The 72,089-nt window shown below is 43.7% G+C and overlaps 1 protein-coding gene across 2 annotated transcripts; it reads left to right on the top strand.

Annotated features, from left to right (window-relative positions):
• Nucleotides 1–45,748: 45,748 nt before the first annotated feature.
• LOC110086171 (acyl-CoA (8-3)-desaturase) lies at nucleotides 45,749–71,757 on the top strand. Of its 2 annotated transcripts, XM_072985538.2 has the most exons (12): nucleotides 45,792–46,076; nucleotides 51,466–51,576; nucleotides 53,477–53,674; nucleotides 55,247–55,348; nucleotides 56,379–56,507; nucleotides 59,721–59,781; nucleotides 60,906–60,979; nucleotides 62,493–62,590; nucleotides 64,967–65,063; nucleotides 67,987–68,066; nucleotides 68,570–68,695; nucleotides 71,566–71,757. In XM_072985538.2, exons 1-12 carry the CDS (start codon nucleotides 45,837–45,839, stop codon nucleotides 71,615–71,617), a joined length of 1,368 nt encoding a protein of 455 aa, XP_072841639.2. In that variant the 5' UTR covers nucleotides 45,792–45,836; the 3' UTR covers nucleotides 71,618–71,757. The 2 variants fall into 2 exon arrangements, with proteins under 2 accessions (XP_072841640.2, XP_072841639.2); XM_072985539.2 differs by lacking the exon at nucleotides 68,570–68,695 and having other exon boundaries at nucleotides 45,749–46,076.
• The last annotated feature ends 332 nt before the right edge of the window (nucleotides 71,758–72,089 follow it).

Below are 72,089 nucleotides of genomic sequence, written 5' to 3'. Positions count from 1 at the left end.
TTCCTCTGGCATCTCTGCATAGACTTCTGCCAGGCTGCCACTGATTAAAGATCGCATGATGGTCATCTTCTCAGTTTCCCTTACTGAGAAGTCCACAAACGCTCTTTCCACTAAGGAAAAGAACACCTCAGGGCAATCTCCCTTGTGGTATACAGGGAATTTCTTCAGGTCAGTTTTAGACAATTGGCCTCCCTCAGAATCCCTATTGTTATTATTGTTCTGATTCATCAGTTCCAATTTTCTTAACTCAAACGCCATTTTCTCTCTCTCCAATCTTTCTGCTCTTTCCATTCTCTCTCTCTCTAATTCAAATTGCCTTTGTTTCTCTCTTTCCCTTTCCTCCATTTTTTCTCTCTCTAATCTTTCCTCCATTTCCCTCACCCTCAGTTCATGCTGTTGGGCTATGAGCAATTTTCTGAGTTCTGGGTTCTGTTCTCCCATGCTGTCACCCTGCACTGAGCCAAATTCATCCTCAGAACCTTGGTCTACCTGGGGGTCTTTCACTTCACCCATTTCTGCCATTTGGCTTCGAGTCAAGGGCATAATCCCCCCCCCAGAACAGGCTGCTTTCAAAAGTCAAGCCTCAAAATAAAGTGACCACTTTTTTTTTTCTTTCTTTTGCCTCAGAACCAGCCTTCTATAGATTGCTGCTGTTCTTCAGCACTAACTTGCAACTGTTGCCAGCCGGAGTCTACCCCCCTCTGCTAGGCCTCTCAGCAGACAGGCTAGATCACTGCTACTTCACACAGTTTTGCCTCAGCTTTTTTCCCGCCAAAACAGGTTGCCTCAGAGCTCCCTAATCTAGTCTCCCCAGTTGGCATGTTCTTCCACTAGCGCACCTCCCCGTGAGGTACGCCTAGAAGATTACCTACGCGCCCTCAGATTGTCCCTGACTAGACCCCCCTTGCTCTGGGCACACTTGCCAAGGCTTTGCTGGACCACTGGACAACTGGACCAGTCGTATCCCACACGCTGGACACCAATCAATGTGACAAACCCAGACCTACTGGGATATGCCACAGTTTCACTAAGCTGCCACCAACCATTCCCTATAAGAAATCACACAGACCAGGGATGGATTTTTAACAAATAAAAGAACAAGGTTTATTTAAATGACACACAGGGAAAATAAAATGATCAAATGAATAAGATACAGTAACGTGGCTTAGTCTCAATCATACATACACTAGTTTGGTTCACACAGAACGCATTTAACTAAAGCACAGACCCTGAACCTATCAGTTCTGGCTAACCCTACAGACACCTGAACCTATCAGGTTGGTACTGACTGACACACAGTAGTACCCTGTCTGACACACAGACTCCCACTCAAGCTTCTTCTCTCAGCTCTTCTCCAGCTTCTAAACTTCTCCACACACGCTCCACATATATATACAGTACAGCCCCTCCTCCTGATGTCCCGCCTTCCACTCCCCATAGGATGGAACTTTCCCTCCAACCCATGACAGACAGGTAACATCAGTGCTGTATGTAACAGCTACCTCTTCCCAAAACTGGAGGCAAGCCTCTGCTGTCTGTCTATGAGCAGTCTGTGGTATCACTTGCTGGAACCAAATGGTGCCATTTATCATTTTCGTTAAAAGTTTCATGTGGAAGTATCTAAGCTCCATTCCTTTGAGAAATGTACATTCCACTTTTTTTTTTGGCTCAAAATGAAAGGTAGTTGAACTGCATAAAAATATCCATCTGGTTATAAAATAAAGCAGTAAACATCACAAAGAGATATGCACAAAAAACAAATAGTGAATAAGAGCAAGAAGTTACAACTAAATAAAATGCAGGGATCACAAATAATATTAAAAACCAAGGAGCAGATGTAGGATAACAGATTAAAAATGGAGGGGAAAAAAGCAATCAGGCATACATATCTAGCGAAAGGCTTTCACATTTTCTCATATATCAGGCAAAATCAAAAGAAAAATAAAAAATACGCAAGGCAAAAAAGTTATGGCACCTTAAAAACTAGCTATTATATTTTATGTGAGCTTTTGTAGACTTTGTCAGACAAGGAGGAAGGAAGTCTGAGGAATGGACTTGTCCACGAAAGCTGACATTAAAATATAGCAGTTAATCTTGAAGTTGCCATATAGTTTTGTCTTTTTTATTTTATTTTTATTTTGTTTTTGCCTGATTGCTCTTCTAACCTCAGAAAAGGGCACATGAGGGCATGTGGAGAGAAGAACCTCTGAAGATGGCAAAGCTGATTCTTTAATTCATTAAATTTTTAATGGCCGTAACATCTGTCAAATTTCTAGTCAGTTCAGCAGTTTCTGGCTAAGATGATAAACATGTTTTATTTGTTGGTAGTTGCTGCAGTTTGAAAGGGCTTCAAAATCAGTAAACATGCCCATTAAAACCCAATAGAACACAAATAGAATCTAACATATTCACCTCAAGGAAGAAATAAGTGTAGTTATCATGTTTGCATTTATCCTTCTCTTTTAAGACAGAATTTTGAAAGGATTTTTGTTAATCAGTTGAAATCTGGTAGGATAAAAAACTCCCCTTAACATGTGAAGGGGAGCAAAAAGAACAAATCACCTTTCTTCACATTCTAATGAAATTTACTCTTCCTTCCTCGGTACCACCAAATTTGAGTCCTGGGACAATACCATCAGTACAAATGTTACAGATCCAGCTTCATCTGTGTGGTGCATGGGGTGTTCCTGTTTGCTTAGCCAGCTCAGCCTCCTTAAAGAACACTCAGTTTTAAGGGTGGGAAACCTCTTTTGCTCAAGGGCCCACTTTCACTTCAGACATGTCTGGGGAATCACAATCTAGTCATGTGCAAGGCCAAAAGGAGTACCAAAAATCAAAACATTATAACCAGCATAATTTTAGTTTAAAGGTTTTGTTGCTAGAAATGAAGCCTTAGGAGAGGGGTCTCCATACTACAGGCAGCTCGCCTTGCCATTTAATCCAAGCAAGAGAAGGGGACGGCAGAGGATGAGATGGTTGGACAATGTCATCGAAGCCACTAAAATGAATTTGACCCAACTCCGGGAGGCAGTGGAAGACAGGAAGGCCTGGCGTGCTCTGGTCCATGGGGTCATGAAGAGTTGGACACGACTTAATAACTAAACAACAACAACAATGCATTATGAAGGGCTTGGACTATTGCTACCAGAGGTGAGAAGAATACACGGAAATATACACTAGTTCCCCTACTAGCCAATTCTGATACGGAACTTTGGAAATATTTATAAAAATATAACCAACCAACTGATTAATGAGTCCTTCTCTAAGTGGGAGGAGGTCAAATTTGCAGATAATACCAAACTGGGCAGAATAGCTAATACCCTAGAAGACAGAAACAAAATTCATAATGACTATGATAGGATGGAGCAATGGGCCAAAAATAACAGAATGAAATTCAACAGGGATAAGTGCAAAGTAGTGCACTTTGGAAAAAGAGACCAATTGCACAGTTACAAGATGAGGGATACCTGGCTCAACAAAACTATAAGCGAGAAGGATCTTGGAATTGTTGTAGATCACAAGCTAAATATGGGCCAACAATGTGATGTGGCTACAAAAAAGGCAAATGGTAGTGTGGGCGGCATATAAGCTAAATAAATAAATAAATAAACAAACAAACAAATATAATGTTTCTGCAGCTGTTCTCCCACTGTGTTGGGTGTGCCTCTCAAATCATACTGATGCTCAAAAGCAACCGCTGCGCCTTTACAGATGCGGAAATCCCTGCTTCATTTCCATCCACATTCCATGGTTTTAAACCTCAGGATTCACTCAACTGAACTTGCAGGAATTAAATAATTGAGGACTTTAAATCGGTATGTTTGTTTGGTGGTGTCAAGTTGGAGCCAGCATATACTGACCCTAATAGGGCTTTCAAGGTAAATGCAATATTTAAGGAGTGGTTTTACCAGTTCCACTCCCCCAGTGAGTTTCCATGGCTGAGCTTGGATCTGAACCCTTTTCTCCAGAGTCCTAGTCTTGTCACTCTGTCCGCTACATCACGCTGAGAATCCAACCAATTTATTATTATATACTAATCTATTTTTGCAATACTGTATATATAACCCTCTGAACTCTGGTGCAATTTAAAAAGTAGAGAGGAAGTAACATCACCAAGCAACTTTAAAAAGGGGGAGGAGGTAACTTCACCAGGCAAATGGCACCTGAAAAAGGAGACTGCTCCCAAGAGACAAGGAGAATGACAAGAGCCCAAAACTGTTCCTTTATTTCTGAGAAGTCAAGAATCTGCCCCTTCCCCTTAGTCACAGTACTGTATTATTTTTCCGTGTATAAGACGATACTTTTGTCTCAAATCTTTAGACTAAAAATTGAGGGTTGTCTTATACACAGAAGTAGGCTGAGGAGAGAACAACACTGCCCGTACCTTGCCTTTGCAAACAGACTGCCTCCAAACACTGAGGCTTAGCTTTGTACAGCCAGGAGACTTAGCTTCCTCCAATCATGAGCGTTATGTAACTGACATCAGCTGATGCTGAACAAATCAATTGCAACTCAACTTGTTGGAGGTGGAGCATGTATGCAGTGCTCAGATGCAACAGGGACTCATAATGTCCGAGCATTCTGAGCTCAGAGGCTGAATTAAGTTAAAGTGTGATGCATAATGACAATAAGATAAAGGTAAAGGTTCCCCTTGACATTTAGTCTGGTCATGTTCGACTCCAGGTGGTGGCGCTCATCCCCGTTTCCAAGCCATTGAGCCAGCGTTTGTCCGTAGACAGTTTCCATGGTCACGTGGCCAGTGCGACTTAGACACGGAACACCATTGCCTTCCCAACTGTAGTGGTACCTATTCATCTACTCGCATTTTTACATGCTTTCGAAATGCTAGGTTGGCAGGAGCTGGGACAAGTGATGGGAGCTCACTCCATCGCATGGATTTGAACTGCTGATCTTTTGACCTTGCAGCCCAGAGGCTTTGCGGTTTAACCTGCAGCTCCACCACATCCCTAATTATTAAATAAAATGTGTTCTGTTTTATGTTTAAAATATTTATTTCTTAATTTTCGGTTAGAAAATTCTTATACATTGAGGCATCTTATACATGGGAAAATATGCAGTCATTCTGACAAGCTTACCCACTAGGAGACGAAGTGGGAAACAGGACCATTTCATCAGCTTTGCTGAAAGACCAGCTCCAAAAAGTTCCAGCTGTTGTTTATTAGAACTGCTACTTAACTCTTTTGTGAGAACTCAGAGCACTGTAGTGCATAAAGTGCTGAACTGGAACTCAGGAAAGGTCGGCTCATATCCTTGCTTGGCCACAGACACCCACCAGGGGCTGGCATCCCCTAAATATCTCACTGTAGAGATATTTACAAATCAACACATTTGTTTGAGTGTGAGTTTTCTTTGATCAAAACCCACTTCTTCAGATGTCTGTTGTCTGTCTGGAAAATGTCCCAATAGCATCCAGTAGTTCCACCCAACAAGTTCCCAGTCTGCAGGCTAGCATATCTTCCTTCGTTAATTAATGTTCCCAGTTCAATATTAGGTGGCGCAATAAACTTTACAACAAAAGATCATAATAACATAATTAGAAGTTAAGTGTAAGGTGCTAAAAAGTGAGAAGTGTACCTGATGTCAAGAAAAGATAGGAAGAAACCACATGCAGCCATGCCCTCTTTCCTTGGCAATAAATAGAAGCACCTCTCTCTCTCTCTCTCTCTCTCTCTCTCTCTCTCTCTCTCACACACACACACACACACACACACACACACACACACACACACCACAATCCTAGATGCGTTTACTTAAGAAAAAAATATAATAACTGAATGTTTGAACACTTTAATGGCCAAACCCTCTTGAGATTTCACATCAGCATAACAAGCAGCATATATCTCACTGACAAATTGCCACAAGTGAAGACATTGGAACAGACATTTGTTGTTGTGTGCCAAGTCATGTGGCTGAGCACGTGACAGCAAATGCCTGTGCTAGGTTCTTAACTTGTGGTGCTTCACCCACTGCAGATATTTCTGCCAGTCACGTTATGCTCGTGGGCCAAGCCCCTTTGTGATCCTGCACAAGCAGGTACGGAACTTTCAGTTCCTCCTCACTGGGAAAAAGCTGTAAGTACCAGATTCATTTACTCTTTCTCTTCCCATTTCAAATAACAAACAAATAAATGCAAACAAATAAAAATACATGCATACAAATGTTATATATTATAGTCAGTGGGAAGGTACGTACATATAAAGTGTGCACATTAAGAAAATGTATAAAAATGAATAAAGTAGGAAAAGTGCAGAACAAAATGCACACAAATTCCTATATATATATATAAAATTTTAATTTAATAAAATTTGATTAAACAAAACACACACACAAGTATACATCAAAGAATACTTGATAACAAAAACAAATGACAAATACAATCATAACTCAAATATACAGTGTAACCCACCACCTTTGTGAATATATATTTATATGCATCTTCATCAATACATTTCATCTTAATTTATATCATGTGCCCCATCTCTTTCCAAAAATATAATGATTCTTATATTGGGGTATACCTATGTTTAGTAAATACATGTTCTATAAAAGGGTTCCAGATCCCATTAAAATTGTTTTCTTTCAATAATCATTTTCTAACTTTCAGTTTGCTAGTTAATTTATCATTAATAGCTAGATTCTGTATCTCATTATACCATTCTTCCAATCTCAGTTGATTATTATTTTTCCAATTCATGCAAATATCAATCTTGCTGCTGTTAACATAATAATAAATTTCCTTGCCAGAAAACAAAAAAGGGCCCCCAAGATAAACAACCTTATAGAAAATGAGCATGGAAGGAAAAGCCAGGTGACATATAATTAAAACTGAGACCATTATGGAAGTGATCAACTCTGGATCACTGTGCCAAGAAAAGACAGAACACTGTATGTGATCACTTTATTTTGGGAGAGGGGTCCAAGAATGCGAAGAGAAAATGAGCAGGGGTACATTGCCAAGGAATCGGTCCCATCAACATTTCCAAGGAAAAGGGCTTTCTGCTTTGGTCAACCTTCCCTCAGTTTCTGGGGGAGAAACATCACAGTTGTCACATCCAGCAAAACTCTTTGGCCTGCGCCAAAGAGTCACAGCGTCGCTGTCATTTTTAGCAGCATCCTATTGCAGCATTTGTTTGGTACAGGGTGTGCTTCCATCATGGATGAAAGACTCTCTCTCCTCCAAATCTGAGAGGAGTTCCTCCTGATCCAGTTCCAAGCCACCCATGACTTCCATCCCTAAGAATAGAAGCTTCCATTTTTTCATGTGAGACAGGCATATTTCACACCAGCAGAGGGAAGAAAAAGAAAAGAAAAGAAAAGAATAAAGTAGGCCAGACAGGGGCAGGAAACTTATCTGAATTTTTTGGGGGGGAATTCAGATGATGAACTGAGTAGGAATTTTCACTATTGGCTGGGGCATAAGGTGAGACTCTTCCCCCTCTTTCACTTTGCATGTAAATCCTCACTTTCTTTGTTCTTGCAGAAAACAATGTTCCAGCAAAGCAAGATTATCAGAGCATGAAGTGTGCAATTTTCACATGTTGGCAATTTCTTGTGATCATTCCATGGATACTCTCTCTCTCTCTCTCTCTCTTTGCACCACAAATTTGTACAGAAAACTTAATATTTTTCTGAAAGCTACAAGGTTATTGACACATTATATGTTTTTATGGGGAAGATGGGATATGTGTTTGAAATGCGACTACTGAGACAAAAGGACAGGTCTTTTCTCCTGCAGGAGTGGAGATCTCTCAGGAGTCATCCATGTGAATGTTTCTCAAGACAACCTTTTTCACTGAAGATGAGAAAGTTTTCAAGTATTTCTTATGTCCTTATCCTACACTGTCTGATTGGAGAAAAGTGGATTACACCAAAGTGTAATGGATGCATACAAATATTATAATGAGACCATCCCATGCTTAAGAGGAGAGTAGGAGCAGGACTTGACAATTTACTTGTAGTCTCACCATCCCACAGCCAGGAAGAACACATCTCTGGAAATTATGTTCCCCTCAAATAGTTTTTTTCCAAGCTCTGAAAGAGTTATATGAAATACTGTGGAACAGAGGGGCTCATCCCACAAAATTTGAAATCTAAACTAGCTACAAGTGCTATGTTTGGTGAGAATACAGATTTCATAGAGAGAAAAATTTTGATTGCTGTCAACATAAATTACTCAGGATGAAATTCGGGAACAACACTAGCCAAACTGTGGCTCCTGTTAAGACAGGACATAGTTACTGATGGTGGGGGGTGGAGACTGCTTGGCCACAGACCCCATTCATCTTGGATCCTGTCAATCACCTTTTACCCCAGTGTGAGTGTATTAATCTTCCAGGTGATTGAAGCTGTAAGTTTGCAGGCATTGGTAGATTGGGTGTATGAAAAAATTTAGAGAACCTACTGGCTTTTAATCAGGCAACCTTATGTTGGTGATCTTGGCTTTATTCCCATTCATTCAACAGTGGGATTTGTCACAGAAAACAAATGGTTTAAGTGTCTCCTGCCGTATGTAGTTGTGTGTGGTATTATTGTCAATGTTCTCCAACACCTTGCTTCAAGAATCCACTTTGTTTTCAATGATACAGTTGAGTATCATTGAAAAGCTGCCAGAAGTGAAAACAAAGCCATGGGTAATTAAAGCAGAGGCAAAGTAATTGCTTATATGCTTCCTCTACTGATTAGATTAAAGGGAGTTTTTCACTGCATAAGGATGCAAGTGCCTACCTAATTGCCAGACAGCACCCAGCCAGGCAATGTAGGAAGATACCTTTAATTTAGCCCTCTGGAGATATAGTGAGAACTACAGCTCATTCCTGAAGCATGGATATCCATACTCAAGCCTTGGAAGCCCCAGGAAGAGGCAAACTGGGTGGGTTGGTGGTTGAAGGAGGAAACTAACAGCGGGGGAAAAACATTAGGCAGCTCCTTCTACCTGCTGCTTCTCCACTGCAAACTGCCCTATCACAGGTGTTGTAGGGAAGAAGAGGGCAACTGTGGTTGCCACCCATACAGATGTTTGTTGCCCTTGGTCTGATTCCCCTTCTCCAGCACCTTAATATTAAGTTCAATCTGTTACCAAGCTATTTGACTCTGTGTGACTCTTCTATACATCAATTTGTTCAATACAGAAGAAAGAATCCAGAGACCGGGAAGATAATTCTAAATACACTTCAAGGAGGCATTTGTCCAACAAATTTCAGAGTGCTTTAAGAATCCTAGTTCAAGATACGGAGATAATGGGCAATGACTAATTTCGTGTGCTTATGCCAATACTATGTAATGCTATCAAAGTCTGACTGAGGCTGAGACTACAAGGTCAAACAATGAAGGATTTGCTGTGGATATAAAATGGATAGATGCACCTTTTGTTTTACTGACCACATGACACAAAATCCAGTTTGAATCCGTTTAGTCCTTTTTCCTCCTAACACAGTTTTTTTTCTCTCTCTCTCTACTGCTTGGGGTTTCTACTTTTTTCACTCTAGATCAATTTGAATGGGCTTTTCTCAATATGATCGGTTTTGTTTTCCAAAGAGATAGGGTGTATGACTGCGTGCTATTCTGGTGACATAGTAAGCTGGCCGTGATGTTCTGGACAGCAGGAACACCCACCTCTGTGATCTTTCTCCCTTGATGCCCCATAGTTGTTATTGTTTTTTTAAATTGTTAAACAAACTACGGAGATTAGTGCTAAATCACGTTAACATTACATTATACGAATTTAACACTAGATCATCTCTGCAAGAACAAAAAGAAGATGAAAACTGATATGAAATAGAAACAATTCCAATGAGCTTCAGCAAAATAATAGAATCAGAGAATAATTGAATTGGAAAGAGCCTATCAAGCCACTGAGTCCAATCCCCTGCTTAATGCAGGAATCCAAAAGCAAAGCAAACCTGGCAGATGTTTGTCCAATTTTCTCTTGAATGCCTCCAGTGTTGGAGTGCCTACCACCTTCCAATGGAACCACACAATTGGTTCCATTGTTTAACTGCTCAAATAGTTGGGGTTTTATTTCCTGATATTCTGCCTACATCTGACTTCCCATAACTTGAGTTATTTGATCATCCCAGAGTGCAGGGCATATAATTATTGTTATATGCCCTGCACTCTGGGATGATCAAAAACAGATCCTTCCCCTCCTCTGTATAAATACCTTCCAAGTATTTGAAAGGGCTATCATATCTCTTCTAAGTCTTATTTTATCAAAGCTAAACATGCCCAGTTCTTTCAGCCTTTCCTCATAAAGCGTGGTTTCCATCCCCCTGATCAGCCTTCTTGCCCTCTGTAACAACCCCCAGACCTACTGGAGTATCCCACCCTGTAGTTAGGCTGCCACCAACCATTCGCTCTACCAAGTCACCCAGACCAGGAATGGATTTTAATAAACAAAAGAACAAGGTTTATTGAAAAAAACAAACAGGGTAAATAAAAGGATCAGGTAAATAGGATACTGGAACTTGGTATAGTCCCAATCATACACATACAACAGATTGGTTCCCACGGAACACTTTAAGGCAACGCACAGACCCTGAACCTATCAGTTCTGGCTACCTAGATAGAAACCTGAACCTATCAGGTATGTACTGTCTGACGAACAGTTGTACCCCGTCTGACCTACAGACTCCAACTCCACTTCTCCCCGTCAGCTTCCCTACGATGGACTTCCCCCAAATATATATACAGTACAGCTCCTCCCCCCTGATGTCCCGCCTTCCACTCCCCATAGGATGGAACTTTCCCTCCAAACCCATGACAGACAGGTACCATCAGTGCTGTATGTGACACCTCCCCCCTTATAAGTTGTTTTGCGGGGGAAAAGCTAAAGTGCTTTTCTCCAAAAAAACAACCAGGATCAACACATAAACAGTTATACATTATGATACAATCCCATAACCCATACTTACTCACTCTAGGTCAAACATATCACTTATGCATTTAAATATTAATATTTGCAATACATTAAGTTACCTTTATTAATACAAACCAAGCCTGTTCAATAAACAGATACATTTAACTTTTGGTCACCACAATATACACAGTCCATGGTTTCTTCGCCGTCTTCACTCGTCGGGTCTTCTTGACAAGGCGTCAGCAACACAGTTCATTGTCCCTCTGACCACCTTCACTTCAAAGTCAAAATCTTGCAGGTTTAAAGCCCACCTCATAAGTTTACTATTATGGGTTTTCATTGTCTTTAACCACTGCAGTGGTGAGTGGTCAGTGCACAGAACAAAATGTCTTCCCCAGATGTAGGGTTTGGCCTTCTGAATCGCGTATACTATGGCCAGGCACTCCTTTTCCACGGTTGCCAAATGTCTCTCACCTTTCTGGAGTTTCCTACTCAGGTAGGACACTGGATGCTGGTCACCATTTTCATCCTCCTGGCAAAGAACTGCTCCTACCCCGCTGTTAGACGCATCGGTGTAGATGATGAACTCCCGGTCGAAGTCGGGAGCACGCAGCACTGGATAATGGATGAGCGCCTCCTTCAACCTCTGGAACGCCTCCTCACAGTCGCTGGTCCACGGGATGCGGTCATCAGTCTTCTTCCGCGTCAGATTGGTCAGCGAAGTCGCTATCTCGCTAAACCTCGGGATGAACTTTCTGTAGTAGCCCACCAACCCAAGAAATGATTTGACTTTTTTCTTGGTGTTGGGTCTGGGCCAATCACGAACGGCTTCTATCTTGGCCTCTAGGGGTTTGATCACTCCTCCCCCTACTATGTGACCCAAGTATTTTATTTCTGGGCTACCCAGCTGACACTTGCTTGCCTTTACTGTTAGCCCTGCTGCACTTAACCTCTGCAGCACTATCTCCAGGCGTTTCAGGTGATCTTCCCAGGTATTGCTGAAGATCCCTATATCATCAATGTAGGCCACAGTAAAGTCACTGAGCCCTGCTAAGGTCTGGTCCATCAGCCTTTGGAATGTGGCTGGTGCATTTCTGAGACCAAAACTAAGGACTCTAAACTCATATAGACCGAAAGGGCTGCAAAATGCGGTCTTTTCCTGATCCCGGGGATCAATCCTTAATTGCCAGTAACCCTTTACTAGGTCCAACGATGAAATGAACCGACAACCCCCTATGGTTTCAATCAGGTTGTCTAGCCTGGGCATTGGGTAGGCATCAGGAGTGGTTACACGGTTTAATTTCCGGTAATCTACACAAAATCTAATGCTCCCATCAGGCTTGTCCACCAGGACTATCGGAGAGGACCATGGACTAGAAGAGGGGACGATTATGTTCTCCCTAAGCATCTCGTCCAGCTCCTTCCGCACCTTGTCCCTATAGGGTCCCGTCACTCGGTATGGGGATACTGCTTGCGGGGGTGCATCCCCTGTGTGGATCCGATGCATCACTCCCTTCACTATCCCCGGCTTATTTGAAAAAACCTTATGATATTTAGTGAGCAGCACTTTTAGTTCTTGCTGCTGGTCTTGGGTGAGAGCAGGACTGATCTTCACTTCATCTGGGTTGTATTTCACTTCCCCTCTACCCTCCCAGAAGGGCAATTCAGCTTCCTCACTCTCAGCTGCTTTTATGGCAAATAAAACCCTCTGTTCCCCTCTGTGGTAGGGTTTCAGGGCATTCACATGTACCACCCTCCGTGCTTGGTGTTCCTCCTGTTCTATAAGGTAGTTCAGGTCCGACATCTTGGAAATGACCCTGTATGGTCCTGCCCATTTGAGCTGCAGTTTGTTCTCTTTGCAGGGCCTAAGCCAAAGCACTTCCTCCCCTGGGTTAAAGTGCCTCTTCCTGGCTTTCTGGTCATACCAGGTTTTTTGTCTGACCTTCTGAGCTTGCAGGTTTTCTGCTGCTAGCTCTAGGTTTCTCTTCAGGTCATTCATTAAAGTGTCTATATACGTCACAACATCTTGTGGGTCATCCTGGGTGATCTGCTCCCAATTCTGTTTGATTAAATCAAGTGGACCTTTTACTTTTCTCCCAAACAAAAGTTCAAACGGACTGAACCCGGTACTGGCTTGGGGCACTGATCGGTAAGCAAACAAAAGGGATTGCAGCTTCTGGTCCCAATTGTTTGGATTCTCTGCCAAGTAAGCCCTAATCATGCGCATCAGAGTCCCATTGAACTTCTCCGTTAACCCATTACTTTCGGGGTGATAGGCAGTGGTTTCCTTGTGTTTAATTCCACAGATTTGCCATAACCGTTTCATGAGCTTTGATGTAAACAATGTGCCCAAATCTGTGATTATTTCTGAGGCAAATCCCATCCTGGACATATACCCCACCAAGGCATCTGCCACTGTGTTAGTTTCGATGTTAGTCAAGGGAATGACTTCGGGGTACCTTGTGGCATGGTCCACAATGGTGAGAATGAACCGGTTCCCCCTCTTTGTGGCCTTGGGCAAAGGTCCCACAATATCCACTCCTATACATTTGAACGGGGTGTCAATCACAGGCAAAGGGCACAACTTCGCTTTGGTCCTGTCACGGTTATTCCCCTGCCTCTGACACACATCACATTGTTTACAGAACTCCTTGATCTGCTTCCCTATTTCAGGCCAGTAAAAATTTTGTGTGATTCTCTGCTGTGTTTTGTTCACCCCTAAGTGCGCAGCAAACATGTCAGAGTGCCCCCTTTGTAAGATCATGGGGCGATACTTTTCAGGTACCACTAGCTGACTTCTGATCCCATCTCCCCCTTTTGAGATATTCATCAGGGTCTCTCTATATAAAATTCCCTTTTTCTCGTGAAATCTCGCTGGGGTTTCAGGTGTTAGCTGGGTGTCTGTCACCTTTTCAAAACACTTTCGGAGAGTGGCATCTGCCTTTTGCTCTTGGCCAAATTTGCTGTCCTTGGTTAAGGGTTCTGCCACAGCTTCGGGACTACCCTCATCTGCTTCAGCCTCGGGCTCTTCAGTACCCCCCTGAACTGTCCCCGTGGTAGCTTGTGAGCATGTAATCACTAGCACCCGTTTCACATGTTCAGCCAGGTCATTTCCCACAAGCACGGCTGCTGGCAGAGTCGATGAAATCGCTAGACGCCAAACTCCCCTCCAGCCTTGAAAGCTCACAGGTACCTCAGCTACTGGCAGTGAGATCACCTGCCCCTCAATCCCTGCCACCTTCAGGCTCTCATTTGGGATTATATGCTTCCTAGGAATAATGTCTGGATGGCACAGGGTCACCTGGGAACAAGTATCCCTTAGCCCCCTATACTGATGGTCAAGTATTCCTACGTCCACCCCAGCGTTCTCAAACAATTGCGAATCTGTCCTAACTAGTAAGCAGCGCTTGACCTCCACAAGAGGACCATTTTCCCCAGCCTGATCAGCAGATGTAACTGGTCCAGAGTGAGTCGCCATGGCAACAGGCTCCCTCAGTGGCAAGGAGCTTTGCTCTGTCTGGACACAGAACACAGCTTTTGGCTTGGTTCCACTCAAATCATGAGGCAAATTTCCCTTTAGCTGCTTTAATTTCTCACACTCTGAGATTAGATGGCCCTTTCCTTGACAGAAATAACATTTTCTGCTGTACTTGGAGTCTTTCTCATCTGTTTTTGGTTTTCCCTCCAAAATCTGAGGTCTTGGTGGTTTCATGTCTGAGGGCTTCCCTTCAACATGGGCCCCTCCCCCTTGCTGGTTTTTCCCTGGTCCCTGAGAGTACCTGCTGTAGGTTTCTTTGGGCTTACCCACAGTTTTTCCCTCAGCACCTAAGGGCTTCCTTATTTGGGAAATAAAATCTGCGATCTCTGCCGCTTCTGTCACAGTTTTAGGTTTCCTCTCTCTCACATGGAACTTTAGTTCCCCATGCAGGACTGAATAAAATTGTTCCAGCGCTATCAGGTCTTTGAGCTGCTGGAAAGTCTCTGTCCCCTCCTGAGACAGCCATTTCTCTAGCAACCTCACCAGTTGGGCCCCCACTTGGGTAAAAGTCTGCTCTGGTTTTTTTGTGAGTGACCTGAATTTTTGCCTCAGCTGTTCCGCATTTATCCCATGCCGGGCAAACACCAGTTTTTTAAACTCAGCGAAGTCTTTCAGCAGTTCCACTGGCATCTCTGCATAGACTTCTGCCAGGCTGCCACTGATTAAAGATCGCATAATGGTCATCTTCTCAGTTTCCCTTACTGAGAAGTCCACAAATGCTCTTTCCACGAGGGAAAAGAACACCTCAGGGCAATCTCCCTTGTTGTACACAGGGAATTTCTTCAAGTCAGTTTTAGACAAGCTGCCTTCCCCATTCCCTGGGTTCCCCTCATTATTATTGTTATTCCTATTTCTACTCATTATTTCCAGCTTCTTCAGCTCAAACGCCATTCTTTCTAACTCCAACTGTCTCTGTTTCTCTTCCCTTTCCATTTCAAATTGTCTTTGTTTCTCCCTTTCCCTTTCCTCCATTTCCCTCACCCTCAGTTCATGCTGTTGGGCTAGGAGCATTTTTCTGAGTTCTGAGGTCAGTTCTCCCGTGCTCTCATCCTGCACTGAGCCAAATTCCTCCTCAGAACCTTGGTCTCCCTGTGGTTCTCTCTCTTCCCCCATTTCTGCCATTTGGCTTCGAGTCAAGGGCATAATCCCCCCAGAATAGGCTGCCTTCAAAAGTCACGCCTCAAAATAAAACGACGACTTTTTTCCTTTTGCCTCAGAAACAGCCTTCCATAGACTGCTGCTGTCCCTCCAGCACCAACTTGCAACTGTTGCCAGGCAGAATCCACCCCCTCTGCTAGGCCTCTCAGCAGACAGGCTAGATCACTGTTACTTCACGCAGCTTTGCCTCAGCCCTTTCCCGCCAAACGGGTTGCCTCAGAGCTCCCTAATCTAGTCCCCCAATCTGAGTTTGCACGTTCTTCCACTAGCCTACCTCCCCGTGAGGTAAGCCTAGAAGATTACCTACGCGCCCTCGGATTTTCCCTGACTAGACCCCCCTTGCTCTGGGCACACTAGCCAAGGCTTTGCTGGACCACTGGGCAACTGGACCCGTCGTATCCCACCCGCTGGACACCAATAAATGTGACAACCCCAGACCTACTGGAGTATCCCACCCTGTAGTTAGGCTGCCACCAACCATTCGCTCTACCAAGTCACCCAGACCAGGAATGGATTTTAATAAACAAAAGAACAAGGTTTATTGAAAAAAACAAACAGGGTAAATAAAAGGATCAGGTAAATAGGATACTGGAACTTGGTATAGTCCCAATCATACACATACAACAGATTGGTTCCCACGGAACACTTTAAGGCAACGCACAGACCCTGAACCTATCAGTTCTGGCTACCTAGATAGAAACCTGAACCTATCAGGTATGTACTATCTGACGAACAGTTGTACCCCGTCTGACCTACAGACTCCAACTCCACTTCTCCCCGTCAGCTTCCCTACGATGGACTTCCCCCAAATATATATACAGTACAGCTCCTCCCCCCTGATGTCCCGCCTTCCACTCCCCATAGGATGGAACTTTCCCTCCAAACCCATGACAGACAGGTACCATCAGTGCTGTATGTGACACCCTCCTCTGAACTTGTTCCAATTTGTTAGCATCCTTCTTGAAGTGTGGTGTCCAGAACTGGACATAAAAGTCAAGGTGAGGCCTAACCAGTGCTGAATAGAGGGGAGCTAGCACCTCGCGGGATTTGGAGACTATACTTCTGTTAATGCATCCTAAATTAGCATTTGCCCTTTTTTTGTAGCCACATCACACTGTTGGCTCATATTCAGTTTTTCATTGACAACAGTTCCAAGATCCTTCTTACATGTAGTATTACTGAGCCAAGTACGTATTCTGCCTCTTATAACTGTGCTTTTGAGTCCCCCCCCCCAGGTATAGCTTTGCACTTATCTTGGTTAAATGTCATTCTGTTGTGTTCAGCCCAGGGCTCATAACTATCAAGATCTTTTTGAATTTTGTTCCTGTTTTCCAAGGTACAGTATTAACTATTCCATCCTCTTTTGTGTCATCTGAAAATTTGACAAGTATTCCCTGCACTCTTTCATCCGGGTCATTAATAAAATCTTCTAGCATAGACTGTTATGCTTCCACAGTATATGTGTATCTGTTTGTATGTTGTGAAGAACTGAGGAAAACTGTCTCTTTGCCCTAGCACCATATGATACTTTAGACAGTCATCTGGCTTTACAATCAATGATAAAAGGAGAGCCAGAGATTGGCACAGCATGAGATCAAAAGAGAGGAGGCTGTGGCTTGGATCAAACTGCATCAGATTGAGGGGTGAATTCACAATCTCTGTGTGATATAATTGAGGTTGTAGTCCTGCAGTCAACACAGTCTGAAGCAAGGCAGGAGTTACTCCACGGGGTCAAGTTGCCCTTCCTTTCTTTTGTGGGCTAGCCCCTCCCTGTGGGCATGAAGTGAGCAATCCCCTTTTCTTGGCCTGGAAGGGGTCTGTCTCGGTACTCCAAAGCAACACAGTTCTTGAGAGTCCCATTGGCCATGACTTAAATTCAGACAGCATGAACCTCATGCGTTCTTGTGTGACACTTGTGTAGCTGTGCTTAAGGGGCATTATGGCCTGTGTACTATTGTAACCTGGCAGTTTCGGGAGGAGAAGGATATAAATGAGAATAATTTCTCGTAAAAAGAAATCCTACAGAAAAGCCGGAAATGAGGCATTAAAAACCACAGAATGAGAAAGCAAGAGGGAGTGATCATCTTTGGTTAGGAAAACATGTCCTGCTGTTTAGGCATGCCAAGAGAACTGAGATGTTTGTGTGGGTTGGACTACGCTGATTTCATAAGGATGCTGAAGTTCCTTCCTGAAGCAGAAGAGAGCAGGGCTGTTCCTGAGACATATTCCCAGGTAGAAGAACAGGAGAGGCCTCAAAGAGGGCCTCCAGGTTACAGAGCCCAACTTCTGTGATCTTTGTTTGCCACCTTGTGTTACTTTTCAGCCTCTCCACCAGTACCACACCGGTCTCCACTGGAATCTGCTCAGAAGGATACAAAAGCACATAGCAAGCTCCCTGAGGTGTGGCGTATTGTTATCAAAGTGTACAAGCATTTCACTGACTTGACATGCAGCATGAGTGATTGCCATTATTCCTAACAAATGATCATAATGATCATCATATAAATTGCATCTCCAGGATCATGCCAATGTTGTAAAAGAATTACTTAAACTAGCATTATGTTACAAAAAGACCTCCAAACCAAATGATGTAGCCAAATTCCATACATATCATTCACATGATTTCAATGAAACTGTCTCAAGCACTGTGTAAAGTATCACACCCAATAATAAATAAATAAATACTTTGGGCTACAAGCCAGAACATAACCGTGCTTATTTAATTCACAATCATGATTGTTTTATTAAATACAGTATTTGAATGCAGCTGCACATACTGTTGTTAAGGAGGATGTTTAAGGAAGACATACTTAAGACTGACTGCTCAGATTTTTAAAAAGCCACCCAAAGGGCTAGATTTTACTTGGAGATGGACACTGGAGAAAATTCAGGGCTGGAGAGTTGAGTGAGATTCACACTTCTAAAACATGGACCCTATGTAGTGTGTGTCCCTGCACTAGATTTGAATGTGAAGACTTGGATTTGGGATTTCCTAACAACTCCACTATGAAAATCACAGTAAAAATAGAAACAATTGTCATTTCATTGCTGTAAAGCAGGCAGTTTATTTGTCCAGCTATGAACAAAGCCAATAGGACTGAGATGATGTTGACATCATAGATGCCTTGTGACTGGGTTGAAACCTCCTGAAATTTGGGGCAGGGTGAAATGCACCCCATCTGGTCCACTAGTTCCCTCCCCCCATGCTTAACATAGTACAGTGTAAAAGAACAACCCTATGCTTGTAAAACCTTTGTTGGTTAGAGTTCTAATGTCAGAGCCCCAAAGATTTCCAGAGTTTTTCTGGGATTTTGCCAGGAGGGAGGAAGTAATAGTGGAACCATTTGTTGTCTCCGTCTCTTTTCAGGGCTTAACAAAACAAAACAACAAAATGAAAAACATTACAACAAACTTTCCTTGTATTTCATGCAATGCCAAGGTGGTCTAAATCTCCTTCCATGGTAGGGGCACAGTTGGAGTAGGGGGACTAAGGGGGCTATGGATCCAGTGGAAGAACATATGGCTCCTTTGCAGTTTTCCTTGAAAGAGGAAACTTCTTTGACTCCAACCCAACCCCTGGGAGTATGAGGGGAATCTGGATATAAGCAGGCTTGGAATAAGGATCAGAAGCCGGCCAACTAGGTAATATGGGAAACGAGAGCCAGGGGGAGAAAGAGATTTTGTGTTCTGAAGTATCTGTTCACTCAGCTAGATTTCTTTCCATCCCTTTTCTTCTTAGGGTTTTTAAAAAGTGGTCTTCACTCTGTGTAAACATTTGTCAGAATTCATGATAGCTCATCATCACATCGAATGAATGCACAAGAAAACTGTTCATTAGAGCTTATCAAGTGGCAATCAATTGAAGAGAGTGCAGTGCAAGGGTGAATGTGGGATTCAGTATTCCGCTTCTGAGAACTTACCTTTGACCAGCCCTATGTTGTGTTGTGACGTTTTGTATTCAGCATTGATTGCACCAGTGTGGTCCTCCATGTACACACCCCAGTTCTATACGTGCATATCAGTGACATATAGGGAAATTTTGAAACAAGGTGGAAAATGCTACACCTTCTGTTATTTCACATCTGATGAGAGAGAGAGAGAGAGAAGGACAGAGAACACAATCAGTGGTAGCTCATGGATTTGGGCATTTTGATTGTGGTATAGCTGAAATTTAAACCTATAGCATATACTATCGATATTCTTAATGTGCATTGTTTCAACACAATCCTAGATTGGGTAAGACCATACAGGAGAGAATTAAGAGAATGAAATGGGATAAAAGCCAGTGTCATAATTTAGTTTAGGTACGTATCATTTAACACTAATCTTGGCCCAGTGTGATCTTGAGTTTGCTTGTTTTCAGATTTGTGCCTTTATTATTGGCATAATCGCTGGAATGCATCAATGCAGTTTATCACTGGAGTGATCAGTGGAGTGATTTAGTGCTCCAGTAGAACATCTTTCCACCAGGGGGAGGTACAGCCCTGCTAAGCTTTCTTCAGTCAGCTGCCTATGGGGATCTCAATTCATCACTAGCCCCTTAAAGACACTGGTCTGTGAGCTGGCTTGAGTTTAGCCAAGGTTTTATTCCTCTTGTTGCCAGACTGATCATACAAATGAAATAAAGGGAGTTGTCAAGAGATGTGTATTGTAATAACCTATGATTTCAACACAATGTATTGTGTACACCTGTCAGAGGTATTGTTGGTTGCAGAGAAAAGAAGTGATTGTGCAGAGGAGCGGATATCAGGTGATGGAGATGGGCAGTGGCCCTATCCCAGGTTGGATGGAATTGTGGGAGCAGGGTTTGGAAAAGGCATGCCCTGATTGGGGAGTTGGCTTCAGCCCCTAGTCCAGGAATGCTGATGCATTACACCAGTGGTCTCGCACCCAGGCCCATACTCAACTTTGCTTGGCAATCCTTGGTTATTCCACAGTGTTCTGCTGGAGGGCAGTGAGGGGCACAGTCTGTGTTGTCTCCAATGGATCCACAAAATCACACAGCTGATATGTTAGCTTTTGCTGTACCTTGTGATGTTACCTTATGCCTTATCACACCGTAGGCCAGCAGTTGGATTCAGATGTCTGAAAGTACAGTATCTAAAAAGTAACTTTGGTTGTTTTTGAGATAGGAGAGCAAGTTAAAGTTCTGAAAAGGCAACTATAATTAATTATTTTTGTGCCTTGGAACTATAATAGCAACAAATTACTTTTAAAAGTAACTTCTGAAGCTCTGTGAATGATGCACAGCTGCTCCTTCACACATCAATTCCAGTAAAGTAAGAATCAAGTTACAGCTTTATTTATTTATATAAATGTATTTATCTTTATTTATATCTGCCTTCCTTTTGAGCTGGTCCCTCCTTCACTCCATTTTACTTCTTTCACCTGTGTTCCCCACCTTGCGTCAACTTTTTTTGTCCCATTCTTACAGGCTCTCCTATTGGGAGAAGGGAGTGTGTTTTCTACGAGCAATAGAAAAGTGAGCGTAAAACCGCCTCCTGAAAGGATTATTCAAAATCTTCATTTCTATTCAAAGGTGATCATACCCACGGTCCCCAAACCGAACAAGCACGTGGACTTCACATTTTGCTTGAATCCAAATAAAACTTCTAAGAGGAAGGGAAAGAGAAATATCATTTGACATTTTCACCTCTTAAATGTATGTCTCTGAGCTTTATTCTCACAGATTTTTTTTTTGGCCCAGGTTTCCACCATTAGCGAAAGCTCTCTCAATGTAAATACAGTATCTTGTGTTGGGGTCTCCTCCTCCTCCTCCTTCGCCGCCATCTTCAGAGGTAGTGGCGTGGCTTCCCTTCCATGAGCCAGGCCTGCTACCTCTGCACATGCGCCAGGGTTCCAGTTGATCAGGGAGATCAATGTTATCTATTACTGTGTGGCCACTTCACACCAGATCAGGACCATGTGGCACTGGATGTCCACTTTACAGCTAGAAGGACGATGGAGGAAGATGAGGAGGAGAAAACAGGATGTGGTAGGGAGGCAATAGGGGAGTTCTGAAGGGGGCAGGGGGCAGGCTGTGGGGTGCAAATGGGTTTAAGGTTCTCCCAGCAGAGGGCTTGGGCTTCTGGGAAAGGGCTTCATCAGAGGCCCTCAAGGGCCAACTGGAGGCTTGATCCAGCAAGTCTGTCTGTTCTGGGAAACGGGGATCTCCGTGCTTAACAGTGAAGGAAGTAAGAGAGAAAAAGCCTTTCACCCTACTTTCTTCCCAACCCATCTTCAGAATTCCTTGTTTCTGTGTAAAGAACTTTCTTCACTCATAGTCCTCAAGGCGAATGATCATGTAATGGACCCGTATACTTTCTATTACACCATGAACCAAACCATTTTCCCGGAGGGACTGAGGCATGGGTGAATGTGACAAAACGTTTGCTGAAATACTGTAGTTGGAAAGGATAAACTGAGCCGCATCACCTTCAAATTGCACATTCTGACTTGCTCAACACTTGATGCAATGGCCTTCAAAGCTTAGCTGTTGTGCTCCAAGTTCCTCTGACCCAGATTTGAGATCCTGATTGTAAAACACATTTAAGTAGAGATGTATGAAATATTCAGAATAACCTTATCAAAGCGTGTGTGAGAGCCCCATAGTTCCAGGGTCTTTGGCTGGGTTCCTGCCTTCCATCTCAGGAACCACAAAAACAGTGAAGAAACTTTAACAGAACTCATGGAAACTTGGAGAGGGATGAAGATTAAAAAAAAAACTATTACAAGCAAAGTTTGTAGTCCCAGTTCCCATCACCAGTGCTACTCCTTCTTCAGTATTCAATATTTGGCCGCTCCCTGGTTCCATTCACTGGGATGGCTCCAGTCTCTCAGGAAAGCTCAGTTCCCTTCACTGAGCCCCCATTCAACTCAGGGGCCAAGGTTCCTCTTCTTCACAGTCATTCCTCAGAGTGTGGGGCAGTTTGCCCACATGGAGAAGAGGCATGGTGGCACTCTGCTTGCAATGCCTTGGAACCCCTCACTCCCCAAGGCCAGTGGTTGTGAAGCGTCTTTCCCTATTTGAAGGGATCCTGTTTGAAGGGGGGAGGACAGGATCACCTTCCTTCCTCCATTTCCTCCATTTCCTTCCTCTCCCATTCTCTCCAGTAGGTGGTTTGTGGGGTGGGTTATGCTTGAAGTGAAAGGCTTTCACTTTGAGTTCCCTCAATTGGACCTAAACTCCTTGCCAAGGATCTTCCTTGTATATGCAGCTCAGCTCACCTGGGATGTCATTTCTGGGGATTCCTCAGCCAGTAATTACTGGACCACTCCTCTCGAGCATTCACACACACACACACACACACACACACACACACACACACACACACACACACACACACACACACACACACACACACACACACACACACACACTTTATTTATTTATTTATTTATTTATTCATTCATTCATTCATTCATTCATTCATTCATTCATTCATTCATTCATTCATTCATTCATTCATTCTATTTGTACCCCGCCTATCTGGTCAAAATGACTACTCTAGGCGGCTTCCAGACAGATAAAAATATAAGCATAGGCATCCTTCAGTCTCGAGAGACTATGGTAACATGCTCTGAATGGAGGAGTGTCCTCTCCAGAGCATGAAGCCCGGGTAAGGTAATATGGAGAATAGGCTGTTACCCAAGCAGCAGATCCCCCCTCTCCACATTGCTGTAATGGTCCAATGGAAAGGCAAGAGCCAATACAACTGGTTCCAGCAATGTCGCAGGAGTTGGCAGAACGACACATGCTGCCTTCGGGACTCCAGCTCCGGATTTTGCCTCGAGGTTAACTCCTGAAGCCTTTTCCATGAGTGGATATAGCCACAAGGCAGTGGAGGTTTGAAATCGGAGTTTTCCTTCTCCTAGATGGGCTGCCTTCCATGGCTGACGAGCCCCACCTACCCGGCCTGCTCTTTAATACTGTGGCCTGTATTGTGTGTTGGGCTCGCGAGACAGGTTAGGGATTCTGTTGGTGTACCGCCCACCCTGCTGCGTACCAACAGTCTCCCTGCCTGAGCTGACGGAGGTAGTCTCGGACCTGGTGTTGAGGACTCCCAGGCTGTTGGTGCTGGGGGACCTCAACATTCATGCCGAGGCTCCCTTGACTGGGGCTGCTCAGGACTTCATGGCCGCCATGACAACCATGGGCTGAGGAGTCAGCAATATGCTGATGACACTCAGCTCTACCTCTTGTTTTCCACCAATCCAGGTGAGGCGGTTTCTGTGCTGAACTCGTGTCTGGACCTGATAATGGACTGGATGAGGGTCAATAAATTGAAACTCAATCCAGACAAGACGGAAGTGCTGTTAGTGGGTGCTTCGCCAGACAGGCTGGAGGGCCATCTCCCTGCCCTGAATGGGGTTGGGAGTTGGGGGCACCGCTTTACAGTGGTTCCACTCCTTCCTGGCTGACCATGTCCAGAGGGTGGTGCTGGGGGACAGTTGCTCTGCCCCATGGCATTTTATGTCATGGGGTTCCTCAGGGCTCAATACTGTCCCCCATGCTATTCAACATCTACATGAAACCGCTGGGAGAGGTCATCAGGAGGTTTGGGCTGAGGAGTCAGCAATATGCTGACGATACTCAGCTTTACGTCTCGTTTTCCACCAATCCAGGTGAGGCAGTTTCTGTGCTGGACCTGATGATGGACTGGAGGAGGGTTAATAAATTGAAACTCAATCCAAATAAGACGGAAGTGCTGTTAGTGGGTGCTTCACCGGACAGGCTGGAGGGCCATTTCCCTGCCCTGAATGGGGTTACACTCCCCCTAAGGCACAGGGTCCACCGCTTGGGGGTGCTCCTGGACCCCAGTCTGACACTGGAAGCCCAGGTGGACTCGGTGGCCAGGGGCGCCTTCCTCCAGCTGCGGAAACTATACCAGCTACGGCCCTACCTGGACGAGCGGAGTCTCATGACAGTTACACATGCACTGGTAACATCCCGTATAGATTACTGCAATGCGCTTTACGCGGGGCTGCCTTTGAAGACGGTCTGGCGACTGCAACTGGTTCAGAATCGAGCGGCGTGGCTGGTGAGTGGTGTGGCCGCCAGGGAACATATCAAGCCGATTCTGTATAAGTTACATTGGCTACCAGTTGCTGCCCGGGCCTAATTCAAAGTGCTTGTTTTGACATATAAAGCCCTAAACGGCTAGATAAAAATATAAACACATATACATATAACAAAAAGTAAAAATATCCAGAAATAGACAATTAAACAATAAACAATAAGCAAATTCTTCAAGATGGCGAAAATAAGAAGGAATAGATAAAGAAGGAAAAATTAATTGTTATCTGGAGGGAAGGCCTGCTTAAACATCCACGTTTTTAGATGGGTCTTAAAAATACCCAGCGATGGGGCCTCACGAATCTCTGGAGGCAAGTTGTTCCAGAGGCGAGGAGCCACCGCTGAGAAGGCCCGATTTCTTGTTTTTTCCTTTTGGGCCTCCCTTGGCGTCAGACTCCTCAGCTTCACCTCTTGACTCAATCGAGTGATCCGGGTAGTTCTTGGTGGGAGAAGGCGTTCCGTCAAATATCGAGGCCCTAACTTTGTCCCCAGGGCTTTCTATGTCTCCACTTCTGTTGGTCCTTGGACACCCTCAGCTGGGCCTCAACCTCTGGGATGGGATGGCCAGGTGCCCCTAAGACCACTTCTCCCTCTTCTGGCTGGGATTCCTTTTCCTCCTCTCATTCTAAATCATCTGCTACTGCTTCTGGTGTTGGATCTCCGCCTTCTCTCTCTGTCCTCGGGGCTTCTATCTCCCCCTTTTCCTTGAGGACATTTTCCTTTTCTCTGATAGAATAATGCCCTTCAACCTGTCCTTCTCTCTCTGGTAACAAAGCTTGGATTATAGCATCTACCTGCCAGGGCTAAACCAGCTCCCACTAATTTCCTAGGGATTGAACCTCAGCTCCCAGAACTGAGGGGACCTCCTTGGGCTCAGCTTCTGTTCCAATGTCTCTGCCTGGATTATACACAGAGATCATGGTGCCTTGCAACCCTTCAACAGCCCTCAGTTTAGGTGGATTCATCTGCATAGCCATCTGGGTAGGGGGCCTTGGGTCAGAGGGTGATGGCACATTGACAGGGGCATCCATGACCCTGTCCTCTTTACAGTGTGATATCATGACTACATTTGGACCACATTTCCAGCTTGTGATAATTTATGATGGCCTGTTCTGTACCTTTCCTGTCTTCTTCTGGAGTAGTCAGTGACCAGAGATGTGTGGGGTGTTTGGTTTCTCAGTATGAAGTGACTGACAACGTGTTAAATTGCTTTAAAAGAGGATTAGGCTAAGCCTATCCGTGGGTACAAATCACAATGGCTATGCATTCACTGCAGGATCAAAGGTTTTTGCCACTGAATACCAGCTTCTGGAAAACATGAGTGGGAAGGTGGTGTTAGTTTTATGTCCCAGTTCCCAAAAGCATCTGGCTGGTCCCAGCAAGAGCAAGTTAGAGCTTGAAAAAGTTTCTTTTTTGATGGCAACACCCAGAATCCCAAACCAATATGCCCACCAAAAATAAAAGCAAGACAAAAAACAAAAAAAAAACCCACAACCATTTCCCAAGTCTTGGAAAAAGATATGGGCTAGATAGACATTTGGTCTGATTCAACTAGGCTCTTCATATTTATTTGTTTTAGTGATTTTAATTTGACTTCTATCCCTTGATACTTATTTCTTTGACTCTCTTCAAAAATCTCAAAGGTCATACAGTTTATAATTACTTGTGTACTTTTTTCAAAAAAGACAAAGTAACCTCATAGAGCTCCTTTAAAAATTGTATTCATTTGAAATTTAATGAATTAGAAATAGCAAATTAAGTATCGAAGCAAAAGGTGAAGTCAGGAGAAAACAACTTCAGGAGCTGCCCGACTATCAAGGAGGAATAATGCAAAATAACTGGACAAAATGTTGTGTGTAGATTGGGTTGAGCATTTGATGATGTGATGAGATTTTTCAGCAAGGTAAGGTTCATGTTGAAATTGAAGGAAAACTAAAATGTAATGCAAGGCAATCATTCACATTTAGCAAAGCTGCACTGAGGTGCATCATTTTATTTATTTATTTATTTATTTATTTATTTATTTATTTATTCATTTATTCATTCATTCATTCATTTATTTAACCTATATGCTGCCCACTCTACCCAAAGGTCTCTGGGTGGCTTACAACAATTAAAATTCAATTACAATACAATAAAAGACAAAATGATTAAAAAACAATTTAAATTGCCTTCAGGATCCACAGTTGATGTTACTTCAATTAAAAGCCTTCTGGAACAGGAAGGTTTTGACCTGGCGCCAAAATGTCATCAACTTTGGCGCCAGACTAATTTCAATCGGGAGGGCATTCCATAGTTTGTAAATTAGTTCATTGCCACATCAGATTGAAAACTCAAAGCTGTGCAAGAAAAGAATTATATGAAAGACATGGGCCTCCAATTGCTAGTCCCAGCTAGAACAGAATGACATGCTGGATGGCAATTGTTACCATTACTTTTTAAGTTGCTGAATGTATTTTGTGTACAGGATTCTGCATCCTGAATGGTGCCTCTGATGTTTGAACTAAAATTTGGAATGGAGTCTTGCCTCCATAAAACTGGAGTCATGAGCCTCCGCTGACATGATCCTGATTTTAACCTCTCTGAAGCTGCTATTTGGAGTCCCAGCCTGGGGTCCAGGCCACTGTGATCTGGTACCTAGACTGAGTCACCCACTAGGAAGATCTGGATTTGCAGCCTTAACTCAGCCATCAATCTCACTGGATCACTTTGGGCTATTACCTTCACTCCGTCTATTTTATCTCAGACATGCAGAAGGGAGAGAAGAAAATCATTTGGAATGAAAATGTAAAGATGTAAGAAAGAAATGCTAGTGGCATGTTTGGGGGAGGTGTGGTTTATACTTTGGTTTTCGTTTTAGTCAGAGCCATGATAAGAAAACAGAAGGTTAAGGTTAGACTCGGTCCCAAGGCAGCTCCGACTTCCTTGCAGCTGTTATTTATTTTAACAAAAAATGTAAATATTAAATATCTTCAGTTTTACTTGCTAGGATCCAAAGGGTCACTTTAAACACACTTTATTGAATTCTCCCTCCACCCCTTTTTGGAGCAGAAGCTCTCATAGCCACTTGTTAATCAATAAATAGCCAAACACAGCCTAACATTGACTTACAATGTTAAATGAAACAAATTAAAACGGAAATAATAAATTATTATAACATACAAATACTGTGCCTCATATTCTAATATGCAGGTTTAATACTGAAGATATGAGTTCACATCAGGAAGTACCTTCAGCAAATAATGAACATAATAGCACAGTACTACTAATTACATTCCAACTTGTGCACTCATCTGTATCAAAATCTGTTTAGATGTCCACTTAACCAAGAATTTAGGCAATGTTTAGGCTTTCAGCAGCTGCTCCACAGTTGGCAGCAGAGTGTTTGTGCTGCCCCAAAGGAGGCAAAGCTCCATCAGGGGTGTCTGTTTCTTCATGTTTGGGGTGGAAAAGATGACTTCTCTCTAGCAGTGACCCGCTCCCTCCACCTAAAGAGACACCACCTACATGATGTGCCTGGGAACCCACAGAAAAGGGGAATATCTGCAGGCCACGTAACAACCCGGCATTGGGCTGGCCTCCACACTCACCCGCTATCAAGTCTCGCTCCTTCTCTGGCAGGAACGGCCCCTGTTGGTGATACTCTCCTGAGAGGTCTCTAGCTTTGTGCCCAAGGTGGTTGAGCTCTGGAAGGAGCCAGGTCGCTTCTCTCTGTGCCCACAGCGCCATCCCAATCAGAAAAGGCTGGCGACCCAGATCAGAGCCTCTTGCTGTTCCCTTTACTGGCTTGAACCCCTCTCCCAATTCCCGTGCAATCTGGAGAGGCCCCTTCTTCTCCTTGGTAGCGCCAGCCCTTCCCTTCGCTTGCTTTTGGGAGTCAGATTTCCTTTTGCTGTGGGTTTGTCCTGCCTCAGAGGGGAACTCTGGAGGCCCCCCCCCACTTTGTGGCTGGCAGTTGGGGGGGAGGAGGTGGGAAGAAGGGGCCAAAAGGACACCTTCTGCCTTCCTGTGCTCTTAAGTGGGGCACGTGCAGTGTTGCTGTGCTCTCTTGCTCTGCCTTGACCTGGCCCCCAGAAGGCGCTGGTCCTCTCCTGTCATGGGCAGCATGGTTTTTAGGTGGGTGGGTGGGTGGGTAGGGAGGTCCCCAAGTGGAGGCTGCAGCCAGCAGGTCAAGTGGCCTGGCTCCAAACAGCCTAACCTGGTGGGCCTTGGTTTCTCTCTCTCTCTCTCTCTCTCTCTCTCTCAGCAGGAGCCCTGGAGGAGAAAATGGTCGCTTCTCTTGGCACCCTGTCTTGCGCTGGCTGAGTGCAGTCATGAAAGGCAGGGAAGCCTTTGCTTCCCTTCCGAATGGGGTGCCCCTGCACTCTTCTGGAACCATGGGTGGGGCAGCAGGCAGCGAGGCCAAGGAGGTCCTTGGGGAGCCTTGGGTGCCCCTGCTAACCTCCAGTGTGGCTCTCTTGGGCGGCCACGCTCCCTCCCGTGCCCTGGGCACTTGCCCTGCTCAGAGGAAGGCTTCAGCTCCCAGGCAGCAGAAGAGAAACATCCCCGAAGCTCTTGGGGGGGGGGCATGTTGGGAGCCAGCGGCATCAGGAGGAGAGAATCCTTGAGGGGGGGGGGAGTGGGGGGGAATCAGACTAGCCCCCCCCCCAGGTGGAGTAAGTGCAGGTGCCTCAATGAAGATGGAAGAACTCCCTGGTCCCTCCTGCCAGTCTTTTCCTTGCATGCTGTGCAGTCCGGGCTTTTCTGCATGCCAGTTACAGGATAGAGTTTTGCTTTTCTTTGAGGCTGGGGAACTTCCTTCCTGTCTGGCCTGAGGTTCTTCCAAGTGTATGTCTCCTTCACTGGGTTCCTTGTTTCCCATGGGGTGGGGGAGGGCCCATCTTGTTTTCTTCAGCCCAGGCCACAAATAGCAAGCAGGCGTCACCCCGGTGCCCCCATTTGCTTAGCAGCTCTTGACACCCGCACCTCTTCCCCAGGTCCTGGGTCTCACAGCTTCCCCTTTTGGGTGACCTTTAGGGGACGTTCCTCACAACGTTTTGGAACAGCCCCTCAAGAGATCATCAGATTCTTAGAAATGCATGGGTTGTGTTTCTCCTTGTTGGAAGGCTATGTCTTGAGGAAACCTTTCCTCTGAAGGGAAGTGGCTGCAGGGCAGATTATGCAAGCGGCTTCAGGTGCTGCTGGCCACCCCAGGCCACAACCCTGGAGCCCCCAGCCTTTGTGTTGTGAGCGCTTGGCGGTCTGCTTCTAGGCCCCCCTCTTTCCTCGCCAGGCCGAGGCTTCCTCAAACAGCTCTCCATTCTGTACCTCCGAACAACCGAGTAGCCACCTGGGCCAAGCAGAGGAGGAGTCAGAACTTGTCTGCACAGCCAGAGACTAGTCCTCATGCTTCTGTTCACTCACTCTGCACCACCACTGTAAGGCAGATCCAACCCCTGTCTTAAAAAGTGGGCTGTGCCTCTCTGGGGAATGGCTTTTAGCCACTCTGCAGCTTTAATTTCGAACCCCTGGGCAGAAGCTGGCCCCTCCCTGGTAGCTCATGCAAGGCGGTAAGAGGCCAGCAATGGCTGCTGCCTCCTGTCTTCGGAAAGCCAGCTCTTGCCTTCCGTTGCATCAGGATTCTATTTATCCACACCTACACACACACACACACACACACTCTTCTGATTGTGCAAACACTTCCAAGATGCAAAACAAAACAAAACAAAACAAAAAAACCAACAACACTACACTTCTCCGGCAGGGGAAATGATTTAAAATATCATTTACTCTTAACTTGGGTGGGGAGCCATGCAGGGATAGTCTCTCACTACTCCCAGATGTCACACACTCTCCCAATGGGGCAACACTAATCCCAGTTCCCCTGAGATGTAGGACTGGAATTCAAATACAGGCCTGGTGGGACAGGCCCAAAAGCCTTTGTGTAGCCTAAATATTTTATATAAATGGAGGCTTGGGCTAAGGGTTCCCCCTCCCTACACCTGTGAGAATGATTACTGATTCATTTTGTGGGGTTTTTGTTAGCTTTTTTTTAAGAAGAAGAGTTATTTATATTGTGTTGGGTTTTGTTTTTTGTAACACACAACAGTATTTTGCATTGGGATGAATTTTAAAGATCTGTTTCATACAGACTGCGGTGACTAATTCTAGTAATGGTTCAGCCATGAGTTATACAAAGAACCTGGATTTCATGTCATGAGATTTGACTGTGGGTTTCTTTTCGTTTCTCTCCTTTTCAGATGTGGTGTTGAACTTGTGTGAAGAGTTTTAAATAGTCAACAATTCTAGTTTTACAATTATAAAGGTTTCTTGTCTGTTTGTTTCACTCCTGGGGCTTTTGAGGGAAGATCAAACTTGCAAGGGTGTGTGCGTGTGCGTGCGAACATGTGCACATTAAGGAAGGGCTAAAATGTACAAATGGAATTCACGCAGCTCAACACTTTCAGTGTGTAGCACCCCCTATTACATCCAGAGTTCCTGTATTAGGAGTTTTTCCTTGGACATGATGTTTAAATGGTTTCCACATAAAAAACCCCTGTGAAGGGTTAAAGGTTGAACTAAAGAGGTTTGTGTTTCCTTCCCCTCTCTCTATTCAGAGCTGTTAATAGTTCAAGAGAATTCCTTGAAGGGGGATGGCAGGGCTGTCTAAGAGAGAGAGAGAGAGAGAGAGAGAGAGAGAGAGAGAGAGAGAGAGAGAGAGAGAGAGAGAGAGAGAGAGAGAGAGAGAGAGAGAAATGCCTCTTTTGTCCTGCATGGTGGGATTCTTGTCTTGGGTCCCAAGTGCTGGAGATCCAGGTAAACCAAAGCTTTCAAGAGCTCAGAGGGCATTCATCCAAAGAAAACTGAAAATCCTCACACCCCTAATAATCATCATGGTAATAACAACAATTGGAGCACAGGGAGCAGAAATCCTTCATTTCCCCCAGTGGTGTAATTTCCTCCCGCCCTGGGTTACTCTTAAATCTCCTGGAGCCTTTTTTGCCTCAACTACCTTCTAGATTAGCTCAATTGATTCTCAGTGGCCGCCTGCTCAGTCAAGAACTGTACCAGAGGAGGAGGAGGAGGGTGGGAGCAACCTCTGTGGGCAAAGGGCCGAGGGCCGATTGCCATAGGTGTGCCAGGGAGACCTCTGGACTCTCTTCAGTCCCTGTCAGCTGTGCCTGGAACCTCCAGAGGACACCCACATGCCGCTTTCAACTCTTCGCTACTTCTGTCTTCTGCCCATGCTGCCATCCTCTGATTTCGTTCTCCACATGTTGACATCGTCATGTGCTGGTGGGTCCTCCAGCACCAGTGTAGGATTAGTCCTGTGTTCCATCTGCCACCCTCTGGGCCCAATGGCCTCTCTGTGCCCACAGGGGCCTCTGCCTTGCAGCCACAGCATGAGACCCAGTTTTTTTAAATTTCACCTGCCTTCCTCAACCCCTGATTTTCATACCGGGCTCTCTGCTGAGGACTTCTGTATAGCTCAAAAGCTGGCATTGTTTTTGTGATGCTTTAAGGAGATGACCCACTTCAGCATTTAATCTCCGCCAACTCCCCTGTCCTCAGGCCAAGGACCAAACCCAGTTTCAGATAAGTTATTGGAAAGGGGGCGCCATCCAGTTTTGGTCTGTGATCAAAGGCAAGCTGCCGGGTCCTGAAGTGCCTTGGCTCACAGAAGTTGCCTTGGTGGGACCCAGGATTTTTGTAACAATGAGTAAGAATTCTTTCTTTGCAGGAGGGGTTTTAAACAAGTTTGATAGCCGTCTGAAAAGGCTGCTTTATTCCTGCCTCTGGGCCGGGCTGGGCGAGGTGACCCCGGAGATCCTTTCAACTCTCCGGGTCTGGGCCTCTCCCCTCGCTCCTCACATTCTGCACATTTGATGAGGGTTTTGGCATGCAGTTACACCCACGCTGCCGGGTAGGTGGGGCTCGTCAGCCATGGAAGGCAGCCCATCTAGGAGAAGGAAAACTCCGATTTCAAACTTCCACTGCCTTGTGGCTATATCCACTCATGGAAAAGGCTTCAGGAGTTAACCTAGAGGCAAAATCCAGAGCTGGAGTCCCGAAGGCAGTTCGTGTCATTCTGCCAACTCCTGCGATGTTGCTGGAACCAGCTGTATTGGCTCTTGCCTTTCCATTGGACTATTTCAGCAATGTGGAGAGGGGGGATCTGCTGCTTGGGTAACAGCCTATCCTCCATATTACTTTACCGAGGCTTCATGCTCTGGAGAGGACATGTTACCAAAGTCTCTTGAGACTGAAGGATGCCTATGCTATGCTAGGCATCAATTTGATTAAGTAGACTTGATTTTCAGCAGTATGTGGACCGAGAACTCCCAGAAGTACAAGCTGGATTCCGAAGGGGCAGAGGAACTCGAGACCAAATTGCTAACATGCGCTGGATTATGGAGAAAGTCAGAGAGTTCCAGAAAAAATCTACTTCTGCTTCATTGACTATGCAAAAGCCTTTGACTATGTGGACCACAGCAAACTATGGCAAGTCCTTAAAGAAATGGGAGTGCCTGACCACCTTATCTATCTCCTGAGAAACCTATATGTAGGACAGGAAGCAACAGTTAGAACTGGATATGGAACAACTGACTGGTTCAAAATTGGGAAAGGAGTACGACAAGGCTGTATATTGTCCCCCAGCTTATTTAACTTATATGCAGAATACATCATGCGGAAGGCTGGACTGGAGGAATCCCAAGCCGGAATTAAGATTGCCGGAAGAAATATCAACAATCTCAGATATGCAGATGATACCACTCTGCTGGCAGAAAGTGAGGAGGAATTAAAGAACCTTGTAATGAGGGTGAAAGAGGAGAGTGCAAAAAGCGGCCTGAAACTCAACATCAAAAAAACTAAGATAATGGCCACTGGTCCCATCACCTCCTGGCAAATAGAAGGGGAAGATATGGAGGCAGTGACAGATTTTACTTTCTTGGGCTCCATGATCACTGCAGATGGAGACAGCAGCCACGAAATTAACAGACGCCTGCTTCTGGGGAGGAAAGCGATGACAAACCTTGACAGCATCTTAAAAAGCAGAGACATCACCTTGCCAACAAAAGTCCGAATAGTCAAAGCTATGGTTTTTCCTGTTGTGATGTATGGATGTGAGAGCTGGACCAAAAAGAAAGCAGACCGCTGAAGAATTGATGCCTTTGAACTGTGGTGCTGGAGGAGGCTCTTGAGAGTCCCCTGGACTGCAAGGAGAACAAACCTATCAATTCTAAAGGAAATCAACCCTGAGTGCTCACTGGAAGGACAGATCCTGAAGCTGAGGCTCCAGTACTTTGGCCATCTCATGAGAAGAGAAGACTCCTTGGAAAAGACCTTGATGTTAGGAAAGTGTGACGGCAAGAGGAGAAGGGGACGACCGAGGATGAGATGGCTGGACAGTGTCTGCGAAGCAACCAACATGAAATTGACAGACCTCCGGGAGGCAGTGGAAGATAGGAGGGCCTGGCGTGCTCTGGTCCATGGGGTCATGAAGAGTCGGACACGACTAAACGACTAAACAACAAGACTTGATTTTGTTGAATACACATATTTAATATCTGCAATTAAATTTGCTAGGGCATTTTTTTTCTTGCTCTTCATCAGTGCACAAAATAATATGAAAACTTCCCACAAATCTTTTTCTCTGGATGGAATTAGTTGAAAAGAAGTAGAAGGCCTGGTTTTAAAGTATGGGTATAAAATGAAACAGTTTCCACTGAAACACTGAGCTTTTCAGCCTGGAAGACTGGATTTCTCTTTATGAGTTTGCTTGGGTTTTAAAACTGTCAGGGGAAGCCTTTCCCTCGGTCCCATAAGTACCTTTGGTGAGGACATGAGAGGGGGCCTTTTCTGTTCCTTCTCCCAAACGGAGGAACTCCCTCTCACAGGAGATGAGATTCACCCCCTCTTTATCTTTCTGCAAATAAGCAAAAACCTTCAGGCAGTTTTTTTCTGGATAACTGGCTGCCTAGGAATAGGTTCTTAAGAAGGGGCTGCTGTGTTTTTGTTACATCATCATCATCAACAACAACAACATTGTTTTAAATGTAGTTTTAAGAAAGGCTTTAAACTGTTTTTATCTACTAGATTTAATTTCATGTCTGTGTAACTCTTTTTTTAATATTGCAATAATTTGTTGTTCCTGACTTTTAATATTGTTTTTTATAATATTACCTTGGGTCATCTTGAGGGGAAAGGGCGGGTATAAATATTTTAGAAAAAATAAATAATAAATTCCTTCTTAATTCCTTGACCCTCCTTATATGGCACTGAATGTTACTTTAGCAGCAGTAACTCAAATCTTCTTTAGGGCTAGCTAATAAAGTGGCATATGCACAGGCAACTTGTGACTGAAAATGTCTTGGCTCATTGTAGAAGGCTTCGTTGGTTGGCAGGCTGGTTGGTTTCACAAGGGTGGCGCAACCCAGAAAGCCTTCTCTCAAATCACTGATCTTTGAGCATCACTTATGGGCAAGACCATGAGTAAGATGCCATACCTTTCTACGGGTAACATTTCATTCCTAGCACTCTAATCCTGACCTAAACCAAAGTCTTCATGTCTTGAAATTAATGGGTGGAGGGGATTAGGATGGAGCGTTAGTCATTTGTTATGTGCTGTCACAGGACGGATTTAAAGTAACACTAATAAGGTTTCAAGGTAAATTGGATATTTAGGGATTGGTTTCACCAGTTTCACGCCCCCAGTGAGATTCCATGACTGAGCGAAGCTTTGAACCCAGGCCTCCTGAGTCTTAATCTGCTACTCTACCTATTACACCACAATAGGTATCTCAGAGTGTTAGTGCTTCTCCATAAACAACTATGTTTCACATCTACACCTTCAAAAGTACTATTGCTTTTAGACCTTCATACTTTACCATTATGCATGGTTGAATTAAAAATAGTTTAAGTAAAGAACTATTTTTACCTTGCCTTTCTCCTGGAAAGGACTCAAGGCGACTGTCAACATTAAAATGAAACAATATTGAAAGCTAAAAAAAAAAATTCAAATGTTTGAAAACAATTAAACAAATATTATATTAAAAATATTAGATAAAAGCACTACTAAAAGAACCTAAAAGCAACAAAAATAAAAACAATCTATTTTTTTTTTTAAAAATCTTTTTTTAAATACCCTCTAAGCGAAAACCTACCTAAAGAGAAAGGTCTTTTCCAGCTTGTGGAAGGAGAACAAGAGCCTCGTGGCGCAGTGGTTAAAACGCTGTACTGCAGCTAAAGCTGTGCTCACGACCTGGGGTTCAAATCCCAGGTAGCCGGCTCAAGGCTGACTCAGCCTTCCATCCTTCCGAGGTCGGTAAAATGAGTACCCAGCTCGCTGGGAGGGCAATGTGTAGCCTGTATAATTAAAAATTGTAAACCGCCCGGAGAGTGCTTGTAGCGCTATGGGGCGGTATATAAGTCCAATAAATAAATAAATAAATAAATAAATAAATAAATAAATAAATAAATAAATAAATAAATAAATAAATAAATAAATAAATAAATAAATGCAATGTGTAGCCTGTATAATTAAAAATTGTAAACCGCCCGGAGAGTGCTTGTAGCGCTATGGGGCGGTATATAAGTCCAATAAATAAATAAATAAATAAATAAATAAATAAATAAATAAATAAATAAATAAATAAATAAATAAATAAATAAATAAATAAATAAATAAATAAATAAATAAGGAAGGATGGGGCTAACCTGATCTCCCATGAGAGGGGATTCTAGAGACTGAGATCAATGACAGAGAAGACCCTCTCCCATGTCCTCACCAAACACATCTGTAAGGGTGATGAGAGTGAGAGAAAGGCCTCCCCTGAAGATTTTAAAGCCCAGGCAGGTTCATAAAAGGAGATGCAGTCTTTGAGATAGCTGAGACCCACGCCATTGAGGGCTTTATAGGCCAAAGCCAGCACACTGAATTGTGCTCAGAAAAAGATGGCCAGCCAATGGAGTTGCTGTAACAGTGGGATGATGTGACTCCCTGTCACCAGCCCCAGTTGACAATCTGACTGCAGTGTTTTGGACCCACTGAAGATCAGCTAGCAACTGAGGAAAATCTTGCAGTAGTTGGTCTCTGGCATGGAGATAATATTTAACCTACCACAGTTATTTGTGTTAAACAACACTTAGGATTGGAAGAGCTATGAGTTGCAAATATCTCAGGATTGCTCGCTTTGAAAAGATCCTAAGGACAATGCTCAGAGTAGCAAATCTGGCATAGGAAGTTATCAAAATTTAGATTTAGGAAAAGAATGAAATGGCTAGCTTAGGTGGATTCAAACCTAATTACATGCATCACAGTCTTAAAGGAGATCCTAGAGAAAGAAAAGATGAAATAAGCTAGCAATGAGAAGCGTGGAATACTCAGCCAATTGCAAAGCAGCTTCTTCGTGGATACACATCTTAATGTAATGAGTGTGTCAGAGAAGCTTAGAGCAATGTTGTCAGAAGGCTAGACTACATTGTGAGCCTGGACTCCTAGCGGGGACAATTAAGATGGAACAATCCAGTTTAGGCGCCAGACTAAGATGCATCCACCCTCTTCAGGAATAATGGCTGAGTCAACAGAAGAGAATGGATAGATCAAGTGGTGATAGAAGTGGAGAACATGATGGTTGTTGTGGGTTTTTTGGGCTCTTTGGCTGTTCTGAAGGTTGTTCTTCCTAACATTTCGCCAGTCTCTGTTGCCAGCATCTTCAGAGGATAGGAGTAAAGAACTCTGTTTGTGCTCTGGTGCAGTTTGTTTGGATAGTTGAGCATTTATTTCTATGGGATCAGCTTTTGTCTTTTTCAGGAGATGGGTGATTGTGGTGATCAGTGTGTTTTTTGTTGTGGATGTATTGTTGTGATAAGAGGGAGAGATTATCTGTCACTGTGATTGATGGGTGTCACTAGCTGGTCTTTTGTGTGCAGTGATCACCTGTTTTTGTAGCTGGGTAGAGTTCATTGATCTTGTGCAGGCTGTATTTTTCAGTGCCGGGAGCCAGGCTTTGTTGAGTTTCAAACTTTCTTCTTTTTTGTTGAAGCTCTGCTGGTGCTTGTGGATTTCAATGGCTTCCCTATACAGTCTAACATAATGATTGCTGGTGTTGTCCAGTACTTCTGTGTTTTGAAATAGAATTTCATACTTGTTTTAGGTCATGTTCAGCTACTGCCGATTTACCGGTTGTTTTAGTCTGCAGTGTCTCTCATATTCTTTGATTCTGGTCTGGATGCTATGTTTTGTGGTTCCAATATATATCTGGCCACAACTGCAAGGCATCTGGTATACTCCTGCAGTGGTGAGGGGGTCCCTTTTGTCCTTTGCTGGCAGTAACATTTCTTGTATTTTTGTGGTGGGCTTGAATACTGTTTGTAGGTTGTGTTTTTTCAAAAGTTTCTCCATGCGGTCCGTGACCCCTTTGATGTATGGCAGAAACACTTTATTTGTGGGTGGCTGTTTTTCCTCTTCAGTTTGATGTTATTTTCTTGGTTTGATGGCTCCTGTGATTTCATTTTTGGAGTAGCCATTTGCCCAATTCAGACGGTTGAGTTCGGTGCTGAGAAATTGAGCTTCACAGTTCCGATTTGCATGGTCTACCAGTGTTTTGATTATGCCTCTTTCTTGCTGTGGGTGGTTGGAGTTTTTGTGTAGGTACCGGTCTGTGCGGGTGGGTTTTCTGTAGACCTTGTGTCCCAGTCAGAGGTCAGTTTTGCGTATGACCATGACATCTAAGAAAGGGAGTTGACCCTCTATTTCTTTTTCCAGACTGAACGTGCTCCCCTCAGCCCTTCTTCAGGGCAGATCTAAGGGAATCCAACACCAGGGGTTCACAAAAATATTGGTGGGTTATGTAACAATGCAAGCCTTTCTTCTGCTATAAATAGTTGACATTGTGGGATTCTTTAAGACGGAGAGCACTGGGCTGGCTGAATGAACCATGTTGTTAGCACTGTGAGTAGATTGTGGCATCTCCAGAAGTGGAGAACATCTGGAGTGCAGATACTGGGCAGCAGTGGTTGACGACGGTGACACTGGTGGAGGATCTTTCATAGTCAAAGGCAGTGACAGTCAAGCTAAATTTTGTTAGTACTGCACAGAAGAAGGCAATGGTAAACCCTGCTAAACTTTTCTCATCTGGAAAACCCTATGATACAAGAAAACGAAATAGTGCTGTTAAGATGAAACTCCCAGATTGGAAAGCAGTCAGCTACAGGAGAAGAGCAAAGGATAAACCTGAATAGCTGGTGGAGCTGGGCAATAAATCTTGGTTGATTAAAGGTAGACCTATTGAGAATGTTGGTTAAACATGTATCCTCAGAACATTAGCAGAGTTAGGAGACATTAGTCTGCATAGACACTATGACACTCAGAGAGTAAAATATCATTTTAGCCTATTAACATATATACAGAGAGAATAGATATTCATCTGGCAGCATAACATGACATGATACAACACATACCATAGAAAAAGGTGATCTGACTTACATCAGATAAAATATCCCCTTTAAACATGATTTATGCACAGTTCTGGTACCAATCAGAAAATACATTACTTCATTTCCCAGTTACACAAAGTTTCATCATGTACCACAGCTGTACAATATTAAGTCTCAAACCCTGGTAACTACACCTGAATAAAATCTGTAGGAGCAGCCAGCACAACAGAGAACACATTCCCTCAAAGAAAACCCCTTCATAATATATTGATGTATCAATAAATATATATTTTTAGAAAATATATAAATCAAGGGTCTAAATTGCCCCTTGAAGCAAGAAAGAAAATAAACCAATACCATGGTGTAGCTGGCCATATCAATTCAAATCGGAGGAAATAAACTGGTAAAATTAATAGTTTTTGGAACATTTGCCCAGGTGTATATACCTCATGACCCCAATTCAGTACAACAGAGGAATGGAAAGTATCAGAAGAACTAGGAGAGCATTTCCCTTTTGTGGAAGGGCCTAAGTCTGAGTCTCTGTGTCTCAAGCAGCAGTTGTTTGTTTCCTCCACTGAGGGCCATATTTCTTTTTAATTCTGATTAGCTTCCTTACCTTCACCCCTAAAATTTAGTTCTGTGTTGGTAGATTGCAAGTTGGGAGAGAAAGTGCGTTGCATGTTTTTCTTTATTCCCAGGAAGTAAATCAATCCCTTCGTCCCGGATGATGATGTGAGCATCTACATCATTATGAAACCCGGTGGGCCTGGGCCCACTGAAACCCTCCATCCTGCCCATCCTGCTCCATTGTCTTCCAGCTCAGCCAGAGCCTTGCTGCCACAGCAATCATGTGTCTGTATTTTTTCACCCATTCCTCTTGCAAAAGTCCAAGCTGAAAGGGGTCCTCAGCCCTTTCTGGCCAATAGGAAACAGTCCACTGTACTGTGTATGGAACAACCCAAAAAATATCCTCAATGTCATTCCATAGGCAGGCCATTCCACCAGTCAGGAATCCATCCAATCCATAGGCCACGTATCTGTAGGCCAGTTTATTCCACAGGTCCATAGGCCTTCTGTCCAGTGTACCCTTGTACCCTAAAAGCTGGGGCTGATGAACAAAACAAAAAGAAAAACCTAGATGGATGACAGAAGAAAAGTTAGTAAAGGTTCCCCTTGACATTTAGTCCAGTTGTGTCTGACTCTAGGGCACGGTGCTCATCCCCGTCTTCAAGCTGTAGGGCCAGCATTTGTCCAAAGACAGTTTCTGTGATCACGTGGCCAGGGCGACTAGACATGGAACATCATTACCTTCCCACCGAGGTAGTACCTATTTATCTACTCGCATTTACATGCTTTCGAACTGCTAGGTTGGCAGGAGCTGGGACAAGCGAAGGGACCTCACTCCGCTACGTGGATTTGATCTTACGACTGCTTGGCCTTCTGACCTTGCAGCACAGAGGCTTCTGCGGTCCCACTCATGAAATTGTTAGGAACAACAATTTACTTCTGCAAAATGCAGAAGTAAAATGTGACAGAAGTGGGGTCAGAATCCTGAATTCAGCATTTCAGTGACTGTCATGTAGAGACGAAAAGAACTATTATAATGGCCAGTGCAGAGAAATGGAGAAGGGCAACAAAAGAGGGAAAACAAGAGATCTCTTTCAGAATATCCAAGAAATCAAAGGGAAATTCAAGCCTAGATTATGAAAGCTGAAAGACCAACATGGAGACACACTATCTGACCAATATAAACTATACAGAAGATGGAAATAATATACTAAAGACCTATACAGAAGAGATTAAAAAGATGACAGATTCCTTTGAAGAGGAATCCTATGAGGAAGAAGATTTTTTGAGAAAGTGAAGTGAAAGTTGTTCAGAAAGCACTGGGAATGAAATAAATCACCAAGAGTGAATGGGATACCAATCAAACTATTTCAAACCACAGAGACTGAATCTGTTAAAATCCTAACACAAATATAACAACATATATGGGAAACAAAGCTGGAAATGTTCAATATACCTTCCAATCCAAAGTAAAGAAGATGTCAGGGAGTCAAGTAACAAAAGACTGGTTGTTGTGGGTTTTTTTTGGGCTCTTTGGCCATGTTCTGAAGGTTGTTCTTCCTAACGTTTCACCAGTCTCTGTGGCCGGCATCTTCAGAGGACAGCACTCTGAAGATGTCAGCCACAGAGACTGGTAAAACGTTAGGAAGAACAACCTTCAGAACACGGCCAAAGAGCCCGAAAACCCACAACAACCATTAGATCCCAGCCGTGAAAGCCTTCGCGAACTATAGGACTATTGCTCTAATTTCTCATGCAAGCAAGGTGATGCTCAAAGTCTTACAAAGCAAAATTATGCTCATGGTGTTGCAACAAAGGTTTTACCTTATAGGAAGGAAAAATGCCTGACATTCAAGTTGGATTCTAAAAAGGAAGATGCACTCAAGATCAAATAGCAAATAGCTGCAGACTGAAAGTTACTCTGAAAAATAGGATTTAGGGGAATGTATCCCCCCCCCAGTTGGGCAACTATTAGTTATTTATTTAGATGGAAAGGCATCAAAAGGTTGTACGAGGCTCAAGGCATCAAGAGACTCGTACTGGCTGGCATTCTAAACTTAGCAAATAAAAATTAGATCACTGAACTGACCAGTTCGTATGTTGGACATGTTTTTAAGCCTTGACATTTTGTGATTATTGGGAATCACTACATCAGATGCTGATTCTGTACCTGGAAGCATACACCCTTCAAATAAAAGATTATTTATTCTGATGAGAGCTTGCCACAATTAGCAGTGTGGTTTATAGTACTATTGCATTAATTTCTCATGCAAGCAAAGTGATAATCAAGATGTTGCAATAAAGGCTTTTACCACTTATGCAGCAAGAAAAGCTCGTAAAAACAATATTGTAAATATATGCTGGCTACCAGAGCACATAAAATTTTTTTGGAAGAATATCAGTCAATGCCTTACAGATCACAGACTGTGTAGATCATGAACCGATTTGGATTGTTCTAAAAGCAATAGGTGTACCTCAACACTTGATTGTCCTGATATGTTAATCTGTATTGTGGTGAAACTATCTGGCTGGGGAGCTAGAAATTGGGAGCTCAGTTCCTCATCATCATCATCATCATCATCATCATCATCATCATCATCATCATCATCATCATCATCGTTATTGTTGTTGTTGTTGTTGTTGCTGTTGCTGTTGCTGTTGTTGTTGCTGTTGCTGTTGCTGTTACTGTTACTATTACTATTACTATTACTATTATTTATTTATTTATTTATTTATTTATTTATTTATTTATTTATTTATTTAATTTATATGCCGCCCACACTACCCAAAGGTCTCTGGGCGGCTTACAGCATTTAAAATACAATAAAGATATGTACAATTAAAATACAAGTCTCCCGGCTCTGATGGAATCTCCAATGACCTCTTAATTAACAACGCCCAATGGTGGGCTGACCCCCTGGCAAATCTGTTTACTCTAATTGACGAACATGGGTCTATTCCGGAAGACTGGCTCACCTCTATCCTAGTTCCCATCTTTAAAAAAGGTGACCCCTTTAACCCAGGTAACTATAGGCCGATTAGCTTACTCTCCACAATTGGAAAGTTATACAGTAAACACCTTCTGGTCCATCTTAATACCTGGTCCTCTTCTGCAAATCTTCCAGGTCATGAGCAAATTGGTTTCCGCCCGGGTTGCTCAACACTAGACCACGCATTAATCCTCTCGTATCTAGCAGAGAAGTACACATACCAATTTAAAGGGAAACTATTTGTGGCCTTCGTTGATCTGAAAGCGGCCTTTGACTCAGTCAACAGATCCATTCTGTGGGGAAAACTAGCTACGTGGGGAATTCCCCCGCGTCTCCTTTTTTTAATACGCAAATTACACCACGCCAACTCCTGTCAGGTTCGTTATAATCATAGTGGTTCCGTCTCTGAGAAGATCCCAATCAACAGAGGAGTGAGACAGGGATGCATCTTAGCTCCGTCTCTATTTAATCTCTTTCTAGCCGATCTCCGTTCCCAGCTGGCATCAGCCGAAAAGTCTGCCCCGTTCCTAAATAAGATACCTGTACCCCTTCTGTTATACGTGGACGATGCTGCTCTCCTCTCTATATCTAGTCTTGGTCTAAGACAACTTCTCTCCTTGTTTCAATCTTACTGCTCACGTAATGATCTTGTAATTAACGCTGAGAAAACCAAGATTATGGTCTTCTCAAAATCCTGGAAGCTCTTTCACTGGAAAATTAATAGCCAACCGATTGAACAGGTGAGATCTTTTAAGTACCTAGGCTTACTTTTCCACTTTCAACTCAAGTGGACGGTACATAGAGACTCTGCAACTGCATCCGCTTCATATTTTCTAGGAGCTATAACCAAATTCCATTATAAAGCTGGGAACCAGTTTATCCCAGCTGCCACCCAAATTTTCCAGGCAAAACTGATCAATCGCCTACTCTATGGAGTCCCAATATGGATTAATGCGATGGATAACAAAGTTGTCCTATTGGCTGCCTCTTTCTACCGCCGGATTCTAGGGATCCCAAACTCAATTAAATTATCGACCATAGCCCTAGAGCTAGGCACGCATTTACCCTCAACGTCAGCGTGGGCACTTACCTTTAAATTCTGGCTCCGTCTTTTCTTTAAATCAAACCCAGACTCTCTCCTTGTGCACCTACTTAAAGATCATTACCAATCTAAGTGGTTTACACTTTGTGAAACCAAACTTGAATCGATTGGTATATCTCTAAGCTCCATCTCTAACAGCAACTTCGAACAGGTGTTTTCTATTATTAAGGAGAAACTATGGGAGTCTGAGTATATTTATCTAGTTTCCAGTATTAATCAAACATGCTCCCCAATTTACTTCGGTATCTTCCCCACCTTTGGCTCCGGACATCTTTATATTCAGTCCCTGCTGAACCCTCTAACCAGGAGGGCTTTTATGTTAGCGCGGATGAATATCTTCCCTTCCGAAGTTCTCAAGGGACGATATGCCAGAATACCCTTCGAAGAAAGAACTTGTAACCTCTGTGGATTAGAACCCGATTCAGTTACGCATATTCTATGTCATTGTCCAGAGCTAAGAGATCTCCGAGACCGTACTCTAGGGCCAATCATTTCAGACTTTCCGCCCCCCCCCCAGTTTCTGACAGGTTTTCTTCTTCATGACTTCTCTCAAGAAACAACGACTTTAGTAGCTGAGTTCCTTGCACAGGTTCTCACTTCCCAGTCCTCAAAAAACTAACTTGCCTCCCCTAAGCACCTCTGCGGTCTCATTCCCCCCCTCCTTACTATTTAATTATTTACTTAACTGTATGTTTTAACTGTTCTCTTCTTTATGCCAATAAAGGTTGTTGTTGTTGTTATATATAAAATTGCCATCAGACCCACAGCAAATATTATTTCAGTTAAAAGCCTTCTGGAACAGGAAGGTTTTGACCTGGCGCTGAAATGTCATCAGTGTCGGCGCCAGACGAATCTCAGTCGGGAGGGCATTCCATAGTCTGGGGGCAGCTGCCGAAAAGGCCCTTTGTCTACAAGCCATCCCTCTTACCTCCTTCAGGGACGGCTCTTTCAAAAGGGCCCCCTGGCTAGATCTTAACTGCCAGGTAGGTTCATATGGAAGGAGGCGGTCCTTCAGGTATGCAGGGCCCAAGCCGTTTATGCTTTCTTTACAAGGGCTGGAGTCAATCATCCAAAGGGTCTCTGTAGTTATAAGATTATTTTTATTGTAATTATTATAATTAAGAAGCTATTGTTCCAAGAGAACATGGAGAGACAGAAAGGTTTTCCAGAGGCAATGGTGCCAGACAAGGGCATGTTTGATCTCTTTGCCAGTTCAATCTGTATGCAGAAGACATCATTCATTTAATTTCTCCCCATAGGGGACCCTAGGCGGCTTACATTAAAATCAAACAGTAATAAGTTTAAGATGGCATGCAAAACCATATATTTAAAAACATTTAAATCTTTGTCAGGTTAAAAAAAAATTTAAAAATTTAAAAAAATGTTAAAATATTTAAATTTCAAAAAAGAGTCATCCCCCCCCCACGCACACACACTTCTTCTCTAAAAGCCTGCCTGAAAAGGAAGGACAAGAGGGAAGGGGGTGCAGTTTGGCTTTTCGGGACAGTGTATTTCGAAGCCTGGGAGCAGCTAGAAAACTGAAGTAGATTCAGAAGAATTAGGAGTGAAAAGTGGTGGAAGAAACACGCAGATGGCATGACCTTACTGCCAGAAAGCAGCAATGACTTGAAACAACTCCTGATGAAAGTGCAAGAAGAAATGCTGAGAAAAGTTGAAGGCAGAAGGCAAAGAAGCGGACCAAACAGGAGATGGACTGGCTTCCTAAAGGAAACCACTGGCTCGAGTTTGCAAGAGCCATTTGAGAACAAAGCATTCTGGAGAGCGCTCGTTCATTAGGTTGCCATAAATTGAAGGTGACTTGACCGCATGTAACAACCACGGAACAGAGGAATGCAGAAAGAAACAATCAGGAATGAGATGGAATTTGGGCAGCAGGTGAAATAAAACGCGGACGAAGCAAACCGTAGTCAAGCTGACGCTCAGGATATCTGCGGGAAGGAAAAGAGAGGGTTGCCCCACTTTGCTTCTGGCCGAATCCTGCCTGGGTGTCTTCTAGCTCCTCCTCTCTCCCCACCCGCCCCAGGAAAGGTGGTGCTGAAAAGGACAGTGCCAGGCGCCGGCCCCGCACAGTGGCTTGAGCCGGGCGAAGGATGGCTTCGCAGCGAGACCTGGCGGAAAGGCGGAGAGGGCCCGATCCCGGTGGAGCGGAGCGCTCCTGTTGCCTGCGGCAGTTCTCCTGGGCAGAGATCGGGCTCCGCGGCGCCCAGGGAGAACCCCCTGCGGAGCGGTGGCTGGTGATCGACCGGAAGGTCTACGACATCAGCCAGTTCCACAGGAGGCACCCGGGGGGATCCCGCGTGATCAGCCACTATGCCGGGCAGGACGCCACGGTGAGAGCCGGGGAGGGCGGCGGGGCGGTTCCGTCGGGGTAGCAAGGGACCTCTCCCCGCCTCGGAAGCCAACGCGGGGAGAGGTCCCCTGATCTGATTCCGGTATTCAAACCCTTGGAAAGGTCTGAGGTTACTTGGACGAGGTGCCTCCCTCGTTCCTCCCCCCCCCTTTCCCCCTTTCTTTACTATTTAAAAAAGTTCAGTTTAGTTTAGTCGTCCTTTCAGGAAATCAGTAGCACCTTATCATCAGTCGGTACATTTGTGTATCTAATGATTCTATCCTTAGAAGATATGATTTGCTCCTATGGTTGCAAGAACTTTTAATTAGCAATTTATGAACTTTCTCATACAAGTGTGTGTGTGTGTGTGTGTGTGTGTGTGTGTGTGTGTGTGTGTGTGTGTGTGTGTGTGTGTGTGTGTGTGTGTGTGTGTGTGTGTGTGTGTGTGTGTGAACAGCACATAGACTAAACCATATTGCAGATATCCTATAGTCAAATAATTTTAAATAATGCATGCATGTATGCACATGATGCACATCATATTTCACCATTCCAATATGTAATCAAAGTGAATCAACATGCTATGAATAAGATGTTTTTTCTGTCCCCATTCTTCATCACAGTAGTTGGGAAACCATGGATGATGGTATTCCAGCAAAAGCCATCCAGACCTGAAGTAATGGGAGCAGGGAGAGAGACAGCCCAAAATGATACTTTATTTCACCACCAACAAATATTGAATACTACCCAAAGGTCTGCTTCTAATGCTGAGAACCTCCCAAGTGCAAACTATGATATGAGAAAAGTGTGTCCTGTGTTATAGCCCCAATTCCAAATTGCTATTTAGACAACTTGGTATGCTGTGGAGCCAGAGACTGGGACTTCAGTTCCCCAAGTAGAGCCAGCCTGGGTGGCCTTGGGCAAGCTGCACAGTCCCAGGGTGCCCCCAGAACAAGGGAAGCACTTCTGAATACTCTCTACCTGGACAATCCTGGAATTGACTTGGTGGCACATTATTATTATATTTAGGCAACTTTAGCCCTGTCCAGGTGTTATCAATGGAAGAGAACTAACTTAACTAAAATATACAACTTGTCCCTTAAAACGGCCACAGTACCAGAGGACTGAAGGATAGCACATGTCACACCAATCTTTAAAAAGGGAAGGAGGGGGGATCCAGAAAACTACAGGCCGGTTAGCTTAATGTCTGTTCCAGGGAAGATGGTGGAAAGCCTCGTCCAAGATAAACTCTTAAAACACATAGAAGAACAAGCCTTGCTCAGGGAAAATCAGCACGGCTTCTGTAAGGGTATGTCTTGCCTCACAAACCTTTTAGAATTCTTTGAAAATGTCAACAGGCCTGCGGATGCAGGCGAACTATTGGATATTGCCTATCTGGATTTTCAGAAGGTGTTTGACACATTCCCTCACCAAAGGCTGCTGAGAAAACTCCAGTTGGGATAAGAGGGCAGGTCCTCTGATGGATTATGAGTTGTTTGAGAACCAGCAAACAGAGAGTATGTGTCAATGGGCAAATTTCACAATGGAGAGAGGTGAAGAGCAGTGTGCCCCAGGGATCTGTCCTGGGACTGGTGCTTTTCAACCTGTTCATAAATGACCTGGAGATAGGGATAAGCAGTGAGGTGACCAAGTTTTCAGATGACACAAAAGTTTTCCGGGTGGTGAAGACCAGAAGGGATTGTGAAGAGCTCCAGAAGGATCTCTTCAAACTGGAAGAATGGGCAGCAAAATGGCAAATGCATTTTAATATAAGAAAATGTAAAGTAATGCAAATTGGGGCAAAAAAAAATCAAAACTTTATTTATCAGCTGATGGGTTCAGAGCTGTCTGTGACAGATCAGGAAGAGATCTTGGTGTGCTGGTGGACAGCTCAATGAAAGTGTCAGCCCACTGTGCGATGGCAGTGAAGAAGGCCAATTCCATGCTAGGTATCATTAAAAATGGGATTGAAAATATTATAATGCCGTTGTACAAAATGCTGGTAAGGCAGCACCTGGAGTATTGTGTACAGTTCTGGTTGCTGCACCTCAAAAAAGGCATAGTAGAACTGAAAAAGGTGCAGAAGAGAGTGACTGAAATGATGACTGGGCTGAGACACCTCCCTTTTGAGGAAAGGCTACAGAGTTTGGGGCTCTTTAGTCTAGAGAAAAGGCACCTGAAGGGGGACATGACTGAGATGTATAAAATTATGCAGGGGATGGATAAAGTGGAGAGACGGAAGCTCTTTTCCCCCTCAAGCAGTACCAGAACCAAGGGATATCCACTCAAATTAAGTGTTGGGAGTGTGAGAACAGACAAAATATTTCTTTACCCAGCATGTTGTTAGTCTGTGGAACTACTTACCACAGGATGTAGTGATGGCATTTGGCCTAGATTCCTTGAAAATGGGTTTGGACAGATTTCTGGAGGAAAAGGTCCATCGCAAGTTACAAGCCATGATGGGGATGTATAATCTCCAGGCTTAAAAGGAAGGTACCTCAAAATGCCAGGTGCAGGGGAGGGGTATCAGGAGACTGGTATCTAGTTGTCTTGTGTGCTCCCGGAGGCATCTGGTGGGGCCACGGTGAGATAGAGGCAGCTAGACTAGATGGGCCCTTGGCCTGATCCAGCAGGGCTCTTCTTATGTGAGAGATCACCCTCACCCTGTCCCCTTTTGTCCTTACTTAGAGCACATGGTGGTCAATGAAAAACACAAAACAAAACAAAAGCACCAAAAAATGACAAAGCTTTTGTGGCACCTTCAAGATTAATTGCTACATTTTAATGTGAGCCTTCACAGATCATGCTCATTTCTCCAGACAGAAGAGCACGAATACACAGTCTATATGGCAAAGTGTTCGTGTAGGGCCTTAAAATAAAGGGACGGTGGTGTTTGGTTCTTTTATTTTGAAGCTTTGTTGTGTAAACAGCAGCAAATGTTATTGGGTAAAGAAAACAATAGCATAAACAGTATGTGGTAATGAGTTAAAGATGACTGATTTTACCTGTGAAGCTTCTGTGTTAGTTGGGAAGGAAAATAACGACAGATGACAACATAATTGTTGCAGTATTTCACAAATGGTGATGAATTAAGAACCCTTGGTTTATATTTCATCCATTGAGATAGCTATGCAATTTCCCCCCTTCCAGAATAGCAGCTTTCAAATCCTGTGAAAGGTGTCCTGGTAGACTGAAGTGATTTGAAACAGGTTTCTGTGTATTGCCATACCTGATGTCTGATTTGTGTCCACTAATTCTTTTGCATAGAGGTTGTCCGGACTGTCTTATGTAGAATGCAGAGGGACATTGTTGGCCAACCACAACAATAACAAAGGAATAGAACTCATTGACAGAAGAACAAGTAAATGTGCCCTTGATGTGACCTGGTTGGATCCTGTAATTCTATTGCCAGAGTAAATGTGGGGGCAGAGTTAGGATCTAGGTTTGTAGCAGGGTTTAGTCCATTTATACCTGCCAAATGAGGCACCAAAGACAACCATTTTGGCTTTGTTGTAGTTTATAGCCTGGCATACTTTTGTCACACTCCAAATTATCAGAACAATTGCCCAAGTCTTACTTGAATGGAAGATATTTGGGCCGTCCCATTGGCACATTGTAAGAGCAGTGCCTTAATGCCCAAATGGATAGGTGAAAAGAAATGCAGATACCTTTGTTGCCCACATTACCCTCTTTAATATAAATATTAGAAAGAGTTAGGAAGTAGCTCTGAGAGAGTCTTCTCACAGATTGAATTACATTGACGTGTGACCATCAGTTCTATCCCCAAATGCTTTTAATGGAAACATTTGCCACCAGGTACAATATCCATTTGTAAGGTCAGCATGGAATAACCTAGCAGAGAAAGGGTCTATGCTGATTAAAACAAAAGGCCGGGAATCTTTTGCTTAAATGTTCTAGCATATATTATAACTGTGACATTCTGTTCCGTTGCTTGGTGAAGGTTCCTAGGACTAGAGATATGGCAATACAGATAGAAACAACCAGCTTTTGATGTTACACGTCTTCTTCCGCTCTAAGTCAATGTTTGATTTGTTGCAGAGATTTGAATTCCCTGTTTGCTGCATAGTAGGAACACAGAGATCCACAGAGGAATATAGATATAAATTCCTAAAAGTCTAGCCCTTTCTTATTAACTGGCACATTGAGTCTCAATAACGTAACCTGAGACATTTACATAAGAACACAAGAAGAGCCCTGCTGGATCAGGCCAAGGGCCCATCTAGCCCAGGTCCCTGTATCTCACAGTGGCCCCACCAGATTCCTCTGGGAGCACATGGGACAGCTAGATACCTGTTTCCTCCCTCTCCTGCATCTGGCATTTTGAAGTACGTTCCTTTTGAGCCTGGAGATCGTACAGTGGGGTCTTGACTTGAGAACTTAATCCGTATTGGAAGGCGGTTCTCAAGTCAAAAAGTCTGTAAATCAAGTCTCCATTGACCTACAGTGCATTGAAAACCGATTAATCCCGTAATAGGCTGTTTTTGTTCCATTTTGGTTTTTTTCTGGTCTGTAAGTCAAATCTCAGTCTGCAAGTCAAACCTAAATTTTGCGGCCAGAGAAGTCTGTAACTCAAAAAGTCTGTAAGTCAAGCCTTCTGTAAGTCAAGGGTCCACTGTATATTCGACCATCATGGCTTGTAACCTGCGATGGACTTTTCCTCCAGGAATCTGTCCAATCCCCTTTACAAGGCAGCTAGACCAGATGCCATCACCACATCCTTTGGCAAGGAGTTCCACAGACTAACAACACGATGTGTAAAGAAATATTTTCTTTTGTCTGTTCTCACTCTGCCGACATTCAGTTTGAGTGGGTTTGTAGGAGAAAGAATAAAACACATTGCTTACACTTGTTGACAATTACCAGCTTCTGTATGCTGCTTTCTTTAGTCGTATTAGCAAGCAACTGAACAAATCAACAGCAAACAGGCAACTGCCATGAACTGAAGAAAGAGAGGGATGGAACACTCAACAGAGATTGGGGCTCTCTTTCAATTTCAAAAGGATGGAAAGGAACAATTGGTTAATGCTGGGTAGACAGAAAAACCATCCCAGCCCAGAAGAATCCCTCCCAGTCACACAAACCAAAAAAAGCTTGCAAGGTCGCAAGCAAAACTCCAACATGGTTTTGGTCTGTAGAAAGTAGATGCAGAAAGCCATTCACACTGAAGTTCAGCAGATTTTTTTTTCCATGTGAAAAGCTCTTCTGGGATCTTATACTGTACTTTCTTTATCTGAATGAAGAAAGACAAAATAGAAATGTAACAAAAATATTACGAGGACATGTATTTTTTGTGTCTTCGCTTTCTCTTATGCTGATTTATTGTGTGTTTTCTTATTATTATTATCTTAATTTGTTTGTTTTTGCTTCAGGACCCTTTCACAGCATTTCATCCTGACAAAACTCTGGTAAGAAAGTACATGAAACCCCTTCTGATAGGGGAACTGGCGTCTGATCAGCCCAGCTTTGAACCCAGCAAAAATGTAAGTCCGTTTCATAACTCGCAAACAAAACTACTGTACCTTGGATACTAATTTAAAGCAAAAGTCTGGCTACAGCCTGGCAAAACCCTCCGTCTCCCTCCAGGCATTTCCTGCAGGTCCAATCCTCCCCCCCCACCACCACCACCATGACTTGCCCCTTCTGATTAAGAGGGAGGAAAGCACTCCTGTTTGCTTTGCAGCAGGTGGAGATAAAACCTTTTCATTTCCCAGCAAAGAGGGGGTTTCTTTTAGCCCTGGGTGAGGAAAATATTCCCCCTCAGCTCCTTGGTATACATCAGTCGAGGAGAAAAGGTGTGCATAGCTTTCTGTTTCCATGTAGGACTGGCGTGTCTGTGTGTGTTTGTTTGAAAATGGGGGAGCACACACTAGCACTAGACCTGCCTACTTTGGGCAACAGCCCGGGGCCAAAATAGTTCCCCATCCCTGCTCTAATGTCACAACAATCTACTTCAAACTTCAGCAATCCTGCCTAGGAGGAGCAGAACAATGTGGTGGGTGTTCCCTTCAGTAAAGAGCCAAACCCACATTTTCATTCCTATTTCAACATCTGAAAAAAAACTCACTCAGAGCCATAAAGACCATCCCAGAAGGTGGAGTGTGTCCAATTCAAGTCCTTTGCTTCCCCTTTTAGTTTACCTTACTATCCCATCTAAAAAATTTGCACAACTACTCTCCAACAGCAGCAGTTCTCAAAGTCATTGACAGCACCAAAATTAAGTCAGATTTATAGGCACAGTTTTTTCAGTTTTTATTTCAAAATATCCATATTCTAATTTCATTTCCTGAAAAACAAGTCTCCTAAAGAAATTTTCAGCAGAACACATACAAGAAAACTAGTAGCTAAAAACAATGGGACTATAAAAATTAATAAAAGTCATTAAAACAATTCATTAAAAATACAAGTAACTGATAATGTATTAATTGGGGGAAAGTCAGGAAAATGCCTGGGCCAAAAGCAGGTCTTCATTTGCTAGTGGGAACACTAGGAGCCCACCTAATCTCAGTGTGAACACTATTCCACATTCTGGGTCCCACAACAGAGAAGGGTTTCCTCGTTTCTGTAGATGTACAAGTCTTTCTCAGTTGTGGTGCAGTAAACTGAGAAGGTAAAGACTGGCACAATCTGTATGGGAGAAGGTGCTATATAGGGCATTGTAGGCCAAAAGTCACCCTTTTAGCCTGGCCCAGTAATTAACTGGCAACTGGTGCAGATTTCTCAGCCCAGGCATTCTATATGCACAGGAAAAGCCCACACGATGCAGTCCAGCTCCCATATTCTGCACTTGTTTCCAGACCAAGCCCAAGGGTAGTCCCTACATTAGAACAGTCCAATCTTGATTATGTGCTATCTCAAGGAGGATATCCAGAAATACATGGTGCTGTCAATGGTATCATTCAGTGGTATCATACGGCTTCTCTAAAAGAAGACAGAAGTGATAGATGGTACTGAGAGGGACTGGTGCTCGTTTTGACAGTTCCTACGACTTTACCCCAAAGGAAAATCCAGAAATACAAGCAGGTGACTTGATCTATATCACCAAACCCATCTAGCAGTTTTCATCTAAACGAGTTCAATAATGGCTATTAACTATCCACTGAAGACTAAGTCATCCCAAAATAATCTCAGAGGGAACAGGAGAGTGGCTAACTTTTGATTAGCAGGGATGATAGCGTGTCATCATCCCTGCTAATCAAAAGTTAGCCTAGTTGTTTGTCTCTTGTGAACCGCAACTGTTCTGCTACACCAAAGCAAAGGGGGCAGAGGATCCTTTCAATCCTCTTCCTAATCCTCAAGATGTTTTTGGTGTAACTCTGCTTCACAGCAACTAAGTTTGCCCTGTGAGGTAACAAGCTCTGTAACACTGGACTTTCTCCACAGAAATTGATAGTAGAAGATTTCCGGGAGCTGCGATCCACGGCTGAGAAATTGGGACTCTTCAAGCCAAACAAACTTTACTTCTTCCTGCTTCTTCTGCACATCCTCATATTGGATGCTGCTGGCTGGTTTGTCCTCTGGCACTTTGGGATATCTCTAAAAACTTTCTCCATTGCCACTGTATTGCTGACACTTGCTCAGGTAATTTTCTTGGGAAAAAAATAGTCTATCCACACATTGAAATGAGCTCAGCTTCCATTATCTGCTTTAAGATTTATAGTTTACTTTAATATACACTTCTCACATTCTGTGTTCCAATTGTCTGTGTTGTGCAGCATCAGACTTTCCTTTCATGTCTGTGCATGTCAGCCACTTGATATCCTTTTGGCTTTAATCAAGTTGTGTCATTAGCAACAGTGCTATTTTTAAAGTAAGAAAAGTTCAACAACAGTTACCATTGCCTCTTATGTAGTACTAACAAAAGTTAGCTTGCACATCACTGCTCTTGTCTGTGAAAGATCTTCCATCAGTGTCACATTTGTTCCTGCTGCTTACCAGTAGCTACCCTCCAGAGGTTTCTGTTCCCATTACCATTGGAACTATCCATTATCTTCCACTGATATGGCCATTGTTCCTGAAGAAGGTAAATGTATTTTGCTCTGGTGCCTCAGTTTTGACCTTTTTATCCAGCTGGATAATCTGTTGGATGATAGTGTGTTCTCTGGAAATCTGATTATTTCTTGAAAATTCCTTTTGCTTAAGGAAATTTGTTAGGCTAGTTGACTTTATTATTTTGCCTTTTGTATTCCCAAACTGTATTTTCTGTTTTGCTTCCAGTTTCAAGACCTTTACAATTTGGCTTTTCTCTGCTCTTTTAAGAAAAATAGAAAACTTCTCAGAAATTCTATGACTTACTTATTGTATCTGGATTTCTGGGGATCATCTCGTACTAAATCCTGCCTAGCTTTTTGGTCATGCTACCAGTTTTCTGGTGTCTGTCTGGAACTGTGTGAATGGTGTCTGTATGAAAACTTTGGTATGAAATTAAGATTGTCGGTCTTCATTTCCTGAAGACTCACAAGACAAGTTGGCAAAGGCTCATATTGCTCAAGATGGAGGATGGGGACGGATATGGTGGCAGTCTATGTTGCAGATTGTAACATTGGTTTTGCCTTGGTGGAAGTTAACCTGCTTTTGCTATTCCTGTCAGTGATGCCCAGTCTGGGTGCTGATTTGACCCAGGTGGTGACTGCATTTGGGAAATCAGGAGCAAGGTAGCTTTGGGATCTGCTCTGTTGCACTCTGTAGATCAGATCAGGCAGAGGCACCCCACAGTCCTTCGCACAGTGGTAGCCTGAGAGCTGTGGTTCAAAAAAAGGTAAGTTAGCTCCTCTCTAGGATGTCACCAAGTTCTAAGGAAGTCAGATAGCTGAATTTGAGGGAAGCTCCAGAGGTTGAGAAGAAACAACAAGGACTGCCACCACACATCTTGGAACATTTTCCAAGGCAGTTGGCCCTGGTGATTGTATTAAAAATTGTATTTCCCCCTTCTCTATTAACCTTTGTTCTGATTCAGGTTGGCAGTTCTTGTGTTCTTGTGTATTTTGAACATACTCAGATCTAAGTATCCAATGATCTTAGGACTGACAAAAAAAAGTGTGGATGCGCATGATCCTGGCTTTGTGTTTGCTTGCTTGCATGCTGGGGCAGATAAACAGTAGAACAAGACCCTTCTTTTTCTGAGTCATCCCCCCCCTTTTTTTTTTCTTTTAGTCTCAGGCAGGATGGCTCCAGCATGACTTCGGTCACCTGTCTGTCTTCAAAAACCGAAAATGGAACCACATTCTTCAGGAGTTTGTCATGTGCCATCTGAAGGTAACTGTGTTACTGTGGATTTCTACTATAGCACTAGTGCTAGTTCTCATTCTTTGGGGTATTGTGTCTTATCAGCCACTTTATCAAAGGATCCGTGTCCCACCATGATCAAAGACAAAAAGTCCACTTCTTCTGAGAAAGGCATTTTGATGTTTCCAGGAGCCGCAGCTGAAATCCTGTTGTTTAGTGTAGCAAGTTGCACTAGAGTAGGCCCAGTGAATCAGAGTGGATGTGGTGAGTCAACCATTCTCTGAATTTTGTCGATTAAAACTAACCTGCTCTAGTTGTGAGTTACTAAACTAGGACCCTGTGAATAATGAAACTTATGGAGGAGGTGACTCACCCAATTCCCACAGATTCAATGGATCTACTCTAGTGTAACTCACTAGATTAAGCAACAGGATTTTAGCCATTATTTTTGTCATTTACAGCACTGGTTCTTAACCTTGGGTTACTCAGGAGTTTTGGACTGCAACTCCCAGAAGCCTTCACCACCAGCTGTCCTGGCTGGGGTTTCTGGGAGTTGCAGTTCAAAAGCATCCAAGTAACAAAGGTTAAGAACCACTGATTTACAGTATGTTGGATGGCAGGGGAAGGGGGGAGTAGGAGAAAAAGTGGTTATCCAAAGTTACTATTAGTATATCCAAATTTCTCACATGTTTTATCCATGGCAGAGGAATGGGAGATGGCATATCACTCCTGCAGAAGATCATGGGGTTTGGAGGAAGACAACTGCTTGGGCATTGTTATGAAAATGATGTGCCAGAACATGCTGAGAACCAATGTTCTACAGAACTTGCCAGCAGGGGTGTAGCATATTGTCTGGTATTTGAAAAAGAGTCCAGTAAACACAAAGTGTTTCTTCCTTTCTAAAAGCAATTACTGTAGTTTCCTCTTGAGTAGCTGGCCCTCCATTTGCCTGTCTAGTGCCCTTAGCAGGCAAAATGTGTGACCCAGTGTGGATCTGTAGCCCCTTCCCACGTTAGAGAGTGCTGCAGCCCTATTTCTCTGCTTTTGTCCTCCTCTGCAGGGGCTTTCAGCCAACTGGTGGACTTTGCACCATGCCCAACATCATGCGAAGCCCAACTGTTTCCCAAAAGATCCAGATCTTACTTTTCATCCCATGTTGTTTTCCTTAGGGAAACCTCTCTCTTTAGAGGTAAGGTGCAATGTTAATTCTTGCAGCTGAGATGAGTTTTCTTGGACCTGTTATTAAAGGAGATCCATGGCCGGGTTCAAGGCCAGACTCTGCTTCAGCGACCTTGGTTGAACATCTCTGACAAAACTAGTGTGATTCTTCTGGACCACTTATCAGGATCTGATGCCATTGATCAGCCCGAGCTTTTTGTATGACCTGGGATAACTGACAGTGAATCTGCTTGCATATCTAACGGCTCAGATAGCAGAGGATAGAAGGTGCCGGCTGCTAGTGTTTGTTACAGGCACCAGTTTTGGAGATGCAAAAAGGGTCCATCTTGACCTGGGGGCCCTTTACTGTCTTTGTGCAACTGGTGGCAACTAATCTGACAATCCCTGCTCTATGTTTAAATTCCTCTCTCTGATCAAATCCTGGGGGATCAGTTCAGTACCGGTTGTTGTTGTTTAATTGTTAAGTTGTGTCCGACTCTTCGTGACCCCATGGACCAGAGCACACCAGGCCCTCCTATCTTCCACAGCCTCCCGGAGTTGGGTCAAATTCATGTTGGTTGCTTCGATGACACTGTCCAACCATCTCGTCCTCTATCATCCCCTTCTCATCTTGCCTTCACACTTTCCCAACATCAGAGCCTTTTCCAGGGAATCTTCTTTTCTCAAGAGAAGACTCAGTACCCGAGTACATGCATAAACATGATAAGGGGCTGGACGAAGCTCCCTAGTTTCAAGCTTACTGTAGAGAAGTCAGAGCTTATGGATCTGGAATAATCTAGGAGTGGAAGGTTATCAGTTCTATCAGCCCAGATAAGATTATACTCCCACTAAAGAGAAGAAGGCTTGCTAAGCAACCCTCTTGCAAGCTGCATTGCCCTGGGGTTCACCAATTGCTCCAGGTGTCAGCTTTCAGTCACCTGGTAGTCTGTGGAGCCACCTTCATCTCTTAGACAAAACTGTTAAACTCTGACACTGACTACTGCAACGCACACTATCTTTGGGGCTAACCCTGGAGATTGTGATCTGTAAACTCCAGGGCATGATCCTTAGGAGGAGGTAGTTTTGATGATTGCTCTACATGGGGAAGCCTGTGCAAGTTCTACAAAAAGCACTAGCTAGTCCAGCATCTCATTGGAAGGACAGATCCTGAAGCTGAGGCCTTCACGAATATAAAGACCCTGATGTTGGGAAAGTGTGATGGCAAGAGGAGAAGGAGACAACAGAGGACGAGATGGCTGGACAGTGTCTGCGAAGCAGCCAACATGAAATTGACACAACTACGGGAAGCAGTGGAAGATAGGAGGGCCTGGCGTGCTCTGGTCCATGGGGTCACGAAGAGTCGGGCATGACTAAACGACTAGTCCAGGATCAATTGGTACCCCACAACTCTCCCTTCTAGGACAGAAGGCAGCTTACAGTATACTTTCAGAAAGTAAGTTCAGGTTAAAATAAAAAAATAAATAAATTACAGCATCAACACAATGGCATAACGTACACCAGCAGGAAAGAAATGTCCCCTGCAGCATCAGATTGACACTTCCTAGACCGTCCCTCCTGCTATGACTCCTTATGGGATTCCTCACTCAGTGGGAGTTGGGCGACTTTGCAGGCCCCCCCCACCCCTGAACTTGCTTGGATTCCTGGCCACATACAAAACTACTAGATGATTATGTTCCCACTGAAGAGAGGCTGTGATTCCTCCTGCCATGGCACAGTTTGGAATGGCATTAGGAATTGCAGCCAGGGCTGGAAGTAGAATTGACCTACCACTGCACATGATATCCTTTCCCCTGCATTCGTGTAAGTTACACAAGAGAATGTTGTACCTTATTACATTAAAAGAATTATAGAATTAATGCTGCTCATTTATTTTTTTAAAAATTGTACCCTGCTTTACTCCTTAAGAAACAACAGCATCGGTACAACAATGATGCCTGCCCATCTGATTAGGGACCAAAGGCCTGTCTGAATAAAAATGTCTTCATCTCCTAGTGGCAGAACAGTGAGGTGGAGGTGGCTGGGATGACTAGCTTTCCTCAGAAGGATATTCCATAGTCTGGGAGCATCCACTGAAAAAGCTCTCCCTCTATCCCTCTATCCCTCTCTCTCAATCTCAATTCCACCACCCCCCTTTGTGGAGATGTGCATCTTCTATGAACACAGGTATGTTTGTTCATATTTCTGCTTCATGTTCAGGCGTGGCTCTTTCCCTCCCTCCGTCTCTCCCTTTAGTACTAAAGAACTGCCTCTGACCCATTTCCTGCTTTTTGTGCCATTTTGTGAAGTCAAGAGTTGCTGAAGTCTGGCTTTTTATTATGGTTTTAGATGTATAATCATGTTTAATTTTGTCAGTGTTATGGGCTTTATAAATTGTATGTTTTGTAACAGAAAATGTGGCATGTATATTTTAACCAAATAAGCAGGTTAACTTTGAAAAGTTAGATAGGTTAACAAGTATTGCCGACATAAGGTGTGATGCATTAGAGATATTACTGGGCGTAACATCCCATGAAATCCATTAATCATTCCGGTGGGATACCTAGAATCACCGTGATAAGTCAACACAGAGAGATGGTTGAGTTCCATTCACAAAACGCTGGGCAAAGTACTTCCCCATTCTCATTTGGGTTAATTAAAAGCACTACACGTTCCCATTTGGACTACGCCTTGCTGTTAATGAGAATACACAAACTGAGCTAACTCTTGATATCTCTGGGATGGAAAAAAGCAGTTCTGTTGATATTTGTTCTGAAACTTGGTCCCATGAGATTGCATACTGGGGCAGAAGGAAATCAGAGAAAAATGTGGGTTAGCAGCGGCTACTGCTGAGTTTTTCACACAGCTTGAAATGTTCTCCTTTTAGATGGCATCTCAGAGAATTCTCCCATCTAAAACTTCTCCTGCCAGTAGATATGGGGTTTAGATATGAGCATGTCCTCCTCATCACTTGATTGACCTCATGTTTTGAATCTAGTGCCCATTCCATTTGCATTTTTTGCATCTACCCATTTATGCAAAGTGCCAGTGGGGGAAAATTCAGTCACGACAGGATGGCTGTGTCCAGGCTTTCCTTGTTTTTGCCTTGTCAAAAGCATCCATTGCTTTGTGCAGATGGGCAAAGGATATGTCTCTATACATGTTTCTGTCCAAGGTGAACTCCTTAGCAAAGGACTGATGGCTTGTTTCCCCTCTTCTTCTTCTTGGCCCTCTCTCTCTTTTACAGCTGGGTATGCAGAAAAAGAAATACATGCCTTACAATCATCAGCACAAGTACTTCTTCATCAGTGAGTTCTTTGCTTTTCTCACATACGCCTTCGACACAGAAACATCCTCTCCTGCTAAGCCGCCAGGCAACCTTCTCTCATCTTAAAAACTTTTAGCTTATCAAAAGATCCTGTTTCACCCTTAGCGCCCATTTTATTTAAATTTTGAAAAGAGATATGACTTTTTAAAAAGAAAGAAAGGAAAAAGGAGGGAAAGAGAGAGAGAAAAGGGACTCACAGTTTTGCTGTCTCATGTCTGGCACAGAGTGCTGAAGGCTTATTTATTAAAAAGCTATTAATAATAATTATGTGCCATCAAGTCAGTTCTGATTTATGGCACCCCATGGTAGGGTTTCCTAGGCAGGAAGTGATCAGAACTGGCCTACCCTTTCCTTCCTCTGGTGATCCTCCAAGCCTGTGCAGCTTGCCCATGGCTACAAAGGCTGGCTCTTCTCCCAGAGGGCATTGTGGGAAACCAAACTCTGACCCACTCCAACTCAGTGAGCTGCCCAACCATATAAATAGATATTAGCAGTAGAAGGGGGGGCAGAAGAAACAGCAGCACAAAGAAGAGGCCTTCCACAGTTCATACCTTGAGTATATGGAGTATACTTGCTTTCATATCATTGTGCACTCCTTAGTTCACTTAATTCACTTAGCAGCATCTACCACCTAATACAGTTTGGCTATCTGGAGGTGTAAGGCAGAGTGATTCTGCTAAAGCTAAGCAGGTCCAAGGCTGGTTCATATCTGGATGGACATCTACCAGGGCCCCTGTGTATCCCAAAGTGAGATCTGTGGAAGAAAGATGGGCTATAAATGTAATATAGATATCAGGCCAAGAAGCAGAAAGCTGTACAGAACAGGAGAAAATGCAGATGGAGCAAGGTCAGAATACAAAATTCCACTAAACTGTGTAACATGCCATATGGTGAAATTATATGTGAAGAAATTGATGATAAATGTGCAGGAAGTCAAAGTGTATGAGGAGAGAAACAATTAACACAAAGGTCCTTGTTTCATTTCAGGTTTTTGTAGCTTTGAATATAAGCGATATACTTAGGTTTTTCCTCCTTCTCAAACGGATCACTTTGTCTTTGAAAAATAATAATCAATAACTCTGTCCCTCTTTTTTCCTTCTACAGCAATGCCACCAATTGTAAAACCTCTATTTCAGATTTACTCATTGTACTTCATATTCAAGCGCAAACTATGGCGGGTAAGTGTTCTATAATTACAGGCAAGCCTTTCCAGATATTAAAATACTGAATTTTCTTTCCTAACGTTGAGTTTGAGTATAGTTAGGATTTCATCTGCAATGATGTGAAAATGTTGTTACAACTTCCGTTAGCGGTAATAATGGCACAAGCCGGCTTTGGTGCAAAGATGGTGGGAAAAGCAAGAGGCGCCCCCTCGTGGAGTGCTTTGCTGCTGAGGGCTGTGATTCATGCCACTCGATGGAAGGAAACAGTGCAAGCGGAAAGGGAGGAAAGCGTCGAGATTTCTCTTTCTGTGCCAGGACCTGGGGTGGGGAACATATAGTCCTCCACAGGTTGTTGGGCTGCAACTTCCCCCACCCTTTCCCATTGGTGATGGCTGCTTGGTCTGATGGGACTTGGAATCCCATAACATTGATTGGAGTCCACAGGTCTCCCTTTCTGAGATCAAAGGCGTGTCCATCTGGTCCTGGAAAGTGTGATCTTATAATCATTATTTTCCCCTTAGTTGAATCCTCTTCTACATCCAGTCCTCATAATATAAGGTACATATATACTCAGCCATGGAAACTGACTGGGGGAATGGAACTGAAAAAAAAGGAGCACTCCTTAAATATCTCACTTCCCTTGAAAACCTTAATAGGGTCACTCTAAGTCAATTTCGATGTGACAAGCATGTAACAAAACGTAGGACTGGGTGTAACAACAAAACATTGGACAGCATGTAACAGCAACATACTGTTTCATGGCTGTAGAACTTGTGACACACACCAAGCCAAACACAAACCACCCATCTTCTCTTACGTTCTGTGAGAGGCTTGGCAATCACCGAAGGATAGGCTGTGGGTCCGAGCCAGCAGGCCATCCATTAGTCAAGTCATGGATTGACTCGGTCAAGGAACTTAGTCAAGCTGCTAGCTAGCTATGACAGAGGGCTGGAGTACTGTGTTCACATTGCTGGCTCAGCTTCTCAAAACTAAACTAGGTGGAACCCTTGCCACAGAATTTTGTCGATATCTCGTACGGGGCAGGTGAAATTGACAGGATTCTGTATTTTAAATTGAAAAAGGAAATGGTTTGTAAATTGTGGGCATGGACATGGTGCTGCAGGGAGAGCTTTGAATGAGTAGGTTGCCCGTGTGTGTGTGTGTGTGTGTGTGTGTGTGTGTGTGTGTGTGTGTGTGTGTGTGTGTGTGTGTGTGTGTGTGTGTGTGTGTGTGTGTGTGTGTGTGTGTGTGTGTGTGTGTGTGTGTGTGTGTGTGTGTGTGTGTGTGTGTGTATTTTCAGTTCATATTGACCAAAAGATTTGAAAAAGCTGAAATCAGCAAGTTTATGATGATGAAGGCATGTGGCCCCTCACAGTTTCATTAGGAAGATGTACTTCTACATATGGGAGTGCTTGGAAGAAGAATTCATTGTGCCTGATCCTTGGTTTGAGATGTGCATTTACATGTGGCCAAGGGGAAAGATGATACTGTGACTGATGCATTCCTTCTCTCTCTCTCTCTTTCATAGGAAATGGCATGGAGCATGGCTTACTTTGTCCGTTTCTTTATTGCCTTTGTGCCCATAATGGGTCTGAAGGGTGCTATGGGATATATTCTCCTGCTCAAGTACAAGTCCTTTTGGTTCCTATTGTTCTCTCATTAGCATCAAATGATTCTTCTTTTGCCTGATCCTCAAGTTGTGCCTTTCTTAACCCCATCAAATTGCTTCTAGGAAATCTACCTCCATTTCCTCCCCCACTGTACACATACTCATCCTCTAATAAGTGCAACATTGAGTGTCCTTTTATCTATGTGAATGAACCCTCTTAGCACATCTAATGCTTCAGACATACCTTCCACACCATCTGATGTAACTCCAGATGCATCAAGGAATGTGGGATGGAGCCTGTGCAGCTGTTCCCCTGCAAGCCATTAAGCAAAATTAGTGGCACAGAAAGCACATAATGAATGTGGAGGCACCTGAATGTGCTTTCTGTGCCACTTGCTTTTCAAACAATGGACTTGTCTGAAATCCTATGTTTTTGCTTTCTGTTTAGTGTCTTCATGTTTGTATCAAAGGACCTGAGTAGATTACTCAGAGTTTTGAAAAAGAAAAGCAGTGGGTTCTTTCTGGACTAGTTTAGTTGCACTCTAGTCCCAAGGAAGAAAGTTAATGTTGCTCAGTTCATCCCATTGATTTGAATGGGACCAAAATATGACTTCGTCCAAACCTAACTCAAAGGCTGAAATCTTGTTATTTAGTGTAAATCAAATAGAAACTTTCAGCCCATTGCTCCCTGGTAAACAAAAAGTAGTACCTACTAAAATTCTCAAGACACACCCTTGCAAGCACCAAGCCAGCATGTGTGTACACCATGAGAATAGTGTAGATGTTGTGAGAAACAATTGGTTGTTATTAAAGAAATGAGTGTGCCTCAACAGAAGCATCCAGCCAGTATATGCATACACCCGAATAATTGCAGCAAGGGCAGTTTATTTAGCTGGAGAGGAAAAGACTGAAAGCTGCAATTTAACTTACACTAATCAATGGGATTTTGGCCAATGTGCCTTCCACCACCAACACCAAGATTGGCATCTACTATTTATTTAGACAAGAAAGGCATCAAGAGATTGTGCCTGACTCACATTCTAAGCCTAGCAGATAAAGAGAATCACTACATCAGATGTTGATTCCATATCTAAATGCATGTTCCAAGGAAAATATTATTTGTTCTGATAAGAGCTTGCCACAAATAGCAATGTGGTCTATAGGACTATTGCATTAATTTCCCATGCAAGCACAGTGATGCTCATGGTGTTGCAATAAAGACATTTACCCTTTATGCAACATGAAATGTTTGATGTTCAAGCTGTTTTCCATGAGGCACTCGAGATCATATTGTGAATATACATCAGTCAAGTGTGTATTTATTCTTCCTATCTGTTCAGTGTGTATGCAGAACACTTTGTTTGTTTGTTTAATGTGCTGTCTTTCTCCCCATAGGGGACCCAAGGCAACTTACAATAGCTAAAATGATACAATAATAAGTTTAAAATGCTTTACAAACTTAAAATATCTAAATTTCAAAAAATACAGCGCTCCCAAGAGACTTATCACTTAAAAACCTGCCTATAAAGAAAGGTCTTTGCCTAACGATGGAAGGACAAGAGAGAGGGGGACACCAATATGGCTTCTTGGGGCAGTGCATTCCATCTTACTGGCAGAAAGCATTAATGACTTGAAACAATTCCTGGTGAAAATGAAAGAGGAAAGTGACAAAGCAGGATTGCAGTTGAACATCATGAAGAAAAAAAATTCTGACTATGAAAGCCTTCTACAACTTCAACGTTGATTATGAAATTGTCAAAGATTTTGTGTAGCTTGATTTTATCATTAAGCCAAATGGAGACTGCAGCTAAGGAGAAGAATACAGGTACTCGGGAGGGCAACAATAAAGGAACTAGAAAGAGAATCACGTGTAAAGACATGACACGGGAGAGCTTTGCAGATACTCTAGACTGCCAGAAACAGAAATGGGCCCAAACTGAAATAAAGCCTAGACTATCTCTGGAGGCAAAAATGACAAAACTGAGGCTGTCCTGCTTTGGGCACATCATGAGGATGGAAAAGACAATACGTTAAAGGCAGCAGGAAAAGCAGAAGCCCAAATATGAGATGGATTGATTTTCTACAGGAAGCCATAGCAGCCTTACGTTTGCAAGAGCTGAGCAGGGCTGTCGAGGACAGGACCTTCTGGAGGTCACTCATTCATAGGGTCACCATAAGTCAGAGGCAACTTGATGGCAAGTAACAACAGCAACAGATCAGCTGGCTTTGATTTTCAGTTGGGCACTTGGGAGACAGTGCAGCTTTGTTTGCATATTTGATGTCTCAGTCATATAGCGCTGAAATATTTGTGTGCCAGGGAAAATATATTCTTGATGTAAATGGAGAAAACATGTGCTTGTCTTAAAATAGGCTCTGATTCTTGTGTTTTTCAGCATTCTGAAAAGTGTCTTGTTCACGTGGATCTCACAAATGAACCATATTCCTATGCACATTGATTATGATAGAAACTTGGACTGGTTCTCTACCCAGGTAAAAACAGTTTGCTTATTTTAAAAAAAATTATCCCATCGTCCTTCAATATGATGAATATCTGAGATTAAAATCCACGCCAGAAGCTCTACTAGATGACTATAGGTATGAGGTTGTTCTCTCACGTACAAGTACGTGACTGTGATAACATTAAAGTGAAACAGGCATGCTATTGCATTATTTACCGTCAGTTATCTTTATCTGCACTTTTTTATGTCACTGCCTTTGCTAGCTTTAGTAACATTGCCTTGGGAAAGATTTTGAAGTATGGCATAGAAATCAAATAGATTTCAAACTAGGAACATTAACTAAACAAGATACTTGACAAAAGCTGAAATATTATTCTCCAGGATTCTATTTTTGTCCAGAATCAGGCTGCCCTTTATTTAGGAAGAGATTTGTTTTTATTCCAAACATTTCTCCTTATTTAGTCTGGAATAAGGAGGGAATTTGCAATTTGAGGGGGAAACAGACATCATACACATAGAAAGCTAAATAACTCTCCAGAATTGTGTTTTGCTGATCTGAATTTTAAAAATGTTATGACATTGCTTTCCCAATTTTCTTGGACAGATAAATTTTCTTGAATTCTAATGCTATCAATGTAATTGTTGTACCCATACCACGACTGGCCCAGTACCTCGGAGAGCTCCATGTGAACTGCTTGCTCTGACACTGTGGGGAGCTCAACCTGAAGCTTTTATTCCCCGCCTAAACCATAGGTTCCCAAACTTCGTATGTGTGTGACCCCAAGGAGATCGTGAGGTCACCAAAAAGTTACTCTGTGCCAGAAATCGGAGGATGATTGTCTGGCACATCTCCAGAAAGGAGATGGAGGGAGAATTCAAAGTGGGAGGAGGTGAGAGGATGAAAGAAAGTGAGACCCTATGGGACGGAAATGGAACAGGGAGGGGGAAGCCAATGGTGAAATAGAGTGAAAGGGGGAAAGATGCTCTTTTCGGAGAAAGAGTGGACCATAGTATCCTGTTTCAGGGAGATACCTGTACTATATAAGAGGATAGGACTGGGGAAAGCATGGGAGGAAGCCGGAGTGATTACAGTTTTATCGCTGAAGGAAAAAGTGAGGGGTGCCCTGCCCAGAGTGAGGGAAGGCTCTTTGTGTGAGAAGGGAGCTGGCGGTGTTAACCGGGATCTTATTTCATTTTCCTCCTAGTCTCTCTTCCCTCCTTCCCCTCTCCTGTGAGTTTCCTAACGATGCTTGGTGTGGGTGTTGGGCTTGAGGGACAGGTGGCGGAGAGGAGGATGCCAAGCAGGTGGGCGGGTCATGAGGGCAAGGGGAAGGAGGGAGGGAAGGAGGCCGGGTGAGAAAGAATGGAGGAGTGGGCTGGGGAGGACCTGCACGTGCAAGAGAATGAGAGAGAGTGCTATGGGAGTGTGGGAGAAAAGGCAAGCGTAAGCAAGTGTAAAGACCGAGGAAGGATGGTGGCCCGGGCCCAGCTCTTACTTAAGGCATAGGAGCAGGTCAAACCATTGTAGGCACACAGCACAGACTCCCTGGGCTTGGCAATTCAGGCATAGGCAAGAAGGCGGGGGGGAAGGGAAGACCAGGGGAGGGGTTTTATTAATGTAAGGAAAAAGCAAAAATGAAACACAGTTGGAGAAAGGGAGGCACCATCAGTGTGAGCTCACCACCCATAACTCCTCTGCCTCCCTCACTCCACAGCTCCGTGCATTACACGGAGCCACCACGAGGGATGGGAAGCTGCCTCAAAGAGAGTGGAACTGGGAGTGTCCTTTTAGGCAGGAAAGTGGGGGCATCTTCCCCCTCTTTCCCTTCTGCTTTTGTCCCCCAAGCTGGGTCTACTTCCTGGATCTCCGGGAAGAGATTCACTCTCCTTCATGGCCTGCCTCAGACCTCCAGCCAGAAGAAAAGGCAGGCATCCTCTGATGGAACAATGTAATGTCTGGCAAGAAGAACTGAGAGGCAGCTTTGCACTGAATTTGTTTTGCCCCAACTCGTTAGTTTGGACCTCTCTGCTCATGGGGTTTCAGCTGAAATATATACTTTTGATAAGAAAGTAAAACAGTGATGGCAGGGGCTGGTTGGGTTCATCTGTTGCAGCAAAAACAAGGGGTTTCACAGCATTCTTGTTTGGCATAAGCCTTTGTGGACTCTTGTTGTCACATGCCAGCATGTCACTTTGGACATGTGATAGACTTTTTAAGGAGTGGTATTTGGGGGTGAGTATGTTGTAGGAGTCACAAAGGAGCTGGACATTTTGGGGGGGGGTAAGCTGGCACAGGACTTATAGTTTCTTCTATTTTCTTTTAATAATATATTGGAGCATGTTTTCATTACTCCATTAAAATTGACTTTTTATGCAAATGTGGTGGGGGGTTGCAAGTTATTATAAAAGGGAGCCATGACTTGAAAAAGGTTGGGGAACACTATGGCTCCCAGTGTCCACCCCCTTCCACCAGGTGGGAAGCCTTAAAGGAGAAGCCTTTGACTTGAAGTCTAACATCCCATCGTATCATGGAGCTCTTGGACCAGGGTGTGCCAGAGCTAGCTTTAGGCTATGCCGGTGCTGGTCTCTTCTCATGGCTCTCGGGTATGGAGGTCCCAGTCTCAGGTGCCTCAGGCCTGGCAGGTTCAGGGATCTTAGTGGCTTCTGGGGTCAGGGGTTGCCTCTGCTGACAACACTGGCCCCTCAGACGGTGAGGCTCTCTCCAAGTCACTATAGACAGCTCAGTCATGATGGCCGTATACTTTTATTAAATTTTAAAATGTCATATAGTTTTAAAGGGGCAATTGATAATACTGCAGCAAAGATACATCCAAAATCCTAATTAGAAATTTTCATTAAAAAATTTCTCTCACAATTCATTTGCTTGATGGAACATCTATGGATCCTCACTCAGTCTCTCTCTCTCTCTCCCTCCCTCCCTGCCCCCCCCCCAGCTTCAGGCAACATGCAATGTGAAGCAATCTTTTTTCAACGACTGGATAACAGGACATCTCAATTTTCAAATTGAACACCAGTAAGTACATATTTGTAGGGACATGGTGGCTCTGCGGGCTAAACCGCAGAAGCCTGTGCTGCAGGGTCAGAAGACCAGCAGTCGTAAGATTGAATCCACGCAACAGAGGGAGCTCCCGTCGCTTGTCCCAGCTCCCGCCAACCTAGCGGTTCGAAAGCATGCAAATGCAAGTAGATCAATAGGGACCACCTCAGTGGGAAGGTAACAGCGTTCCGGGTCTAAGTCGCACTGGCCATGTGACCATGGAAGATTGTCTTTGGACAAAACGCTGGCTCTATGGCTTGGAAACGGGGATGAGCACCGTCCCCTAGAGTCGGACACGACTGGACAAAAATTGTCAAGGGGAACCTTTACCTTTACCATTTTAAGTACATATTTAGGGTACTGAAGAAGTTTCCTGGAACCACTGCTGAGAACCTGACATCACAGGGCCTGTGAGAAGAAAAAGGGATCTAAAATGTCAACTTCTTTCTCTCCCCCCCTCGCCCTTTGTTGTCTATTAGCCTGTTTCCTACAATGCCTCGACACAACTTCTGGAAGGTGGCCCCCTTGGTCAAGGCAATGTGTGCCAAACATGGGATAGACTACCAGACCAAACCCCTGCTCACCGGCTTTGCAGATATTGTGCAGTGAGTATCTGTGGGAAGCTGTATCAAGGTACAAAGAGAAAGGGCATGCAGGTCAAGACCTCCGCAATGTGGGGAGGCACACAGATGACATTTAAAAAATGCTGCTTTATGGAACAATAGATGGGTATCACCATTCCTAAAGATAGAGGGAGGTAAATAAAGGAAGTATTTCCTTTAACCCATATTTCTGATTGCATAAATGGTGTCTGATCCAATATGGATGACATTCAGCAGCATCCATTGCAGTACGGTGTCCAGGCAGTGCTGGAGGGACAGAACGGCATCCACTGAAGTAAGTGAAAAGGAGATGTAGTGTACTGGTGGCACGAAGCCCCACACCCCCAGTGACCCGCCCAGTTGCCTCATATAGATATTAAACAGCATTGGGGAGATGATCGACCCCCTGAGGAACCTCACAGTTGAGACTCCACGGGGCTGAAACACTCTCCCCAAGCTGTACTCTCTGAGTATTGGAGTACAAGAAGGATTGGAGCCAGGCAAGCGCCAGGCCACTGATTCCCAACTCGGAGAGCCACCCCAGGAGGATACCGTGGTCGACTGTATCGAAGGCAGCTGAGATATCGACGAGGACCAACAAGGACGCATTGCCCCTGTCAGCCTCCCTCAGCAGGTCATCCAACAGTGTGACCAGTGCTGTTTCTGTGCCATAGCATGGCCTGAAGCCCGACTGAAATGGGTCCAGGGCGTTGGTTTCATCCAAAAGTGTCTGAAGCTGGTCTGCCACCACCCTCTCCACCACTTTGCTCAAGAAAGAAACATTGGCAAGGGGCCTATAATTTCCTGTATCATCTGCCGCCAAATTTGGTTTCTTCCTAATGGGCCTAATGAGTGTCTCCTTGAGGGCAAAAGGAACCTTGCCCTCTTGGAGAGACCGATTAATTATTGCTGTGGCTCATTCCGTTGTTACAGGCCTGACTGCTTTGATTAGCCAGGCCAGGTAAGTGTCAAGGGAGGAATAATACATAATCCATGAACTCTATTTGATTAAGTGAGTCACAGAATGTGCTTGTCTCCTGGGTTCATAGGAAACAAGAAGAATGTTCTTTTTAAAAAAGGTAATTGAATACTAATGAACATTTAACACAAAAAGAAAAAAATCACAACCAACAAAATACAGTGGTGCCCTGCATAGCGACGTTAATCCGTTCCAGGATTAATGTCGCTATCCGGAAACATCGCTAAACGGAACCGAAAACCCCATGGGGCGAAAACTCACCGGTAAGCAAAGATTCCCCATCCGGCTGCCATTTTTGCTGCCTCTGTAAGCGAGGGCAGGGCGCGAAAACGGAGTGGGCGGCCATTTTATTCTTCCAGCGGCCATTTTGGAACCGCCGATCAGCTGTTTTTAGAACATCGCAATGCAAAGATCGGTAAGCGAAACGCTTACCGATCATCGCAATGCGATGTTTTGCCCATCTAAACATCGCAATGCAATCGCATTAGCGATCGCAAAAAGCGCGTCACTATGCGGATTCGTTGTTAAATGGTGCACTCGTTAAGCGAGGCACCACTGTATATAACAAAAGCAATCCATAACATAGCCACCGTTACCATAAATAATCAAACCATAATTGATTTCTTTTTTTAAATAGCAGTAAGAGTAATGATACCAAAGAATTGGAAAGTAAGTATGATTTTCAGTTATTTGAATGGTGCAATGAGGTTTGGAATGTAGCTTTTAATGATAAATTTACATACTATATTAAAATTAAAAAGGGTTGTTAAATAATAATTTCAATAAGATGTGGATATTTTATAAAATAAATAAAGAATTAATGTTTCACAAGAAACATTGCAATTTTGGAAAGAACATTCTTTTTACACCAGTCTCTTACAATCTCTGAAATATATATATGATACAGTGAGCTCCATCTAGTGTCACGTTAAGGAATATAGAAAATATACACAACCGTATGGCTCATGAATAAAAACAAAAATGAGGTTTGGATTATACCAGCTCATAACAAAATGGCAAGTCCTCAAGTCCTCTTCATCAGGCTGAGCACTGCACAATCTGAGGTGGGTATTGAAGTAGAAAATCCCAAAATCATCTTGGCTGAATTTTAAAGCCAGGTAAAAATGGAGCCTGCAGACTTTAAGAGTGAGTTTCCTCAGGATGGAAGATGATGGGAATGGCAGATGCAACAACATCTGTTCCATGTAATATCTTTCCAAGCTCTGTGAGATCCTTTATAATAGACATTCCAAATAATAGATTTGAGATCTTTTATATGCAAAGCATGTGCTCTGCCAATAAATTATGGCTTCTCTCTCATCTAATGTGAAAGGCACTGGGTAACACAGAGAAAGGCAAACCTTCCACCCTGACCCCCATTCACTTTGGTTGCTGAGAAACAGTGCTCTTCTATCAGAGTCCCATTGGCCAACAAGGAATTTAGACCTAACAGAACATGCACAGGAGTAGAATTCCTGGGAGAAGCAGCATTGGGTGGCCATGGAGAATGACAAGGTAGATGCTTGTTGGTTGTTGTAGTTTTGTTGGGCCATTTGGCCATGTTCTGGAGGTTTTTCTTTCTAATGTTTTGCCAGTCTCTGTGGCTGGCATCTTCAGCGGACAGCAGTTAGAACTCTGTCTGTGTTCTGGTGTAGTGTTTGGGATAGTTGAGTATGTGTAGCTGTGGGATCAGCTTTTGTCCTTTTCAGAAGATTGGGTGATTAGATGCTTTTTTCTTAGCTTTTCCCCCCCTTATTCCATAAGTGAGAATTGATTTGATGGTCCATGTTTATTTATTATTATTTCTTCCTATGTCAAATGGGTGTTCTTTCAGTTCTAAAATTTCACTGCTATTTCCTAGCAATGAGCCATGACCATTATTTTCTCTTTGCAGTTCCCTGAAGGATGCAGGAGAGATCTGGCTCAATGCATATAATCATGGATAAGAAGAATATGCTCCACCTACCCACCCAAGCTGTCACAGTTGGAAGTGTCTGGGTGCAACTCAGCTTACACTCAAGAAGATTTGTGTCTTTGTATGGGGACGAATAAAAACGGATAACCTCCTCAGGTTTCCTAGACTGCTCATAGCGGATATGACCTTCCTTCAAACTTAGGTTGCCGTTCTTAGAGTTGCTGACATCACTTCCTTCCTTCTCATACCTATATCTTGTTCCTCCAAGTGGGAAACCTCTTGTCTTTTATTGTCTAGAGGTGAAAGGGACAGCCATGACTCCTGACATCACCAATTTAGGGCCTGTCTAGACAGGTATAGAGATCGATATATCGATCATTGTTGCTGTGGTTTGGTTCAAACCCGATGACAGTGTCCAGACATGTTTCTACTTGAATCAACCTATCCTGCCCTTCCAAGCCCTGTCCCATTCTTTTCTGGCACCGCGAAAGGGCATGCTCTGT

Source organism: Pogona vitticeps, chromosome 1 (assembly GCF_051106095.1).
Source record: "Pogona vitticeps strain Pit_001003342236 chromosome 1, PviZW2.1, whole genome shotgun sequence".
NCBI classification, from domain to species: Eukaryota; Metazoa; Chordata; class Lepidosauria; order Squamata; family Agamidae; genus Pogona; species Pogona vitticeps.
This window is presented reverse-complemented; position numbering and strand designations above follow the sequence as displayed.

What these genes read in the sequence shown, in the direction of transcription:
- LOC110086171 (XM_072985538.2), top strand. Translation starts at nt 45,837, where the DNA reads ATGGCTTCGCAGCGAGACCTGGCGGAAAGGCGGAGAGGGCCCGATCCC. An exon ending in GCTTTGAACCCAGCAAAAAT is followed by an intron (nt 51,577 to 53,476) that starts GTAAGTCCGTTT and finishes CTTTCTCCACAG; the next exon opens with AAATTGATAGTAGAAGATTT. An exon ending in GCACAAGTACTTCTTCATCA is followed by an intron (nt 59,782 to 60,905) that starts GTGAGTTCTTTG and finishes TTCCTTCTACAG; the next exon opens with CAATGCCACCAATTGTAAAA.